Source organism: Apium graveolens, chromosome 9 (assembly GCF_009905375.1).
Source record: "Apium graveolens cultivar Ventura chromosome 9, ASM990537v1, whole genome shotgun sequence".
Taxonomy (NCBI): Eukaryota; Viridiplantae; Streptophyta; class Magnoliopsida; order Apiales; family Apiaceae; genus Apium; species Apium graveolens.
In genome coordinates this window covers 239,093,162-239,164,797 of record NC_133655.1, presented here as the reverse complement: position 1 = coordinate 239,164,797, position 71,636 = coordinate 239,093,162, and the positions used below count along the sequence as shown (strand labels likewise).

General features: G+C 35.3%; 2 protein-coding genes across 4 annotated transcripts; one reads left to right on the top strand and one right to left on the bottom strand.

Annotated features, from left to right (window-relative positions):
• Positions 1-27,106: 27,106 nt before the first annotated feature.
• On the top strand, positions 27,107-35,292 carry LOC141683922 (small ribosomal subunit protein bS1c-like). 3 transcript variants are annotated; one of them, XM_074488728.1, is made up of 7 exons: positions 27,107-27,450; positions 30,953-31,228; positions 31,534-31,614; positions 32,527-32,808; positions 32,883-32,993; positions 34,361-34,447; positions 34,922-35,292. In XM_074488728.1, the coding sequence occupies exons 1-7, from the start codon at positions 27,115-27,117 to the stop codon at positions 34,988-34,990; spliced, it is 1,242 nt and encodes a 413-aa protein (XP_074344829.1). In that variant the 5' UTR covers positions 27,107-27,114; the 3' UTR covers positions 34,991-35,292. The 3 variants fall into 3 exon arrangements, with proteins under 3 accessions (XP_074344829.1, XP_074344831.1, XP_074344830.1); XM_074488730.1 differs by having other exon boundaries at positions 34,361-34,454; positions 34,547-35,292; XM_074488729.1 differs by having other exon boundaries at positions 27,108-27,450; positions 34,545-35,292.
• A 145-nt stretch (positions 35,293-35,437) lies between these two features.
• On the bottom strand, positions 35,438-36,799 carry LOC141686081 (galactomannan galactosyltransferase 1-like). Its single transcript, XM_074491140.1, has one exon. It carries the CDS (start codon positions 36,797-36,799, stop codon positions 35,438-35,440), a length of 1,362 nt encoding a protein of 453 aa, XP_074347241.1.
• Positions 36,800-71,636: the final 34,837 nt, after the last annotated feature.

The following is a 71,636-nucleotide window of genomic DNA, read 5'->3' as shown; positions in this document are numbered from 1 at the left end:
TCGTTCGCGAAACGCCGTTACTTGAAACGGTCGTTTCTCCTAAACCGTGCATCGGAATCGAACGAACTACATATCAAAACGAAGCTCGTCACATGAGCTATCTAAACATGGCAGTGGTCATAATCTAGCAGGGGGTTCTCGGGTCCTAATGTTATGCACAAAAACAGTCTAAAGAAAATCGGACGTTACGACGGCTATGTTTACGCGATTACCAATGATTAAACTACTCCAATTAACCACCAACCAACTCATAACCATCAATACAACAAAACTTCACCTAAACCATACCACATCAGTCCATAATCTCCAAGGTTTTCAACTCAAACAACCACAATCAAGACCTATGAACTATAATCAATCTTCAATTACCAAAACACTTCCAAATAAAACCAAACTACTAATAATCACAATCCATGCTTCTCATTTCACAACACCAACCATTAAACTTACTAACAAATAAAGTAAAGGCTAGGGTTTGAAGTTTATACCTTCCTTGGGAGGTGTTAAGTTGCTAGGAAGCCTTAGGGAGCCTCCTACAAGCTTGATCTTTCCAAAGAAATCAAGAACACAAAGTTAGGCTTTGAAGTTTCTAAAAGTCCGATTTAAAGAACTGTAAAAATGAGGGTCTTACCATGATTATTTGGACGAGACTTGTGAACAAGAGTTGTAGGCCATCTCAATACCTTTCCAATGAGCTATAGAACACAATATTTGAGTGAGAAATTAAGGAGATACACCAGTTTTAGTGTTCTGGTTCTGTTTTGGCCGAGAGCATGAAGAACAATGCCTTGGTTTCTTTTTGATTTTGATGAAAAATGATATGCTTGGCTTGGTTGGTTGATTTTTGTGTTTGTTTTAGTAAATTACCTAGTTGCCCTTGATTTTGTGTGGTTCTCATTCAACCACACCTCCTTCATTCCCATGTCATGCTTGTGTCATCCTCATGATGTAATCCTCCGCTCCTTGTCCTCTTTCTATTGGTTGGATGACATCATCCCCACTAATCCCCTTGATTAACTTCCTAATCGTTTGCCTAATGACCGCTGATCTGTTATACTGTTCGCTTAACTTTCGTTTTCATTTATCGTTTGAAGGATCATACCCCGGATCTTATTACTTAGGTTCCCTTAACCTTTCTCAATACATTATATTCCTTTTTATGATCCTCTCTTATAATCCTTTAATTTAAATCTTTTTTATCCTGTTACCTTTTTCTCAATTCTTTCCGTATCTAGTGGATTTCTGGGAAAATCAAAGTGTTCGGAATTGGATTCTGACGATCTTTACATACACTTATATCCCTTATAAAGTACTAATAAAATCTCAGAATATCCATATCAGAACCCCTACATAGTGTGGCATGAAAAGTTTTCTCATTCAGCAAAAACACTATTCATAAGGGTTTCAAAATTTCTCAAAAATTGGGGTTATTACAGTCTCCCCTCCTTAAAAGGATTCCGTCCCGGAATCAGATAGAAAACAAATGGGGATACTTTCTTAGCATTACACCTTCTAACTCTCGAGTCAATTTTCCCACATTGTGGTTCTACCACCAAACTCTGCCTAGTTTGATAATCCTTCTCCTAAGCACTTGTTCCTTTTCACTCTATAACCCTTCCTGGTTGCTCCATATAGGTTACGTCGGGTTGCATATCTATGCGCTCATATGCCTCTATTTATCTGGCATCTGAATTACGCTTCCTTAACATTGATACATGAAACACGTTATGACTTGCTACATGTTCTGGGGTAAGGCTAGCTCATATGCTAACTTCCCAATACTTCTTAATATATTCAAGGGTCCAACAAATTGTAGACTTAGCTTTCCTTTCTTTCCGAACCTCATCAATCCTTTCCAAGGGATACCTATAACATTACTAGGTCCCCTATTTCATACTCTTTATCCTTTTGTGTCAAATCAACATACTTATCATGTCCATCTTGGGCTACTACCAGCCGTCCTCTGATTAGATCTATCATATCCTTGGTCCTTTAGACCACTGCTGGTCCGAGCATCTTGCGCTCTACAACTTCATCCTAACATAAGGGAGATCGATATTGTCTTCCCTCAAGGATCTCATAAGGCGATATCTCAATACTGACATATGATCTATTGTCGTAAGAAAACTCACTCCGTGTTAAGTGATCATTCCAATTTCTTTCAAGTCTATTGCACAGACTCTCATTATAGCTTTTATCATTAGAACTTTTGCTTCTTAATACCCATTCTTTTCCAGTTCGTAATCGCTACTACCTTCCGTTCCTAATATTATACTGGTTATACTTTTGCTCGTTAGCGTTCTATAACCTTTTAATAACCACGTCAACCTTAGTATCACGAATGTGTTCCCATTCCGCATACTACCACCACTTTATTACTCCTTTTTCAGTTGTTTCTATTTTCCAAAATTTGATCAATCAAATAGAAGTAAAGGAATTTGTTGAGAGATCACTATGATCATGAACACTTGTTATATCGCATAGTTAGTACAAAAGGTGGCCAACCTTTAGTACTTGACAAGCAATTTAACAATAGCTGGTATCCTACTCGGCTTCTATCACACAGATAGATAGTCATTCGGCAATACCTCCCCTTCTGGAAGGGTTGTTCTTCTCAGATTACATGAAATGAAAAGAAGAGAAAAGAACGAATGGAAGAGAATTGTATATATGAAAAAAATATACTGCCACAAAATATCCGGCTTGGAACCTACCTCTGAACTATAGAGGTTTGTCATAGGAGAACGAATCATATGAGTATTTATATCAACATCAAGTATTATAGCATCGTATTTCCCATGCCTAAATATTTCTATTCCGTCCATCATTCTATGGACCCATGCTCTTCATCGAGCTTATACACAATCACCTTTGAAACTCCCTCGACATCGAAAATCGAATCTGGGATCTCATTCTATACATCATCGTTACTAGAATTCTATGCTCGCACCGCAACCTTCCTCGTATAATAATACGACTCTCTTATTGATAAGAAAGAATAATTATTCACTAGGTAGATACTCTACTTAATTAGTCTATCAATGATAACTTATACACTACCACGACCCGATTAGTGGTACTCAATCTCAACACCCATTCTAATACAACTCTCACGGTTGTAATCATCTCACTACTCGCAGAATCATTGCTGCCTTACTATGGTCCACCACTGACCCACTGTAGTCATTCATTTTCCATGAAGTCTTAATAGCTAACCATACGGAGTCCATACATGTCGTATCAAATCCTTCTAAGGAGGTAACATAATCACCATTCATGATTCATGGAGTACACTCCTGATTCTGACATACATACATGCAATGAAGCAGATAAAATTGCAGAAGAGTTTCAATCAAAGCAACAATAGCAGGTTAATACCATTCTTAATCATATGCCTTAAATAGAAGACTTACTCAAAGGTTCGTTTAGTCCTTTTGAAATATGGTCCAGGCTCATTCTCAAGATAGTACCTTCTAAGATAGATAGCCCACTCATGGCGATTACACGAATTAAACCTTTACTAACTACTATTACGGTTGGGTATTGCACAGTCATCAGAAGGAATGACAATCTTCCAACCCAAAATACAACCATCACAACTTTAACCATCATCACTGTATTCCTTTGGCACAAGCGCCTACAATTTTCCTTTTACCGTTAAAGTGTCGGCCACCTCTTTGGCCTTTCCTGATAGTAATAGTTCCTTACAGTCAATGTCTTTTAACCACCTTCAACTAAATTTTCTACCTCATTTCAATCACAGCTTATGTGAAGATGTTTTCCTAAGAATCTGATGAGTAAAAAAAATAACACCATCTTTCCATAAGTTATTGCCTCAGTCTTTAGAGGTTAATCACTGTCACGACTGACTCTCAATCATACTAAGAACATCTTTCATCTTAGGTCCTAATTGCCCTGAACAATTTCGACCCTTACTGGTTCGATCCATACTTTCTCGTGGTTTAACACGTGCCCCACTTGGCATCATTATAATTATGTCATATTTCCTTTATCAACATTTCTATTCTTGAGAATTTTGAATATTACCTTTCTCCTTGTAAAACCTCTAAGGTTATCCTTCAATCGTTCCTCATGTATTCCCTATATACAGGGCATATCAAAATACCATTTACTAATACTAGAACCATTGTCTATATACTTCTGAAAAATTTCTCCACTGATCCTTAAAGGTTATTATTACCTTAATCCTTTCCAATTCATACTGTCAAAACTCATACTATCCCTATTAAGGGTGAAATGCCAACCTTTATGCATTCCCCTAGGATTCGTTTTAAGTTACCGATGTTCTATCCTTAATTCCACCTTTAAAAAGGTACAAGCATCCTTCCATGGATAAATAAAGTCATATATCCCTGATAAGGGTATCTTGTTCAATCATTTCCACCTCGATAGTCTATACCTAACTTCATAATAGCATCCTTATTCAAATTGAGGTCAATCCATATGGCCTCCAAAAGATAACAACGGTTATCCGCTTGTCTTTCCTGATTTGGTAATGATCACATGGATGATCTGGAAGATATTGGTCGTGTTCAACGTGAACTTCTTCTTAATAAATCCTTATTTACTTTTGTTGTTTATCTCAACAGTCATCTCAATGTTGGGATATCTTTCATACCTGGCGTCTCCCTTTCTGGGTATCATGCCACCGGTCTTACACTTCACATTCTTGAAGGTCACTTCCTTCATCCAATTTTCTTAATTTCTTACTTCCTTGTCTCCTCAGTCTATCCGCGTCTCATATTTAACCTTCGAACTATCTCAAGTTTTCCTCAAATCCTCCCAACTTACAAGGGATAAAATATATGTATCTCTTATGCCTTCACCCAGCAATTTTAACTCATGGTGAATCACCCTCATCCTGACGATTACATACTTTTCTATTTCTATTGCTACGAGTCTTTAGGGTTTCCTCATACCCAATTCCTTTATCATTCCTCAAACTCTATTGCCTTTATATTCCTTTCCACTTCAGTTTCTTTTTATTTTCCTTTCTCTTATCGTTATTTTATGAACCAACACAACATAAGCATTGATTTCAAACATCCCGTCATTCTGGATTCGTGTCCTCAGAACGAATCTTGATAACTTTTTCAACTTAGATTCATAATTCATCATACTCATCCGCTTTTGTTCTAGCTCCAAAGCTTTTACACTATCTCCATAACCTTGGTAATTACTTTCCCGAAAACAATTGGCTGAACTTTAATCAGTTTATCATAACCTCTGGCTCCGTACCTTTCTTGGTCTTTCACCAGCGGGTGGTCTCTCTCTTAGGAGGGTAAGTGACAAAAACAGTCTTTTGTGGTTCATCAATCATTTAGAATCTCAAATGATTCCTATATTTCCTTTAGCCAGGCTCTTGCCTCGACTGGGTCAGCTTGTTCCCTGGAACTCTGAGAGCTTAGAAACTTAAACGTCTTGAAAGAATTTCTCACCGCATTGTTTCCTCAAGGTGGTGGTTGGGGATAATAGTCTAAGTTCTTTTTAGACAGGTCCATGAATTGCCGTATAGGAGTACCGTCTCGGGTCTCCTTTCCTTACTCGACTTTCTGTTTCCTTAGTATGAAATGTTTCATCCTACTCCCCATAATTGGGGTCATCTTTTAATTTAAAATCCTCATTTTCCACTCCATTATGTCATGGGTTCCTTCTATCTTGATGGCGACCTCCCTGACTATCACGTTCAGGGTTTGCTCTAAATCTTATTCCTCAAACTATGGCTCTCATCTAAGTTCTCATCCTTAAGCTCTTGAACTTTCGGAACCCAAATTCTATAGGAATACCTCATTATTCCCTTATCATCTTTCTCGGTATTAATCTCATATTTATTTGTTGGCTCTCTGCCTTCATTCATAACTTTTTCTGGCACAATATGATCTTTTCCAATAATTCGGGCTGTATTGCAATCTCAAACAGCTTTTCGGTACCGGCTCCGGTTACCTTCACTACTATTTCCATTTTCTCAAAATCTCTTATAAACTCTCCAAAAGACATTATCATCTTGAGTCTCTCCTTTTTACTAAGGGCATCAGCCACCATATTGGCTTACCCCGAATGATAAAGAATCTGCCAATCATAATTCTTGATTAGCTCTAACCGCCTCCTCTGGCGTATGTTGAGCTCTTTCTACGTAAGAATGTACTAGAGCACTTATGGCTTAGGTAATTCTCGCACTTCTCTCCATACAAGTAGTGCCTCCAATCTTTAGGGTAAAACTATTGCCACGAGCCTAAGCTCATGGGCGGTGATATCAAATTTCATATTACCTTAATTGTCTTGACGCAGACGCGATTATCTTGCTGTGCTAAGAAGCACCCTAATTCCTTATGCGAAGCGTCACTTACAAATCACAAAATCTCCTTTTTCCATCCGGCAATGCCAGCATAGGGGCCATCACCAACCTCTACTTCAGTTCTTGAAAGCTGTTCTCGCATTTCTCTGTCCATTCGAACTTCTCAGTCTTACGAGTAAGCCGCGTTAAAGGGGCTACTATCTTTACAACTTGAACGAACCTCCGGTAGTGACCGGCCAATCCTACCTCTGGTAGTCGACCAAACCATGGTCATCAATTCATCAGTGGTCCTTTATCCAATCCTGTCAGGATCCTCCATGGGATCCTCCTCAACAACTATCCCTTCTAGGACAACATCCTCAACCGCTACATCCTCAATATCAACATCATCCGGTCCTGCATTAGGACACTCTATCGGATCCACAATCTGATTTCCAATAACTAATAAAACATCATCGCGTTGTTGCTCCTCAACCTCAGGGTTCGGAGTTCCGCTACCATATACGATAACGAACTACGCTCCTATCACGATATTTATAAGGGTTCCCATAAGGGTTTTAACTGTCAGTACTACGTTAGGTAGCCCGACTATGAACTTGGCAAGAGTTCTTATTATCTTAGTGAATCTTATTATCTTAACGTCCCATCATCTCTGAGGTTTATAACGCTTAGCTCTGATACCATTTCTGTAACACCCCCAGATCCGGGGTCGGGGATCCGGGTCGTCACGGTCTTTCTTTCCACAATATCACTTCACTTAATTAATAATAAATAACCTTATGCTGTGACCCCACACTAACACACACCACAACCCGTTATAGTCTCAGAGATGAAATTTAAATAAGTACAAGTCTTTGAATCCACAATTTAAAAGTTATTACAACCCAAAATGATTACTTGATAAATTTACAATTAATTGCCATTATCTGCCACAAGTTATAATTATACATAATTGATTCTCAAAAGTAGATGGTCTGATCTACAATAGATCTACCTCTGCAGCTATAGCAGCTACAACATCAACGGGAAGACGCGAGACGCTTCCCACACGCTTGCGCTGGGTCTGCTGGAGTCTGGCCATCTTTCCTAACTGTTGTTGTGTGATGAAGAAATAAAGCAAGAGTGAGCCTTACAGCTCGCAAGATAATATATAGTGATAACAATAATATAAGTATCTAAATGGATACTTACTAGAATCTTTTATCGTGTGTAAGATAATTACTAGTATATACTTACTAGTATATGAGCCTTCTCATAGTACTCATGAAAGTCTTGGTCAAAAGAAATGAACCAAGTTGATATCTTAATGCGATGAAGTCGCAAAATATTCAGTATATATACATATATACTTTTCAAAATATTGGAAGTCCTCTTCCATGCATAATATACACAAAATCCCAGTGTATAACTGTATATATAAAAAATATATCGTTGCAAGGTGATCTCATACATCTAACCTTGTCTCAACGTTTTTCTGAAAATCTTTGTCATTCATAAGACAATTATTAACTAGATATAAGTTTAAAAGATGAGGTTACCAAATACCCCAATATACTTATATCTTTCCCAATACTACTTGAACTACCACCGTTCAAGTTATAACCAGTTTTAAAAGTTCATCACATAGATGAGACTACAAGACCAGATTTGAATAGATTCAATCTTTGAAATATTATTGAATGAAAAAGTTATGAGATACTTTATCTAGTCCCGATATATATATATCCACATATATATATCTCTAAAACATTTCCTGGAACCTCTGTTATGTAAAGTATGAACAGAGTTTGAAACATCCAATGAATTTTGGAAAGAAAAAGAATTTTGGCATAAACCAGATATCTTGCTGATCAGGCAAAGATGCCAATAAGTAACCTTTTCTACTGTAGATGGATGAATTCCTCACCGGTCATCACCCTGGCCGCATTAGGACCTCGCGCTAGACCGTTACCCGGCCCCTCACGCGTTGATGGACTGCCACCCAGCCACTTACACAATAATAGACCGTACCCCGGCCTGTCGCTTATGCCGACTCAATTAGATGGGCTTACTTCCCGAACGTTGGGCAAGTAATCAATTCATTTACCAAAACTGCAACCTCGTTGCGAATATAAAATACACCACAGAGCCGGATTCCCCAGGTTTTGAGCGAGTATTTAAATCCCCTTAAAAAGGAAGATCTTAAATATAAAAATGAGTTTTGGGATCCGCTCTGACTTTAAAAATCATTTTGAAGACTCGAAAACACTTTAAAGAGTGTTTGGAGTAAAGCTGATTTAATGAAGTAAATCAGTCCCCAGAATATTTAGAAAATGACTGAATATTATTATTTAAATAATATTCCCATAAAGAATAATCTTTATAAAAATAATTGAAGTAGAAGTATTAAAGCTTATACTTGAAACGAGTATTAAATAACCAAAGATATACTTATATGAAAGTATTATCTTTATTTGAATAATCGAAAATAAGTTTGATTATTAACACCTTATTCTTTAATAAAATAAAGAATATATTTCAGCAAATAATCGGAGTCATAGATCCTCAAATGAATATTCAAATAATATTCAATAAATAATATAAAAGAGTCATAAGCCCTCGAATGAATATTCAAATAATATTCAATAAATAATATAAAAGAGTCATAAGCCCTCGAATGATTATTCAAATAATATTCAATAAATAATATAAAAGAGTCATAAGCCCTCGAATGATTATTCAAATAATATTCAATAAATAATATAAAAGAGTCATAAGCCCTCGAATGAATATTCAAATAATATTCAATAAATAATATAAAAGAGTCATAAGCCCTCGAATGAATATTCAAAATAATATTCAGATAAATAAATAAAAGGAGTCATACGCCTTCGAATAATATTCAAAATAATATTCATTAATAAAGTAAAAGGAGTCATAAGTCCTCGAATGAATATTCAAAATAATATTCATTTAATAAAATAAAGTTAAAGTTATCGAATAAACCTTATTCGATTAATAGTTTTAAAAAACTATATCCATATATATATATAAATAAATATATATATATATATATATAATATACTCGGGAACATCGACTCCCGGTTTAGAAATATGTTCACCTTTTATCCCCTATACTAAGGGTATACGCAACTACTTGCTTATTTCTAGCATAGGTATTATGCAACTATAAGCATTGAAATCAACAGATAGATAACCAGATTACGAAACAGACATGCATATATACCATATTAGCATGCTCCAATATATCGCAAAATTTGCTAATAACAATCATGCAATATCACAAGATAATGCATATACATATATTTACATCACAACAACAGTATAACGGGTAGAAAACTTGCCTGAGTGACTGGGGTTACGAATGGCTCGGGACGAGTCTGGTAACCTATAAACAACAAGTAAGTTGGAATTAAACCAAAGTCACTTGTAAATCTATACTTTAACTAACTTAGACTCTAACGCTTATTTTGCGCCACTAATTCGCTTAAGTCACCGGGTACCCTCGGCTCCACCATTTTTAATAATTTAACCTTTACGAGTTTTAAGGCGATTCCTTTGCGAGTGTCTTACCAACTGCCTAACACACTTACCATAAATGTTTCATACATTAATTAACCCTTTTCGGTCTTTAACCTATGTTTCAAAGTAAGGCGAGGGGAAAAGTTTCGTTCGCGAAACGCCGTTACTTGAAACGGTCGTTTCTCCTAAACCGTGCATCGGAATCGAACGAACTACATATCAAAACGAAGCTCGTCACATGAGCTATCTAAACATGGCAGTGGTCATAATCTAGCAGGGGGTTCTCGGGTCCTAATGTTATGCACAAAAACAGTCTAAAGAAAATCGGACGTTACGACGGCTATGTTTACGCGATTACCAATGATTAAACTACTCCAATTAACCACCAACCAACTCATAACCATCAATACAACAAAACTTCACCTAAACCATACCACATCAGTCCATAATCTCCAAGGTTTTCAACTCAAACAACCACAATCAAGACCTATGAACTATAATCAATCTTCAATTACCAAAACACTTCCAAATAAAACCAAACTACTAATAATCACAATCCATGCTTCTCATTTCACAACACCAACCATTAAACTTACTAACAAATAAAGTAAAGGCTAGGGTTTGAAGTTTATACCTTCCTTGGGAGGTGTTAAGTTGCTAGGAAGCCTTAGGGAGCCTCCTACAAGCTTGATCTTTCCAAAGAAATCAAGAACACAAAGTTAGGCTTTGAAGTTTCTAAAAGTCCGATTTAAAGAACTGTAAAAATGAGGGTCTTACCATGATTATTTGGACGAGACTTGTGAACAAGAGTTGTAGGCCATCTCAATACCTTTCCAATGAGCTATAGAACACAATATTTGAGTGAGAAATTAAGGAGATACACCAGTTTTAGTGTTCTGGTTCTGTTTTGGCCGAGAGCATGAAGAACAATGCCTTGGTTTCTTTTTGATTTTGATGAAAAATGATATGCTTGGCTTGGTTGGTTGATTTTTGTGTTTGTTTTAGTAAATTACCTAGTTGCCCTTGATTTTGTGTGGTTCTCATTCAACCACACCTCCTTCATTCCCATGTCATGCTTGTGTCATCCTCATGATGTAATCCTCCGCTCCTTGTCCTCTTTCTATTGGTTGGATGACATCATCCCCACTAATCCCCTTGATTAACTTCCTAATCGTTTGCCTAATGACCACTGATCTGTTATACTGTTCGCTTAACTTTCGTTTTCATTTATCGTTTGAAGGATCATACCCGGGATCTTATTACTTAGGTTCCCTTAATCTTTCTCAATACATTATATTCCTTTTTATGATCCTCTCTTATAATCCTTTAATTTAAATCCTTTTTATCCTGTTACCTTTTTCTCAATTCTTTCCGTATCTAGTGGATTTCTGGGAAAATCAAAGTGTTCGGAATTGGATTCTGACGATCTTTACATACACTTATATCCCATATAAAGTACTAATAAAATCTCAGAATATCCATATCAGAACCCCTACATAGTGTGGCATGAAAAGTTTTCTCATTCAGCAAAAACACTATTCATAAGGGTTTCAAAATTTCTCAAAAATTGGGGTTATTACAAAACGAGTATTAAATAACCAAAGATATACTTATATGAAAGTATTATCTTTATTTGAATAATCGAAAATAAGTTTGATTATTAACACCTTATTCTTTAATAAAATAAAGAATATATTTCAGCAAATAATCGGAGTCATAGATCCTCAAATGAATATTCAAATAATATTCATTAAATAATATAAACTGAGTCATAAGCCTTCGAATGAATATTCAAATAATATTCAATAAATAATATAAAAGAGTCATAAGCCCTCGAATGAATATTCAAATAATATTCAGATAAATAAATAAAAGGAGTCATACGCCTTCGAATAATATTCAAAATAATATTCATTAATAAAGTAAAAGGAGTCATAAGTCCTCGAATGAATATTCAAAATAATATTCAATAATAAAATAAAGTTAAAGTTATCGAATAAACCTTATTCGATTAATAGTTTTAAAAACTATATCCATATATATATATATATATATAAATAAATATATATATATATATAATATACTCGGGAACATTGACTCCCGGTTTAGAAATATGTTCACCTTTTATCCCCTATACTAAGGGTATACGCAACTACTGCTTATCTCTAGCATAGGTATTATGCAACTAATAAGCATTTGAACCAACAGATATATAAATCAAGAATACGAAACAGGCATGCATATATACCATATCACATGCTCCAATATATCGCAAGAATTTGCTAATAACAAATATGCATTTATCACAAGATCATGCATATACACATATACATCACAACAACAGTTATACGGGTAGAAAACTTGCCTGAGCGACTGGGGTTACGAATGGCTCAGGACGAGTCTGGTAACCTATAAACAACAAGTAAGTTGGAATTAAACCAAAGTCACTTGTAAATCTATACTTTAACTAACTTAGACTCTAACGCTTGTTTTGCGCTCACTGATTCGCTTAAGTCACTCGGGTACCCTCGGCTCCACCATTTTTAATAATTTAACCTTTACGAGTTTTAAAGCGATTCCTTCGCGAGTGTCTTACTAACTGCCTAGCACACTTACCATAAATGTTTCATACAATAATTAACCCTTTTTGGTCTTTAACCTATGTTTCAAAGTAAGGCGAGGGGAAAAGTTTCGTTCGCGAAACGCCGTTACTTGAAACGGTCGTTTCTCCTAAACCGTGCGTCGGAATCGAACGAACTACATATCAAAACGAAGCTCGTAACATGAGCTATCTAAACATGGCAGTGGTCATAATCTAGCAGGGGGTTCTCGGGTCCTAATGTTATGCACAAAAACAGTCTACAGGAAATCGGACGTTACGACGGCTATATTTACGCGATTTCCCAAATTTAAACCAATTCAATCAACCACAATTTCAACTCCAATTCACAACCCAATCAAACCTCCAATTAAACTACACCACAACAGCCCCAAATCAACTCAATATTACCAATTTATTCATCTACACAAAGTCAAAAATGTGACCAAGAACTTCAAATCTAACAAGCATCACTCCTAACTCCAAAATCAACAAAACCACTTACTAAACAAAGCTCTATCATGAGTACATACTCATTACACTAACCCATCATCTAACATTATGAAATCCAAACCAACAAAACTTAATACTAAGGGTTTGAGAAGTTATACCTTCCTTGGAGAGTGGAGAATCAAGAGAATGGCTTGGAATCACCCTTAAAGTCCTTATCCAAGCTTAATCTAAACAAAACTTCAAGAACACAAATTTTAGTTCTTGAAAACACTATTCACCATCTTCTTTCATGATTTATAGAAAAAGATTGGCTTGGAATTAGAAGCTTAAACTTATAGGAAGTATGTAACTATCCATGGGGAAGCTTAGATAATTACCTTGCTAAATAGTAAGTGGAGGAGCTTGGACTTTCATTTTTTAAGAAAACCACCCGAGAGCATGAAGAAGAAGAAGAGAGAATTTTGTGTTTTGGCTTGATTTGCTTTTGGTTGGTTGATTTTTGTTGTTTGTTTTAGTGAATTACCTAGTTGCCCTTGGTTTTGTGTGGTTAAAAAGTCACCACATCTCCTTCCTTTCTTGTCATGCCTATGTCACCTTGCACATGTCATAATGCTCCCACTTGTCCACACCTTGTGGTTTGATGATGTCACAATCCCTGGCTTCTTGTACAAGCTTGTCTCTTGGTCACTTATTTGTTTTACGGTTCGCTTATCTTTCGTTCTCGTTTATCGTTTGAGGGATCATACCCGGGATCTTATTACTTAGGTTCCCTTAACCTTTCTCAATATATTATATTCCTTTTATGATCCTCTCCTATAATCCTTTAATTTAAATCCTTTTTATCCTGTTACCTTATACTCAATTCTCTCCGTATCTTGTGAATTTCCGGGAAAAATCAAAGTGTTCGGAATTGGATTCTGACGATCTTTACATACACTTATATACCACATAGAGTACTAATAATATCCCATAAGATCAATAACAGAACTTCTACATAGCGTGGCATGAAAAGTTTTCTCGTTCAGCAAAAACACTATTCATAAGGGTTTCAAAATTTCTCAAAAATTGGGGTTATTACAAACCGTAACTCAATTTCATTTTCTTCACAATACTTCTTGAATTCCTCGTTGTTAAATTGTGTTCCATTGTCAGTGACTAGGATACGGGGAATTCCATATCGGCACATAATGTTTTCCCACAGGAATTGTTCAACCTGCTTAGTTGTGATTTTGGCCAAGGGTTTGGCTTCAATCCACTTGGTGAAATAATCAATGGCTACAATCAGAAACTTCCTTTGTGTCGTGGCCATAGGGAAAGGCCCTAGGATATCCATCCCCCACATAGCAAAGGGAATGGGCGAGTTGATAGATGTTAGCATCTCGGGAGGTTGTCTAACAACAGGTGCATGCTTCTGACAGCGGTCACACTTCTTCACATATTCTTTGGCATCAGCCATCATTTCTGGCCAATAAAAGCCTAGACGAGTTATCTTATGAGCCAAGGCCCTGCCCCCCAAGTGTTGTCCACAAATACCTTCATGCACTTCTTCAAGAGCCAAGCGTGCCTCATCGGGCCTGAGACACCTCAAGTAAGGAACCACGAAAGATCTTTTGTAAAGAATCCCATCTATCAAAGAGTACCTTAGTGCTCGAATAGTTAACTTCCGTGCTTCAGTTGCATCGCTTGGCAGCCAACCGATTTGAATGTGAGCCTTGATGGGATCAATCCATGACGTCCCCAGGCCTATGGGAGCCACAAGATTAACATCTATGCTTCGTGTCTTCAAAACACGGAAGTACACACTTCCTGAACTTTCTTCTATCTCAGATGAAGCAAACTTTGATAGCACATATGCCTTAACATTTTCTTCCCTTGGAATGTGTTCAACATGGCATTCATTAAATTGGGTCATCACTTCCCTTACTAGGCGGACATACTTAGCCATCGTATCATCCCTTGCCTCAAACTCTCCCTTTACCTGAGATATGATCAGCTTCGAGTCTCCACGGACCTTTAAGTTTTTGACTCTAAGTGTCCCAGCTAGACCAAGGCCAGCTATCAGGGCTTCATATTCTGCCTCATTATTTGTGGTTGGGAAGTCTAGCTTCATAGCATACTCAATTAAGAACCCATCAGGGCTTTGCAAAACCAATCCTGCTCCACTGGAGTTTGTTTTTGATGCTCCATCAAAATAGAGAACCCAATATTCTTTATCATCCTTCTCTTTACCCCCATTATCGATTCCCTTGTCTTGAGGTATGGCATCTTCCTGCCCCCCGACTTCTTGGTTGGTTATGGTACATTCCACCACGAAGTCAGCTAGTGTCTGGGCTTTTATTGCCGTACGTGGCTTATACTTGAGATCGAACTCTCCCAGCTCTATTGCCCACTTAATCAATCTCCCACTTGCCTTGGGACTGTGAATGATATTTCTCAGGGGCTGATTTGTTAGCACCTCAATCTGGTGAGCCTGAAAATAAGGACGCAGCTTTCTCGAAGCCATTACCAAGGCTAAAGCGAATTTCTCAATAGTTGAATAATTCAACTCAGCACCATACAAATTTTTGCTGACATAGTATACGGGTTTCTGGACTTTCAGTTCCTCCTTAACCAACACCGCGCTCAAGGCGCTTTCTGAAACAGCCAAGTACAAGAATAAAACTTCACTCAGAACTGGCTTGGCCAACAACGGGGCCTGGGCCATATACTTCTTTAACTCTTCAAATGCCTTCTGGTTTTCCTCACTCCATACAAAGTCTTTGATGTTCTTTAGTGACTTGAAGAATGACAAGCACTTGTCTCCCGACTTGGAGATGAATCGTCCTAGCGCAGCAACCCTTCCTGTGAGCTTCTGAACATCCTTGACAGTTTTTGGTGGTTCCATGTCCAGGATCGCCTTTATTTTATCGGGGTTAGCCTCAATTCCCCTCTTTGAGACCATCAATCCCAAGAATTTTCCAGATCCTACTCCAAAAGCACACTTCGTAGGATTCAACATCATCTTGTGGTACCTCAGGAGCTCAAAAGCTTCCCTCAAATGGGTTATATGATCAGTCTTTACTAGACTCTTGACTAACATATCATCAACATAGACTTCCATAGTCTTACCAATAAGATCCTTAAAAATTTTATTCGCCAACCTTTGATAGGTGGCTCCTGCATTCTTGAGACCAAACGCCATAACAAGATAACAATAAACACCAAAGTCAGTGATGAATGATACCTTTGGAATGTCATCCTTATGCATTTTGATCAGGTTATATCCGCTAAATCCATCCATGAAACTCAGCATCTCATGTCCAGCAGTGGCATCAATCAAAGTATCAATTCTTGGCAACGGAAAATAGTCTTTAGGGCATGCATCATTCAGATCAGTAAAGTCTATACACATCCTCCACTTTCCATTAGCCTTCCTCACCATTACAGGATTTGCTAACCACTCCGAAAATTGGATCTCCTCAATGAAACCAGCCTCTAAGAGCTTTTCTACTTCCTGTTTTATAGCCTCTTGTCTTTCTGGGGCAAAATTTCTTTTCTTTTGTTTTACTGTCTTCCGGCTTGGATCCACGTTTAACCTGTGAGTAATCAATTCCGGGTCTATGCCTGGCATATCAGCTGCTGACCATGCAAACACATCACTATTTTCTTGTAAAAATTTCACCAACTGCCCTCTAAGGGGCTCCTCTAATGTGGCTCCAATGAAAGTCATCCTCTCAGGATTTTCGGGGTCTAAAGGAACGGAAACCAAGTCTTCTGCTGGCCTTCCTCTATTCTCGTCATTTTCTCGGACATTCATATCTTCAATAGGAAGAACCTGCCCCCCGACTCCATCTGCTCTCAAAGAGGCCACATAACATCTTCTAGCCATTTTTTGATCTCCTCTCTCTTCTCCAATCCCGTTTCGGGTGGGAAACTTCATGACTGAATGGTAGGAAGAGGGGACTGCCTTGAAGGCATGTATCCCTGTTCTCCCCATGATAGCATTATAAGTTGAACTAGCCTTTACCACCACGAAATCCAGCATCTGCGTTGCTTGCCTTGGTTCCGTACCTATGGTGGTTGGCAATTTGATTATCCCTTCCACAGGACATTCTACTCCAGCAAATCCATATATCGGCATGTCGGTTGGTGTCAACTGGGAGTCGTTATTCCCCATCCTTAGAAAGGTGTCGTGGAGCAAGATATCCACAGAAGCACCATTATCCACAAGGACCCTCTTAACCGTGCTATTTCCTATTATCGGTGTTATGACCAGCGGGTCGTCATGAGGAAACTTCACACCCTCTAGGTCGGAATCATCAAAAGCCAATGTTACTTCTGTCCTGGCCCTCTTCGGGGCTTCTCCAACAATATGCATAACCTCCCTAGTATATGCCTTTCTGGAATTTTCGGACAATCCAGCAGCAGTTGGACCTCCAAAGATCGTGTTTATCACAGGTCCTCGAGGGCGTCGCGGTCCTCCAAAAATTGCATTTATAACCGGCCCTCTAGGTTGGGGATTCCGCCCCTGATCGTCTTGGTCCCTCCTACGATCTTCAAAGTTCTTCCTTCCATTATTATTTCTGTCCCCTCCATCTCCAGTATACTTGTTCAATCTTCCTTTTCGAATCAAAAACTCAATTTCGTCTTTCAATTGCCTACACTCATCGGTGTCATGGCCAACATCCTTGTGAAACCTGCAATACTTGCTCTTATCTAGCTTGGCGGGATCAACCTTCAAGGGCTTAGGCCAGCGAATATCTCTATCTTTCTCGATCTCCATCAAAATCTGACTTCTAGGAGCATTCAGCTTAGCATATTCAGTGAACTTTTGCCCAGGTCCTCCCTTCTTGGGGGTTGAATCAGGGTTTTGTTCGGTTCTAGGATATTTGTCCTTTGCAATATATTCTAAATCAGTTTTCCGCTTCTTGCCTCCAGTGGGCTCATTACTTACTACGGTCTTCCTCATACTTTCTTCAACCTTGATATACTTCCCTGCCCTCTCTTGGAGCTGCAACATGCTTTCAGGGGGACGTTTGGCCAAGGACATCTTGAAAAACTCGTCCCTAGTTCCTTGTTGCAGTGCTATCATGGCTACCTTATCATCAAGGTTCGGGACTTTTAAAGCCTCCTTTGTGAAACGATTCAGGTAATCTCTCAAGGATTCCTTAGCTCCCTGCACAAGACTCATAAGAGATGCTGAACTTTTCTCATGGACTCTTCCACTGATGAATTGCTTAATAAAAGCCTGACTTAACTCTCTGAACGATCCAATAGAGTTTGGGGGTAAGCGACTGTACCATCTTTGAGCCATACCCGACAGGGTTTGAGGGAAGGCCCGACACTTAATAGCGTCATTCAAGGGTTGCAGCAGCAGTGCATTAGAGAATGTCCTGACATGGTTAGCGGGGTCTCCCGTGCCATCATAGGCTTTGATAGTGGGCATCTTGAATTTCCTTGAGATATGGGCATTCATTATCTCTTCTGTGAAGGGTGGAGTTGGATCATCAGGACCTCTAAGGGGAAGGAGATTGCTTGGATCAGTTCTTGGGATGACAACCCTTCTTCGTACCGGACCTTTCAGGTCTATGACAGGAGGAGGATTTCTCCCCCTAGGAGGTATCTGGAGTCTGGTGGCCTGGTGAGCCTCCAGATCACGCCTCAGCCTTTGGATTTCAGCCTCATGAGCCCTGATCCTTTCCTGCACTTCTTGGGGATTCGCCCCTTGGGTGCTTTGAGGGTGTTGCCTTCCATCGGCCATAAGTTGATGCATAAGTTGAGTGGGGAGGTATTTCCACGGTGGACGAAATCATCTGGGTTGTTCCCAATGGTGTTCCTTCCTCCAGAGCTCTAGTTATTCTCCGTGTTCTCTCCATGGTTGTTGTTGTGCCTTTTCCCACAGACGGCGCCAAATGTTATGGATTAAAACTAATATATATATAATTGATGTATCTAATAATAAGGAACGTGAGCTTCGAAGCTCGATTTGACTGCTCTTGTGTTTCGTGACTCAATCTGCCTTAACAAGATGCCTACGTACCTTGCTGATTGCCAAGGATCAAGTCAAAAAACGTAGTTCTGATCTGTGGGGTGAGACCCCTCATATAGATGTTGGGAGTCCTTGAATTGGACTTGGTATAGGAGACTTGGCGGTCAAGTCTCTGATTTAGGATAGACTTAGGAGTCCTAAGGAGTAGGAAGCTGATTCCTTATCCCATGAGGTTCCTTGAAGGCCAATCTACAAGGATTTATATCCTCACCAGGACTTATCTTAATAGTTGTTTTTCTCCCTTATTTATTAATTACGAAATTAATAAATAATCAGGGTTTTTGGGCCTTCTTTGTTCCATTAGGCCTGATCTGGTCCATCAGGCCTGATCGATATGTTAACCTTTCTGGTCTGAATGTCATACATCTTCTTATTGGGCCTAGCAGCCCATACCTTGTACAATTAATGTAATATTTAATTATACAATCAGGATTTATTTATCCCTATCAGACCCTTTAATCTCCAATTTATGAACATATCACTATAAATAAAATTATATATGAATCAACTATTATCTTAAAATTTTAATAAAAAGTCGCTAATTATTGATTTTGTGGGGGCACGTATCTTCGCTCGCCCCTACGTGAATCCGCCCTTGATTTCACCAACACCCTGTCACCCTCTATGTGTAGTGGTATTTTATAACTAATAGTAAAAAGGGAAAAAAATCGTCGACTTTATCAGAAAATTAAAAAGTAAAAACACATTCGGTCATTTAACACACATGAAATAGCAGAAACATTAACTAAAGTACCAATAAAATTAATACATAGAGTAATTTCGAATGATTAAGTATAAAAAGATGAAAACACATTTTAAAATATTAGAAAATTTTAATTCCATTGAAGAAGCATATCCGTACATACAGAAAGTGAAATGTGCAAGCAGCTGTAGCTGAATACTTGCTAGCACACAACAACATACATATTAGTTTCAACAATCAATTAGTACTTTATTCAATTGTGTAAACAACCACAAATACCAAATTATTATATGCTAGAGAAGAAAACTGGAAAGACAATAGCTGATGTCCAACATTTAGCTGATCAGAGAAAAACAACAATGGGTTTGTAATCGACAACGATTACTTTCTCCAATTTAGGAAGAAATCTATTGGCGAATGCATTGTGAGCAGGATGAGCTACTTATGTTGCTCTAAATTTTGCTAGCAACAAGTGTTTACAGTCTCCTCCACATTTCCCACCCTCTATTAAAGAGATAAAGAAAAGATTTATTCAGATAAGTTACTTTTTCTCATTGATCAATGCTGATATTTATAGTATACACTGCTCTAGTAAAATATGGCTATATAAATCGGTTACAAGGATATAATAAACTAAACTAATAATCAGGGAGATAATTATGCTAACTATGTGCACAACTGATGTCTAGGGATCTGATTATGTTAAGTATCTGCACAACTAGTATTAAGGAAAGATTGACCATGATATGCTCAATCCTTAACACACCCCCTCAAAAAGGTCAGCTAGTATGAGATGCCGATTTTGTGAACCAGGGAAGTAAAAGTAGATCGTGGAAGGGGTTATGTGAGAGCAACTGCTAGTTGATTATTCGTGGATATATAAGTGACCCTAAGCTTGCCGGATTGAACATTTTCCCGTACAAAATGATAGTCCAGACCAATATGCTTCATTTTTGAATAGAAGACCGGATTTGCACTAATGTATGTAGCACCCGCATTGTCACAATAAATTACCGAAGCAGAGGTACTTTGCAAACCCAACTCATCAAATATGTTATGAAGCCATAGGAGTTCTGAAGTTGCATTTGCTACAGCCTGATACTCCGCTTCTGTGGATGAGCGAGCCCTTGTGCATTGCTTTTTAGATGTCCAGGAGATTGGGATTTTGCCTAGATATACAATGTAGGCTGTCGTGGATGTATAATCATCTCTATCCCAAGCCCAATCAGCGTCTGAATAAGCATGAAGAGATAGTGGTGAACTTTTATGCAGAGTAATCCCCATGTGTAATGTACCACTTAGATATTGAAGTAGATGTCACAAGGCTTGCATATGATCTTTAGTAGGTCTTTGCATATACTGGGTTAATTTATTTACAGAGAAGGCAACTTATGGTCTTGTCAGACTTAAGTATTGTAGGCTTCCAATTAAAGCACGATATTGAGTTGAGTCTTGAAGTGCCTTTCCTTTTAATGACAGTGGAGGATGAGTTGCAAGATGAGTTGCAACTGGTTTTGATTCGTCCACATTGGCCCTGCATAAAATTTTAGAAATATATCTTTTTGACTGAGAAATAAACCAACAGGATGTGGTAGTACTTCAACTCCCAGAAAATATGATAAATTACCCAAATCTTTGAGAGAGAACCTTGTCGAGAATTTTTTAATGAATCAATCCAAAAATTCTAGATTATTGCTTGTGAAAATTATATCGTCTACCTAGACCAGCAAATACATAATGGATCCATTTGTGTGAAGTGTAAACAAAGATGAGTCTGACACCATATTTTTAATTCCTGAATTCAACAAATATTTTTGTAACTCTTTGTACCAAGCTCTCGGGGCTTGTTTCAGACTATAGAGAGCTTTGTTAAACTTGCATACATAATTTGGATATTCAGAATCCTTATATCCTGGTGGCTGCATAGTGCACACTTCATATGTTAATGTTCTGTGTAGGAATGCATTATTGATATCGAGTTGGCGAAGTGACCAGCCTTGTGAAACCGTGAGAGAGAGTATTAGACGTGCTGTTGCTGACTTGACAAAAAGGCTAAATGTCTCATTATAATCAAGACCAAGCCTTTGATGAAAATCCTTTTCTACTAAACGCGCCTCTTTATCCATGAATACTGATTTACACCCAATCACATTTTGTGAGGTTGATGGTTGTACCAAGTCCCATATTTTATTTCGTACCAAGGAATCAATTTCATCATCCATATTCTTCCTCCAAATCGGGCGTTTAAGAGCCTGTGTAATAGATTTAGGCTCAATTTCAAGTGATGCAACGTGAACATTTAAATTGAGTTTAGTGATAGGTTTTCTTATTCCATTTTGGAGTCTGATAGTCATATTATGACTTGGCTGATACAATACTGGAGGAGTCGATGAAGGTGAGATAAAAGGTGAATGTGAGGCAGATGTATATTCATTTAAGGTAGAAGGGTAGGTGTTCGAGTTTTTGGGAGAATTTATGGACTGACTTTGTGAATCAGTAGAAGAAGTTGGAGAGTGCTGACTCACCATGTCCATGGAAGGAGTATAATGACTTGGTAATATTGTTTATGAAGAATTTTTTGTAATTGATGGTGAGATAGGAAGAGAGAGTGGACACTATTCTTTTAGTAACGTAGGTAAAGATTGCGTTGGTTTTGTGAGATCTAAAAATGGAAATTTACTCTCCACAAAATGAACATGTCTGGAGATATATACCTTGTTCATTTTGGATCAAGGCAATAATAAGCATTTTGTGCTGATGAGTATCCAACAAAGACACAAGGAATTGATTTTGGGTCAAGTTTATGTTTACTGTAAGGTTTAATCCAAAGATAACATAAGCAACCAAAACCCCTTAGCTTCTGATAGTTTGGCTGCTTTTCAAATAATTTAAAGAAAGAAGACTCATTTTTCAGTGTAGGTGTGGGAAGACGATTGATTAAATAAACCGCTGTTGAACATGCACGCGGCCAATATTCAAGTGGCATTGAGGAATGAGTCAGAAGAGAAAGAAATATTTTGACAATGTGTCAGTGACTTCTCTCAGAGTACCCATTGTGTTGAGGGGTGTGAGGAGGGTTGTAAGTCTTGAAATTACATCAACTGCTAGATATTCTTTAAGGGTTTCATATTCACCACCATTATCAGAGTATAAAGTAATAAGAGGAAGTTGGAAATATTTTTCAACTAATGCTTTTAATCGAAGAAATGTATTTTTGGTATCAGATTTTCGTTTTAATGGGTACAACCAAATGTATTTAGTATAATGATCAACAAATATTATGTAGTATTTGTAACCATCATGGGAATATATAGGAGCAGTCCATAAGTAGGGATGGCAATCGGGTCAGATCGGGTCGGGTATTGCAGAATCCATATCAAAAATCGAAAATTTTATCCATACCCGAACCCGACCCCAACCCGAAAAATACCCGAAAATGAATACCCGAACCCGATCCCGATCCAGATCCATCGGATTTCGGATCGGATTCGGGTATACCCGAAACCCGAAATTTTTTTGAATTGGATATTCATACCCGAACCTTTAACCCGAACCCGAAATCTGAAAATTTGTATAATTATTGATATTGTAAGTGTTTGGGATCGAACACGTGACTTGTAGAGAAAGAGTTTTAACGTGTCATCTTCAAACACTCCACCACATCATTAATTGTGTTATTATATGTATAACTAATATTTAAAAAATCAACTCAATTGATACCTAGTTTTTAAATTTATTACTAAAAATATTTTGTTAACCTTATAAAACTTATCACCCGTTTAAATGATTAAATAATTATATTTCATTAAACTTTATAATTAGTTAATTTTTAATATAAATATAAAAATATATGTTCTAAAAATTATATAACAATATGTATAATGTATATTATAATATATATATATTATATAATATTATAATGTGTAATATATAAAATTCTAATGTTATATATATATAATTAATATATATATAATAATTCGGGTTTTTTTTCGGATTTCGGGTTCGGGTAGAGTTTCGGATTTCGGATCGGTATACCTAATATCCAAATCCAAATCCAAATATTTTTGGGTTTAAAAATTAAATTTATATCCAAATCCAAAAAATCGGGTTCAGTAAATCTAAAATTTCGGGTTTCGGATCGGGTATCTTTCAAATTGGATTATTTTTCCATCCCCATCCATAAGTCTGTGTAGATATATTGAAGAGGGGCAGTAGAAGAAATAAAAGAAAATGAAAAGGGTAATTGATGCATTTTATTGCAAGCACAAGAATTACAATCTAAAATAGAAATACTGGAAATATTTAGATTATTGGATGAAATAATTATTGTAAAAGCCTTTTGAGGAGGATGGCCTAATCTATGATGCCAATCGAGCGAATCAGTCTTGTTGCTTGCGAAAACTTGAGGTGAATTCAAATGAATTTCATAAACACCGGACTTAACCAGACCCTGAAAGAGAGAAGCCCCCGTTTTGAGATCCTTCACAAGAAATGAATTAGGTAAGAATTCAATGGATGCATTATTATCATTGCAAAATTGAGAGATTGAAATCATATTGCGAGAAATTGAAGGGACATAAAGAACATTATTAAGGTAGAGATGAGATGAGGGGTGTAAAAAAGATATTGAACCAATATGATAAATTTTTAAACCTATACCGTCTCCAATAATCAACTCCTCAGTTCCATCATACGGAGTGTGTAGTGCTAAGTTGTTCAGATCTGTTGTTATATAATATGAAGTGCCACTATCCAAAAGCCAAGTGGATGATGAGGGAGGGATTTGAACATTAGCAGTGTGTGCTTGAGGAGGTGTTGGTTTCCTGTAACTTTATGCATAACGGTTGTTCTAGAATGGAGTAGGTGGTGGTGGTATAGCATTAGAAAACTACTGAGTAAACACTGGGCATTGAGATACAACATGTCCTTGTTGACGACACCACTGACACTTATCCAAGTAGGGCCGAGTTTGCTTTGTAAAATTGTTGGAAGGGAGTGGGAGAATGCCAAGGGCATTTCAGCAACCATAATTCTTACCATGGTTGGGAGTTGTAATAGCAAAGACAATTTCTGGCATTGAGGAGTCTTGACGATTTTGTTGAATGGTGAGTTCTCTATTTATGAACTTTTCATGAAGTTCCTCAAATGAAATAAGAGTATCTCTTCCATTAACAGCTTCAATCACAGAGGTATATGACTAATCTAGACCGAGTAGGACACGGTCAATAAAATCCTCACGTTCCACCTTTTTGCCTAGAGCAGCAAGTTGATCGGCACAAGTTTTAATGGCCAGCATAAACTCAGTAATAGAACAATCACCTTTGGTGGTGCAGTTAAATTGATCCTTCAATTGCTTAATGTGGCCCCTGCTTGGCAGAACATATGTTTTGGCAAGCATGTCCCACGTCACTTTGGTTGTGTGCGCTTGAGACGCGAGAGGGACCAACATTTAAGACAAGGTACCAACACGTGCACCGAAAAGTAGCTTATTTTGACGAGTCCAGTAAAGAAATTCAGGATTGGTTTTTTCAGTAGTATCGGTTGTGACAACCAGAGAAGGACAAGTAAGAGACCCATCGATATATTTGTATAGGTCATGGCCTATCAGAATAGCCTCCATTTGTATTTTCCAAGAGAGATAATTTGTAGAGGTGAGTTTGATCGTGTTGTGAATGTTTACGAAGGTAAATGACTTGGTTGGATCGTTGCCATTAAGGATCTGATATGAAAGAGTATCGTTGGCTATTAATAATGTGTTTAAAAAAGAAAAGAAAGATGAATCAAGGCTCTGATACCATAAGAGATAAAGAAAAAATGTATTTGGAGAAGTTATTTTTTCTCATTGATCAATGCTAGTATTTATAGTATACATACTGCTCTAGTTATATATGGCTATATGAATCAGTTACAAGGATGTAATAAACTAAACTAATAATTAGGGAGATAATTATGCTAACTATTTATACAGCTGATGTCTAGAAATCTGATTATGCTAAATATAAGTACAACTAATATTAAGGAAAGATTGACCATGATATGCTCAATCCTTAACATCTATCTCCTCTTGTTTTTCCATCTTTTTCTTCCACACTCTATAATGTGTATGAATTTTTTTTCACTTGGCACCTTTTGTTTGTCTTATTTTCTTTATCATGCAACTACGTTGTCTTATTTATACGCTCTTCCTGTGTGTATAATGCAAATATTAACACACAAGGCCAATATTAACATTTCTTTTTATCTTTTTATCTTTTCTCTATTACTAGTTTGCATCTTTCTAGTTTTTATCCCCTTATATAGAGGGGCTGTTTCAACTAATTAAATCAGATAGTTTCATACTTTATCTGTTGCAACCGCTGGTTGGGGGTTTGGGTTCCATGCATTCTGCTGAGAGATCAATATATATTTGATAATTTTCTTATAGTAATATAAGGCCCCACAAACAATAATTAAATTTTTATTTGTCATAAATATCATATCATATTCTAACTAATTTGAAAAAAGCGTATTCCTCAAATTAAAAATTGTCTCGTTAAGATCTATTCTAGTTAAGAAATGCATCACTAAGATGTACTCTAAGAAGAAAACTTTCTAAGTAAACTTGCAAAATTATTATTTTACCATATAAAGTTAAAAAAAATTTAAAAATAAAAATGTTTGTGTCTAGTAGGGATGGAAGTGGGTTAGGTGCCGTGTTTTTCACTTTTCAAGGTTTAGAAAATATCAAAATGTTATTTTTCACACTTTTTATATTTGTTGTTATAATTTGGAAAACACGGGAAAAACCGTGTTTTCTATTTTTCCAGTTTTTTGTTTTGAAAGTTTTGTATTTGAACATGTTTTTAGTTTTTCCAATTTTTTTAGAAAAAATTTCTGGAAAACAGTTGAAGTAAACAGGTCCTAAGCTTGCAAAAATTTTAATTTTGTAAGTCATAGTTTTTTTAACAACAAACAATTATATATTATAATTTATAAGAAACACTCCTCCACTGGAGGTACATCAACAATATAATTTTTCTTTCTGCCTGCATGCGAAGAAAAAACTATATTATGAAAATTACATAATAAAATAAAAAAATTGATGTAATTTCTGGATAAGTATAGCAGAACATCAGAAAATCTAACATAAAATTAAACCTCGATAAAGTAATAATCGATAAATTAATAAATTCGCTAAAATAATATTTTTATCCGGTTCTAACATAATGGACACAATGTACTTTTACTCTCGATAAAATAATAAATTCGTTAAAATAATATTTTTTCTTGATTTTAACCCTATTACTTTAAAGAGATTTAAATCTATATTTGAAAGTAACAAAACATTTCATCATAACAAAATCTTAATAGATTTCAGTCCGGGGCTTGTAATGACCCAACAGAAAGCCCATCTTAAAACCCAGTCCAAAAAGGTCTCCAGTGACTGGACCCAATTATTGTTCAAACTCCATCTTCTTTATCCACCAGAATTTTATTATTAATTCATGACTAAAATGATCAGAAACAAACCAAACAACACAGTTATGGCCTCACTAGCACAGCAAATAGGGGGTCTAAAATGCCCATCTCTCTCAACTTCAAATCTCTTCAGGAAAGTTATTACATACAACAACACTTGTAAGCATAGTTCAAGAATGGTTGTAACAGCAGCAGCAGCAGTTGCAATTACAAGTAATGCACAGACAAGAGAAAGGTTAAAGCTTAAAGAAATGTTTTTAGATGCTTATCAGAGATGTCATAGTGACCCAATGGATGGTGTTTCTTTTACTCTTGATGATTTTCTTGCTGCTATTGACTTTTATGATTTTGGTTCTGAGATTGGCTCCAAGGTTACATTTTTTATTCATTTCTCAAGTTCTTGGTACATTTTTATAGATTTATGTTGAGTAATTAAAGCAATTTAGTTGAATTTGTAGGTGGGTTTGTGCTTAAATCAAACTCTTTTTAGCTGTTTCATGTTGATTGTTACTATAAGGGATGCACCTAAAATTGAACTTTTTTTAGTTGTTTTATGTTGATTATAACTAGGGGATGTAGCCAAATAACTGGTTATGTTTGACATTAAGGCAGTAAGAGAAAATCTTGGCCTGTATATCGTGCTGATTGCTATTTTTTTGTTGTTGAAATAAACGTACTTGCATATATTAAATAGCTTCCAAATCAATGTTACATGAGACAAAATCTGGAGCAGTAGTAACCCACTCCATAGGACCTGACATAGAACATGCAGCTCGAGCCAAATCATGAGCTACGATATTCGCAGATCGACTAACAAATACAATAGATACTTCCTCAAAGTGTTTAAGATTATCAGTTATCACTACAAGCTTCCACAGTAGTATCAAAGTTTGATCGCCCTCGATCCCTCTGAAATGCATCCACTATTAGTTTGGCATCTGATTCAAAGATGCACTTTGTATTCCTCCAGCTCCTCACCCATTCAATAGCTTCCTTCAAACTCCAAGCCTCTGCCTCTCGCACCTGTGTAGTACCATGCAATACGTTATTTCTGGCTCTAAGAAACCTGCCTCTGCTATCACGAACTACACATCCAACACCAATGTTGTCCCCTGCTGCACGATAAGCTGCATTAATATTAATCTTTATCCAATATTCTGGAGGCTTTTTCCACGTTCTGCAGTACCCAGTACTTATACTCCGATTTGTTTCATCCTTCTGTCGAGCTTTCCTCCAGTCCGCCACTAAATTTAGAGCCATTGCTTTAATTCCAAACGCCGATGTATTTAACTTTTCCCATACCCACCTATTCCTTCTCGACCATAGGCTCCAGCAAAACAATCCCACCATGGCTAGCTGCTCTCATGTACCCATGTTACTGACTCGTTTAAATACTGCCATGACCGTATCATTTTCTATGACTCTAACAGCATCTTGCAAACCAACTGAATTCCAAACTTCCCGGGCCATACGACATTCAAATAGCAAGTGAATTGCATCCTCCATCCCTACATGACACCATGAGCAGTGAGGGTTGATGTCTACTCTTTTACTTTGTAAGGCCACTGCAGTTGGCAAGACATTTGAACAGGCTCTCCATATAAAGTTGAGCATCTTCCCTGGCAGTTGCAGACCCCATACTTTTTTCCAAAAACTTCGATCCACACAGGCATATTCCCCCCTAATCTTCCTGACAATTTTTGACAGAAAAGATTCCCTTATCTTCCAGTGCCCAATACCAGGAATCTTCTTTATCACATAAAGGGATTGGAATTTGTAATATGAGCTTTTTATCTCGTTCAGTAAATAAATCTGAGATAATTTTAACGTCCCACGATTTCTGATCTTCAGCTAATAAGCTCTGAACTTTAATATCTTGCAACTGTTCATATATTATTTTCCAAGTCAGGAAGTCATGGTACCTTCCAGATCGTAGTTGTGAATCCATTTCCAATTCTCCTATGCATTCCCTGTTTCATCGTTTCCTGAGTTGCTAAAAGGCTACGCCAAAGATAACTCGGATTCGACCCCATTGTAGCATTTAAGAAGTCAGTCTTTGGGTAGTAACGAGCTTTCATGACTTGACTAACTAAAGGATTACACTCCAGCATCAACCTCCATGACTGCTTTGCCAACATCGCTATATTAAAATCCTTCAGTTTTTTAATATCCAATCCCTCCTCTTCCCTAATTGCACATACTCTATCCAATGACAACCACTTAATTCCACCACTCGATCCTTCCTTTCCCCACAGAAAAGCATTCATCCGTTTCTCTATCTTGTCACAGATTATATTTGGTACCAAGAACAACTGCATCCAAAAATTCGGTATGGATTGCGCAGCTGTTTTGAGCAATATTACGTTACCACCTCTTGAAATTAACTGATTGTTCTAGTTCTGCAAATTCTGGTCAACTTTCCCCACCAGAAAATTAAAATCTTCTGCCTTATTCCTCCCAACTTGCATTGGAATGCATAAGTACCAACCTGGTGCTGCTGCTTCTCGAACTCCAAGTTCTTGACATACATCATTTCTGACATTCTCAGATGTATTGGGCGAGAAAGTCACCACTGATTTATTGTAGTTCACCATCTGGCCCGAGTTATGCTCATACCGATCCAGAATTATTTTCATTACATCTGCTTCTCCTGCATTTGCACAAAAGAAAAAATAACAATCATCAGCAAATAATAAATGGGAGATTGATGGAGCCCCTCTTGCAACCTTACAACCATGAATCAAACCCGTTCGCTCATTTCTCCTAATCATAGCACTTAACCCCTCCGCACACATTATGTAAATGTATGGCGAAATAGGGTCACCTTGACATAATCCTCTTTGTGGCTTAATATTACCAAAATCTCCATCCTCATGTAACACACTATATGAAACTGAATACAAAAATCCCATAATTCGTGCTATCCAAAGCTCCTGAGAACCAAATCTCACCATCATATTATAAACAAAATCCCACTCTAATCGATCATATGCCTTTGAAATATCTATCTAATCCCATAATGCTGATTGCTATTTCTAATATGCCTATTCACTCGAAAAGAACCCGTTGTTGGCTTAAAGAAAAATGACGTGGTAGTTGGTACCGTGTTGAATTGTTATCTCTTCTGAAATCGTAAGGCATTTGGAGGAGCGCTTGATATGTTTATCATGTTAATATCTTAGTAGCTTTTTTGGCTTTTAATACTGGCCATGTGTGTGTAATGCAGAACAAGATTAATCTTTCTGCTCATAAAAATGTACTCATCATTCTTTGATAGTGTATTACATTTTAGGTTTAAGCAAAAGCAGTAAGATTGTTTTGTAATCTACGATATCATTAATTAAGGTCTGATGTTGCTTGTGATAATTTTGAATTTTGACTTATTCCGATATTTTGAATAATAATATAGTTAATTTAATAGAAATCATTTAGATCGTGGTAACTTATGATATAACTATTTGTTGTTTGATCAAGTTCACCCCTTTTTGCTTCAGCTCTTAAAATATGTTTGAGTAAGTAATAGTACCAAAGAGCTGAATTAGTTGGTAACTTTCTGCTGAAATGACACTCTTGTTTGTTCTATAATGTTGACAACACACACACTACACTATCGCAGCTACAATTACTTCTTTTTTGGCTTCTGACGTATAGAAAAGGCAACTTCTTTTACAGAGTTAACTTTTTCTGCTCTCCATATGTTCCACAAATATATTAGAGGTTAAACTTGTGCATTCACTGTTTTATTGTTATGAAGAAAATTTAGTCAGTATCGTTAGCGGTTATGAGAAAGCATCAAGAATTCTATAATTTATGATATGTATTCCGGCTTAATCTGTGGTTGTAATAGTTCCACAAACCTGCCTATGTGTTTAGGTCACTGGAACAGTATTCAATACAGATGTAAATGGAGCGCTAGTAGACATAACTGCAAAATCTTCAGCCTACTTACCAGTTCGTGAAGCGTGCATTTATAATATAAAGCATGTAGAAGATGCAGGGATAGTTCAGGGTCTCTGTGAGGAATTTATGATCATTGGTAAAAATGAAGCTGATGATAGCTTAATTTTGAGCTTGCGGTCCAATCAATATAACATAGCATGGGAACGGTGTAGACAGCTTCAAGCTGAGGATCTTGTTGTGAAGGGTAAGGTATGTGTTTGAATATATTAAGTTTATGATCCGATTCCTCTTCCACTAATTAGATAAACCGAAAGATAATGTTGTAAAATGTAACTTGTAAGTTGTGATAATCTTATTTTTTCCTCCCACCTATCAAATGTCCTAACTCCTAAGTTGTGATCATTTCGAAGCAAGTATTTTCTTATAGATTGTTTTATCACCTCTTTTGCATCATGCATAATTGCACACAGTATCAAATATTGATAGCCCTCTTGTATTCGTCAACTTCTTGCCTTATAGTTTCTGTAATCTCTTATTTTGGTTGATATATTCAGGTCATTGATGCAAACAAAGGGGGTGTTGTGGCAGTGGTAGAGGGCCTTCGTGGATTTGTTCCCTTCTCACAAATATCAACGGTGTTTCTTCTTAACATGCCTTGTAACTTTAAGTAAATTTTCTTTATCTGTATATAAGTCTTCACATGCATCATGTATGCACAATTTGGTAAATTATTATATAATACTCTTGCAAGTAATCACTAGGGTTCATTGCAAACTGTCTCGAGTTCTTCCTGTTTGCATGCACTTAAAACCTGAGCCTTGTACTTTTTCCTTGTCTCTTTATTTTGTCATGTCATTCTATCCCAGTTCCGAACAAAAAGATGCGTTGGCCCCTGAATCCTGATCATATTTTCAGATTTTACGAATATCAAACATGTGTGTAGTTACTCATCTCCCTTGCGGGCTTTGATTTTTAAACATTTGGCTTTGGTGTGATCTTCTGCATCATATGTACAGATGTATGGATGCAAGATGGGAAATATGTGTATTGCTCGACTGAAAAATGATAAATGCTTACTTTTATATATAAATTGAGTATTGTTACGGCTACCTTCAAACAATTTCGACTAATGCAGTTTTGTAATTAATTCGATAGTGAAATCAACTTTGCTAATTTCTAATTCTAATATTGTTAAATTTTGTTACTTTTTTCTTTATATTAGTTTTTTGCTGAAGGCGGATTAAAGTTCCACCACAAGTGTGAATGGAACTGGAGATGTGTCCATGATTTTTAAGTGTAAAAACATGGAATACATTTGATACATTGTTTTCCTTAGTCTAGAGTTTTATACTGATGATGGGCTATAGCATGAGGACAGAGAACAAGTTTCTGAATAATTTAACAGTGATCGGAAGTATAGGATTGATATATTATTCGTATTTAATCCCTAGTCTCCACCAAACTTCATGAGTTTGTAGACTTTAATTGAATTTTAATTTTAGTTGTGTTTTAAATATAGTACTGATTGGTACTTATATATGCATCAGAAATTAGTTGGCAAAGAACTTATTGAAAAGGAAATACCCCTCAAATTTGTTGAGGTAGATGAGGAGCAATCTAAACTTGTTCTCAGTAACTGCAAGGCTGTAGCAGACAGTCAAACTCAGCTTGAAATTGGATCAGTTGTCACCGGATCAGTCCAGAGCTTGAAACCTTATGGAGCCATGATTGATATTGGTGGAATAAGTGGGCTTCTTCATGTCAGTCAAATAAGTCATAATCTTGTTTCTGACCTTGCAATAGTACTTCAGCCTGGTGACATCCTCAAGGTGCAGTGTCTATGTATATTAAGTAGTGGCGAAATATTACTTTTCTGGTTAGATAACAATAACCTTTAACATAGGTCATGATTTTGAGCCATGATCGTGAAAGAGGCCGAGTCAGTCTCTCCACCAAAAAATTAGAACCTTCTCCTGGTGACATGATTCGCAACCCCAAGCTAGTTTTTGAGAAGGTATTCCTTTAGAATAGTTTTAACTTTTAATATGCATTAGTTTTCAGCTCATTACTATGCTAGTTGGTAATTTTGTTACATAATTTGACCTTAATGTTTCTTAGCTGGTGTGTGCTTGGCATATGTTGTGTGTATTACGTAATTCCCTGTTCTTGCCTTGATAGATATGTCTAGAGCTACAAACGAACAGAACCGAGCCGAGCATAATTTTATTTAAAACGAGCCGAGCCGAGTTAAAAAACCGAGCCGAAAAAAATATTCACAGTCGGCTCGTTTATAAACGAGCCGAGTCGAACACGAGTTTGCTCAAAAATAACCGAGCTGAGCCGAACTTGAGCCGAGTCGAGTTGTCCACTAATAGTTCGCATATATTTTTTAATCGACTAAGCTTAAGGTATAATTTATAATTTTATAAGTTATATGGAGATCAAATACTAATTTCATCTTAAAATTATATACGCACACTCACTCTACACTTGTTTCTTAATTCATATAATTTTATCAATTTATTTCACAAGTCGAGTTTTAAGAACAAAATCATTTTTATTTTAAATTATTGAAACATTCATAATTTTAGAAATCGTACATTACTTTTAAATTATTGATGTCGATTGTCAAAGATTTAGTAATTTTTGATATTTCAATTAAATTGGTTTAGATTAGAAAAGACATATAAAATAAAATAAAGGAAGTAAGCCCCTTTAAGTGGTTGAAAATATAATTATTAAAAAATATATTTTTTTAAATATTATAATGTTATAATTTATTTTAACAACTCACTATTTTAATTTATTCGAAATCGTAATTTTGGTCGATTTTATCATAGACTCGTCTAATAAAAGTGTGAGATAAAATTTAGGCTTAAGTTTAATTAGAAATTGTTTGTTAAAGTAATCAAACTCTAGTGATATGTATGAAATTAATTAAATTATTTATTGTTGAAATATGTATTAAATTTTTATTAATTTAATCAAATTAGTATAAAATTTTAATTAAAAAATTTAAAACCTTTATACAAGTGATTAGTAAATATTTATTATATGTTATATATAAAAATTTTATCCGAGCCGAGCCTAGTTACCGAATTCGAGCCGAGTCCGAGCTAAACGAGCCGAGTCCGAGCCGAACATACCAAAAACTCGGCTCGGCTCGTTTAATTATCCGAGCTTCTTTTTTTGTTCGCGATCGGCTCGTTTAAGAAAACGAGCCGAGCCGAGTTCACTTAAATGAGCCGATCCCGAGTTTTGTTCACGAACGACTCTGTTCATTTGCAGCTCTAGATATGTCTTATAGTCCACAGAACAGCTTTTAGTTTTTGCATACTTACAAATTACATTAAACACCTACTTTTTATTCGATTTCAACAGGCAGAGGAGATGGCCCATGCATTCAGGGAAAGGATTGCTCAAGCAGAAGCCATGGCTCGTGCTGACGTGCTGAGGTTGCAGCCTGAGGTATCAAGTGCTTTATTTAGTTGATATTTGCTTCTGGTCTTAGGTTTATTCCGAGACCAATCTTTTTCAATATATATATATTTTTTAACTTTTGCAGAGTAAAATTACTCAGCTCTGACGTACTCTTAGATCCTCTGGTGTCAGAATCACCTGCAAAGGGTCTGGATTTGAGTGATATACCTGCAGTTGATGACTAGTACAAACAGAACTTCTGTAACGTTCATCAATGTGAAAGTGTGCACCTAAGATCTTGTAATTATTTAGCCTATTGCGGATCAATACTTTGCTACTCTCGACCATAGTAATTATTTATCCAACCCATATTTAACTAACACGGTTATATTAGGGGGTGCATAAAATTCAAAATATTCAAATTTAAAAGTGCCTGCTCATCATCTGTACCCAGCGTCCTAGACTCCTAGCCATACACTATACACAAAACATATCCTCAAAATTTTGGATGTTAAAATTCAGGACGTGGAAATGTCTGAAGAAGCAGAGACTTTGTTGACGAAAATTGGAATTAATGCCTCCCTACAATGACATCCAACTTGTCACATCTTCTGCATTGGCTTGGCAGAAGGGAAAGGGTATGATTGTGTAAATGGAGGGCAAGTAGAGTTTACAATCTATTACCAAGTACTTGATGGAATGTCAGAGACTCAGAGTGAACATATATGTTCTGTGAATTCCAACGGATTGTGCTGGTGAAGATAAAGCCGATGCTATGAGTTGTCGAAAATCGATTATTTAATGCTAAATTATCGTTCTTAATTAACATTTAGTATCCCTGCCTTGTAAAATTGCGGATGAAATAAATATGATATGATTAACTTGTTATATTATTCTCTGTTGTGTCATTTTTTGCAGTCTCCTTTCTTTCTTTTACTGGTTGCCAGGTTGGAAAATGTTGCAACTTTCAGTTTGTCTGTGACTAACAATTACTCGTATAACATTCACAACTATTGACTGTATAATTGTACACTGACACTAATCTCCCTGTCTTGCTACATCTGATTGCCAAGGCATCACGGAGGAAGACAATAAGCTAGAATGCACATATCCAAAACTGCGAAGCACTTGGTTATCAGCAAAGTTCAAAGCCTTCTCCATTCCGTCTTTGCAAGAATCCCCCGGATAAATTGGATTGTGGTTCCCACTACAAGGTGAACACCCTGTAAAGTGTGTTATAAAAGGCCGTCTTCCAGTCTCTTTCCCGTATCCGGCATCTTTCAGGTACTTCTCCCTCAGCTCACCGTAGCTCTCAGTTACCACCTCTGCATGTCTCCTCCTCAATATGCTTGCACCCTTGTCCAAATCTATGTACTTTCTTGTCACATTTTCGAACCTACTTACTACGCTAGCCCAATAACACTGAAAACAATACTCATTCTCAATGTAAACTTTGTCAGCCCATCTCTCCTTTTGTTCCAGTAGCATATAAACCATTGCTGATTGATCATCTGCTATTGGAAACTGCTTATCTTTAAAAGTTGATTTTAAAATTTGTCCCCATTTTTCATAATATGGATATCCAGGGCCCATGCTAGCCCATACATCCATGAAGTCCATTGACCACTGACAGTTTCGGAATAGCAAAACTCCGGCGTTCAGCCCATACCAACTCCGTTCCTCGTAGATCATTCCAGGCCACCCATCGACAATCAGGTTGTAGTCATTGTACTTGTCTAAAGGAAGCTTGAAGTCCATGTCTGTGATCACTGCATCCGAGTCTACCCACCAAATCCACTCCACTTCTGGATGAGCTAGCATCGCAGCCCGAATAATAGGTGTTTTTGCCCAATAAGAATCCATCTTAGGATGTAGGAACGCATTGTTGTAAAAGATGTCATATCCATGAATTCTGCAGTAATCAACCTTGTTCTTAAAAAGTCTCAACAGGTAGAAATCACCGATCGGGTTGTGACACGGGGATGGCTGTGATCCGGTCACCACGAGTACCCTATTCGCTGTTGCATACAAAGGATTATTTTGTATCCAAGTCATTCTCTTGTCATCCCAGTTCTGTATAGGACTTACAATGGAATAGTTGAGTTTGGGATCATCGTAAAATGTTTCATTATGTGAGTCATGGCGCAGTTTAGCATCAACCTGTCCATCCACACCACAATCTAGCGTTGAACGCGTGTCTGAGGCTAAGTTAGTGTTTGTCTTGGACAGCGATCCGAGAGAGAAACTAACGACAGAAGAGGAGCACCACCAAAGAGCCAATGCTGCAAGAATGAACACAGAGACTGTTGCTATGAAACCACAAGGCAGCTTTTCTTTTAGGAATGACCCTGTTTTGGTATTGTTTCGGATGTGTTTCCTTTGCTGCTCCAACGAGTCCATCAACAGAACTTAATATTATGAGCATACAATATATGATATTACCTGCTCAATGATTAGTATATAAGTATAAGCAACTGTTTAAGGTACACAAAAGAAGTTAACTTGATAGAAAGTGGACAACCTCTCAAGTCTTAACTGAGCAATTGCCGCTCCCACACGCTTGAGTCTTCTCTTTTATAATTTGTATCATCATCATGATTCGGTTGTTCAAAAGTTTATTTGTAGTATTAGTTTATTATTCCAAAAATTTCTATCAAGAGTGTGATTAAGAGATGGTTAACTAAAGGAAAGGATTTCCAAATATGTACTTTTTACTATAAATTGATAGAGGTAGAACGTAATATCCCTTGATTTTCTCCTGAGCACGAAGTAATACTATACTAGTAGGACCATATTTATTGACGTATCAATACAAATCTACGTATTTGTTTTGATTTGGAAGGATACCAATTAAAGAAAATGACTTGACCTACAAATGTTTGTTCAAAGAACTACTAGGAGATCTGTGCTGTGATACAATATCAACAAATGGCAATTAGTTAAGCCAGTAATTAATGATAATCATCACGCCGGCAAACGCATACCCTAATAACCAAAGACCATGGGCAAGAGCCAAGAGGTAAAACGCATATATAGCATAGATGTAATAGATCTCCAATTGTCGATATAAACAGGTCGTAAAAACAAATAACATATTAAAAATAATCAGATAATTTGTTTTCTAATCATTTAACACATAAAATTTAAAATTTTTTGAAGTTAAAAACAAAATCAAAGATATCCCAAGCGATCGAAATTGTACCAATATCTTTGAGAATAGCAACATCGCAATTAATTATATCACATAAAAATCATTGTTAGCCCAATGTTCAGAAACATCAATCACATAATCTGAGATTGAGATTGAAAAAACGGCTACCTACATGTCGGACACCGGCTATAGACATGCTAAAGGCACACCAGCTATCTAAATGTCGGATATCAGCTAAAGGCATGCCGAAAGTATAAATCCGTGAATGATGAACAATCTTTAATTGTGAAAGGTGAGTTCTTGCTATAATCACCACCGTCCCAGATTCGATGCAGACTTTACATATCACCAAAAATATTAATAATCTTGTTCTCAACAGATCCAACACCAAATAAATCCAACAATGACTAAACAAAAACATAGCAAAACACTCCAAAAGGAGAGACAAAACACACTGCAAGAGGAGAGACAGACAAACACACAAAAATTGATTTTTATTGAAAGAAAATTAACAAGAGCAAAAGAGAATAAAGGATTGGGGTTTGCCACCGGAAAAAATCAGTGGAAGGCTCTCGATTTACTTGAAAATGGACAAACTCCAGGAGAGGAGAAGGATAGATTTCTTTAATATTACTGATGTTGTTTATTTGCATTATTTAGACGGAATAAAACAACCGATTCGACGGTTTGGGTAGTGGTATCAAACAGATAATTTGGATATGGATCTGCTAGTATTTGTATCCGGATCCGAATTCGAAAATTCGTATTCGTATTCGAATCCGAAAATATTTAAAGAATAATATCTGAATCTGATTCATCGGATGCTATCCGGATCTGAATCTAATTTTCAATCATATTTTTTATTTTTATATTAAAAATTGAAAATTTTTGAAAAAAATATAGTAAAATTTAAAATAATATTTTTAAAAATAAAATAAGAGTAAAGTGATTTAATCATATTTTAATTTTTTTAAAAAATTTAATTTTATTTATCTTTTCAATATAATTGTTATATTTATATTGTTGAACTAAAATAATTTTTTATATATACCTATACAATTTATAATTATGAAAAATTTGTATAAACATAATATTTAATATATATATATACACACACACATACACACACTATAAATTTAATATAATAAAATTTAAAATATTTAAATATTTAATTATAATATATATTTATTCGGATTCAGGTATTATCGGATACGAATATGTTAGGTCACACACACACTGTAGAGGGGGTGAATACAGTGTATAGTACACTTAAATCGAACTTTAAGAACTTAAGTAACAGAAAACAAACTTTATTGAAACAATAAACTCTGTTACAGTATGGAACTGTTACCTCTCAGTGATGAACAAATATCACGAGAGCTGCTAGAGTTACAATGAATAATCTTTTCTAATAATGATAACACTTATAGTGTAAACCCTATGTCTGTGTGTATATACTACACAGTTACAAGATAATCGCTAATTGATATGGAATATAATTCTGCTTCCTAAAATATATCAATCAGATATCTTTTCTTCCAAGTATTCCATTCTTCACGGAATTCCTTCTTCATGCATATCTCTTCTTATGTTTATCTCGATCTTCTTTCCTTTAATCAGCTACTGTCCTTATCTGATTGTCCTTCAGCACTTAAGTTCTGATATCTATCTTCTGATGATTATCTCCTGATAATATAAGTACTGATATCCTTAAGTCCTGACTTCCGGTATAAGTACTGATCAACAGTTAAGTACTGATTTATCCTGTTCACGTAAGATCTGAAAGCTAAACATAAAACATATTAGCCATGACATTATCAAATATATCTAACAATCTCCCCCAACTTGTAAATTAACAAAATATACAAGTTTAACAGATATTTGATGATGTCAAAAACATTAAGTATAAATGCATGAGAAATAGACTAGATAACTACAACTTACAGTCCTTAAAGTTTTTACCAATTTCAACTTCTGATAACAACTTCAATCTGTATAAATATCAGAATTTAAGCAGTTGTAGATCTTCGACTTGGCTTCTTCATTTTCTGATCTCTCTGATGTCAGGAGTTGTTCTGAGATAGTTCTTCAACAAACATTTCTCAGCATATCTTAGTTCATCAATCATTCTCCTTTTAACACCTTTAAGTTCTGCAGTATCTTCACCGGTTTGAAAGATTGCAGCTCTGAGATCATTAATCTTTGCTTTTCTCAACTCCTGATCTAGTCTTATGACATAAGCTTTGTCAGACTCAAGATTGAATTCAAATCCCTTAATACCAAGATACGTTCTGATCTGTGCAGTATTAGGCTTCATATCAACAATATCACCATTGTGATCTCTGTACTTTGGAACATATATGTTGTCAGACTTAACAGAATAAAGCCTTTTCTGTCTCTGAATCTGTTCTTTTAAGTAGTTTGCAGCAGTCTCTGTTATTCTGTCATCCACTTGAAGTAAGAAAAGTACATGCTCCAATTCTTCAAAATACTTCAAAGGAATGGCATTTTGTCTTATATGATAAACCCTACCATCTGTCATGAAATACAACATGATGTATTCTTTCAAGTAGGTATGGTAAACCATCTGTACAGATTCTAGTTGATTCAATCTCTCAGGAGTTGCTCCAATACCTGGTTCACTCAAGGAAGTTGGATCATTGGTAGTGTTGTGTACTCTTCTTTCATCAGCACTTCCCAATCCAGTTTTATCTCTAGCTTCCTTTCCAGTAACTACTCTTGCTTCAAAACCATTTGCAGTAGTCTTCAAAGATTGAGTTTGTTTTGCTTTAGTGAATCCTGGTAGGAGTGTCTTTGATCTATTTTCTGATATCAAGTTAACTTGAGCTCTGTCAGAGGTTACTTGCTTCTTCTGAATATCAGAACTTACAATTTCTTGACTCTGAACAACTTGAGCCATGTCAGAGGTTGTTTTAAGAACTTTTCTTGAAGTCAGAGCAAGATCATCTTTTCCATCAGTAATTTCTTCTTCCTCAGGAGGTACATAAGCCTTGATAGGTTCACCAACCTTTTCTTTACCCTTGGATCTTGGATCTATCTGTGGTTGTGATCTAGCCAATGTTGCTTCAATATGTGTCCTTTCTTTGATCACAATGCCTTTAAGTTTTGGAAGTAACTTTTTACCAGAAGCTTCAGATTTAGATGTAACTTTCTCTGATTTAAGTCTGGCTTCTTCTTCCTTTAAACTTTCCAAGTCCATCCCTGGATTTTCTTGAAGAAATAACTGTCTTGACATTTCCTCATCAAGATCTAGAAGTTCATCAGAACTTATCCTTTTACCAGCAGCAGAACTTATTCTTTTCCCAGTATCAGAACTTGTTATGTGACTAGCTTGTCTTGATGTAAACCTTCTACCTTGACTATGACCACTACCCATTCCAGAGTTTCCTTGGTCATCTTTTCCATCATCCTTTCCTTGCAGTGTCTTGTTGGTTTTGCATTTGGACTTAATTACCTTCTCCCCCTTTTTGGCATCAGCAGGTAATAAAAAAGAGATAAGTAGTTCCACTGAGGTCTGGATTTCAGTAAGTTGCGATTGCTGAGAAGCCTGATTTGTCAAAATTTGATCAATCTGAGCTTGTTGTTTCTCTTGAGTTTTCTCAATATAAGCAATCCTGTCAATGGTAGGTTGAAAGAACTTTTTCTTATCAATTTTCCAAACTTGTTCCTGTTTGATAAAGTTCTCCTGAATCTTGTGTAGCTCAGCATGAGTATTGGAATGAAGACCTTGTAGATGTTTAGTACTCAATGCAGTGACTCTAAGCTGGGTTTTAAAATCATCAGAATTTAACATTTCATCAGCTTTATTCAAGTGCTCAGCAAGATGTAAAGCATTTGGAACACATGAAAATGAGTTACATTCCTTAGTCCACTCCTGACCTGCAGGAGTTTCACTCCAAGGCACTGGTGCATCCCTGATAACAAACTCCTTTACCAGTTCAGACTTAGGAAGAGTCGGTTGAGGAGTATGTCCTGAAGGACCTGCTTCATCAACATCTACAGTTATAGCAGCTTCACCAGTATCTCCAACATTTGCAGCATCAGAACTTAAAGAATCAGTATCGTCTGATAAGACAACAGTGTGAGTAGCAATGGAGGCTTTAGCATCCTCTAATTGCTGATTTGATACTAAGTTCTGATCAACAGCCATATCCTGATGCTCACCTAAAATCTGATCATCAGCATCTTGATGCAGAGAAGGTGTTGTTGATAACTCTGGAGTTTGAACAGCATCAGTAACAGGTGTTGTGGAAGGATTATTTGCTGTTGGAGCTTCTAAGAAAAGTATTGCAGGCACAACCAGTATCTGAATATCAATTTCAGCACTTGTGCCTGGATCAACAAGAGACACAGATGGTGAGTTAGCCTTGTCAGATACAGCTTCCTGAGATGGAGTTGATGGAGAAGAAGTGACTGGAGCAAATTCCTTGTCTTGTGAGATCAGAGATTCCTGATCTCCTTCCTTAGCTGCTTCCTCCTCATCATCTGAAACCGGCCTTTGTGCCCTCTGTTTCTTGTACTTCCTTGTTGATTTGGATTCCTTGGGAGTTTCAGGAACTATCATACGTCTAAGCCTCTTGAGAAGCCTAGAACCCCCAATTTCAGAATCCTTCTGAGAAGTTGCTTTCTCAGCTTCAACCACCACAGGTTCTGAAGAAGGAATCTGTTCCTCAGAATCTGATTCATCTCTCAAAGTAATTCTCCTCCTCTTTTGAGGTGTTTGAGGAACAGTCTTTGTTCTCTTTGGCTTAGAGGATGTAGGCTTCACAGTAGGTGCTGAAGAAGGAGGTTGAGCAGTCTGTGAAGTGGAGAGATAGGATTTGAGATAAGTTCTGAGGGTAGGTTGAGTAGAATGAGAGGTAGGTACTGAGGTTGATGGATTTTGGGTGGTTGGAGGTGGTTGGACATCAGAGTAAACAGATCTATAAGTATCAGGATCAGCATTTACCAGGATCTGTTTTACAGACTTAGGAATCTGTAATGGTCTAACCACTTTTTTCTTAGTATCAGCATTTACCAGATCATTAAAGTATCGTTTTGCAACCTTAAAAGGTGGGGTTTGAGTGCTGACTAAATGAGGTTCATCAGTACAGTAAGTGTAAATAAGTTGACAGAATCTAGCAAAATAAACAACATCTCGATCCTCTGTCATCCTATCCCCAATAAAACCAATTATTCCTGTTGCAAAATCAAAATGAGTTTGATGGATAATAGCATACCCTATGTGCTGACTCAGAATTGGGATAGCATCAAAATTTGAACATTTGTTCCCAAAAGCTTTGGTGATGCAATCAAAGAAGAAACTCCATTCTCTTCTGATATTAGCCCGTTTCAACTGTCCAAGTTTCGTCAGACTCTTTTCATATCCCAATTCAGCCATTAACTCCCGAATGGCTGAGTCCTCTGGAACTGAGAAAGTACAATCCTCTGGAAGATGTAAAGCCCTGCGTACTGTACCAGGAGTGACTACAAAGGATGAATCACCCACTTGGAAGATAATACTGGGAGTTCCACGGTTACCACCATCATCAAAAACTCCAGTCCTCCAGAACCTCAGAACTTGTTGACTTGAAAATAATTTAGGCTGAGTTAAGGCGTACCCAACCTCACTATGTGCAAGAAGATCTTGCACAAAGTGCAATTCAGATGGAGCGTCAGCATGATCAAGAATTGCAGCATAGTTGTTTGGAACAAACTTTGCTCCAGCAATGATTAAATCCTTTGGTGCCATGTGAAAAAATTGAGAATTAAGTATGCCTGTTAGGTGTTTGATATAATGTATGTATGAAAACAACGGAAAAAGTAAAGTGAAGGAGAGAAAATAAGAAGAGAGATAAAAGATGAAGAAATTAAAAAGATTAAAGAAATCTTCTCTCTGCTGTACTTATACAAAAAAATATTACCGTTGGACACCTGTCAGACATGCATTAATAACGGATAGTTACTGGGCTCGAGAAAATAGTAATCATGACTTACCCATTTGCCGAGTTTCAAGGAAGAAACTGTTCCATTTATCAAGGGAAACAATTTTAATTCAAAATTTAACCCGTTAGCACTGATTCAATTATTTTTCACTGCAACATTAATATTCTGAAAATAAATCATGTTAAAAATGACCGAGATAATTTCGATGAATAAGTGCTGACAGAGAATCAGAACTTAAATAAAAACAAAATTTAAATGGTCATCAGAATATCAATCAGGATTTACCAACACAAGATAAAATAACTCAGAGACAAAATCTTGAAGTAAAAACAATTTTCATTAATATATCAAGTCAATACATTTATGAAATGGAAATTACATCAATACTTATACAAGATTTTCCCTAAGCTTCTAATCCTAACATCAACAGCTTTAGTCCTAGCTAAGAAGCCTGACAAAGCTGAGGATGAAGAAAAACAGGAAGAAGACAAGATTAAGTCATCTTCCTCTTCCTATCTTCGACAAACAAGATGGCGAGTCGTATGATTCGCTCTTGCTGACGGATAGCTTCCCGCCTTTCCTCCTCCAATCGCTCCAGATGGCGATGGTAGTCCATATAGAAGAATAGAAGGTGAGTTAGCACCTCCTGTGGGACAGAATCCCAGATCTCCTCAGGAATGGCTGTTACATGCCACTCCTGCTGCCACTCGGCACAACTGAGCTCCATAGTGAAGGTTTGGTTGTTCAAAAACATGTTGTATCGAACCATTGTGTTTTTGATAGAAGAAGGAGGATAAGTGTGTGAGAAGAATGTGATGGAAAGACTGATGTGAAGTGGCTGTTTATATAGGCAAAAGAATGCCAAGAGACGCAAAGATATTTAATGCTGACAGGTAGAATTAATTCTACCTCGTCTCCCTAGACTTTGAAAAAGAATAACAATCATTGGAAAGAGGAATCATGGTCTAGACCGCACAAGACACAAGAAACAGTGGACTGTTCAAGTACAAATACCATTAATCCTAATCATAGTGATTATTAATCTTCCACTTCAACATATTCGAGTTCGAACTGAGACTGTTATCAAATTTTATTCACAGATAAGTCAAGTAAAGGATTAGACTGAGAAATCAGAACTTAGACCTATACCAGAACTTAACAGTCATCAGAACATAATTTCTTAACTCGAAAAATGAATGCCCATTAGTAAATACTCATACAAGTTCTGAGTTATGGACGTCAGAACTTAATCATCAGAACGTGTAACTTAGAACTTGTCCTCAGAATTTGTGCAATAATGACACAATGACCGTTTATCTAAAATAACATAGACCACCACAGAAATTTTCATCATTCAGATGGAGTGATTAGTGTGTGCATTAAGCTAAAAACAGACAAAGAGTAAAGTCTGATTCACTTCAGTACATCTTAGAAATAAGGTATAACTAAAATTTTGCTAAAGATCTGTCATTGTCCTGAAACCTACTGATGAATGAGTTCATGCTAGAGTCCATCTCAACTGTTTTGTGCTAATTTTATGCATCTTTTGCAATTCTGTTTTACAGTGGCTTCTCAGTGTAAGTGAGTCACGACTGTTTATCAGAATTTATGCTATTTTCAGAGTATTTCTCCAGTAATCATAGAGTGTGAAAAGTCACCAAGAAAATATTTTGCTTTTCTGATGCATATTTACTTAATACCAGCAATGCATTTGGGTCGTCCCTTCCACATATTTACTCTAGATCTCAAAGGAGTACCTGATTTTAATCTTTGATCTTTTTGCTTTTTCTTTTGATAAGAGAGGTTTATCAGCACTTAGTACATTCAGCAGTTTTACTAGTATCAGAACTTAACAGATGAGTAGCATTAGTCTAATTTGTGACTTAGTAATAAGATATACAAAGTAAACTTAACTAAGCTCAGTTATCAGAATTTGCTAGTGTCATAAGATTTCCACTGAAATAATTACTTCTTCCATGGAATCATTTGTTTATTGAAGACTACTAGGTCAGTATCTAGCACAGTTATCCTCATAGGATTGAATAGGTGCTAGAACAAACATATCACTTATCATAGTTTAGAAACATATATCAGACAACAGTCAGTACTTAAAGACATTTATCAATTAAGCACAGAATATACAATGAGATTAATTCTGTAAATACTGAGCATAAAGTCTGATTCATAGAACAAGTCTAAGCAGATTTAGAGAAAGAACCTGAAACCATTCCAAGTTCATTTACCAATCTTGTAAAAGTAGCTTCACATAATGGTTATGTGAAGATATCTGCCAATTGTTGATCTGTGGGAACAAAATGCAATTCCACTGTACCTTCATCCACATGTTCCCTGATGAAGTGGTACCTGATGCTGATGTGCTTTGTCATTGAGTGTTGAACTGGATTACCTGTCATAGCAATAGCACTTTGATTATCACAGTAAATAGGGATTTTGAAATATGTTAACCCATAATCCAGTAACTGATTCTTCATCCAAAGAATCTGTGCACGATAGCTTCCTGCAGCAATATACTCTGCTTCTGCAGTTGATGTGGAAATCGACTTTTGTTTCTTGCTGTACCAAGAAACCAATCTGCCTCCAAGAAATTGGCAGCTTCCACTTGTGCTTTTCCTAGTCAATTTTGCAACCTGCAAAATCTGCATATGAGTAACCTATTAGTTTAAAATCTGATTCTCTAGGATACCATAATCCCAGAGCAGCTGTTCCTTTAAGATACTTAAAGATTCTTTTTACAGCTGTTAAGTGAGGTTCTCTTGGATCTGCTTGAAATCTTGCACAAAGACAGGTAGCATACATGATATCAGGTCTACTAGCAGTTAGATAGAGTAGAGAGCCAATCATACCTCTGTAGTCAGTAATATATACTGATTTACCGGTATCCTTATCCAGTTTTGTTGCAGTGGCCATTGGAGTGGATGCACTTGAACAATCTTGCATTCCAAATTTCTTTAGCAAGTTTCTGGTGTACTTGGTTTGACAAATAAAAGTGCCTTCCTCATTCTGCTTGACTTGAAGGCCCAGAAAATAGCTAAGTTCCCCCATCATACTCATCTGATATCTTGACTGCATTAGTTTGGTAAACTTCTTGCAAAGTTTGTCATTTGTAGATCCAAAGATGATATCATCAACATAAATCTGGACCAGAAGTAAGTCCTTTCCATGGTTGAGGTAGAACAGTGTTTTGTCTATTGTCCTTCTGTGGAATCCACTTTCCAGAAGAAACTGAGCTAAAGTCTCATACCATGCTCTAGGAGCTTGCTTAAGTCCATAAAGTGCTTTGTCAAGTCTGTAGACATAGTCTGGATGTTTTGTATCTACAAAACCTGGAGGTTGTTCAACATATACCTCTTCCTCCAATTCTCCATTGAGAAAAGCACTTTTCACATCCATTTGAAAGACAGTAAACTTTTTGTGAGCAGCATAAGCCAAAAATATCCTTATGGCTTCTAACCTAGCAACTGGTGCAAATGTTTCATCATAATCAATTCCCTCCTGTTGAGAATATCCTTTTGCAACCAGCCTTGCCTTATTCCTTGTAATTATGCCATCACTGTCAGTTTTGTTTCTGAATACCCACTTTGTACCAACAACAGATCTATTCTTTGGTCTTGGTACTAGGGTCCAGACTTTGTTTCTTTCAAATTCATTCAACTCTTCCTGCATTGCTTGTACCCAATCAGCATCTTGAAGAGCTTCTTCCACTTTCTTTGGCTCAGTATGAGAGACAAAAGAATTGTAAAGACATTCATTTGAAGTACCTGTTCTAGTTCTGACACCTGCATCAGGATTTCCAATTATCAAATCAGGTGTATGTGATTTTGTCCACTTCCTTGCAGATGGAAGGTTTTCTCTAGAACTGGATGCTCCCCCATGATCCATGCTATCTTCATTTTCATTTTCTGATGCTCCCCCTGAAACTATGCTCTCTGAGTTGGATTCTTCAGTATTTAGATTTTCAGCACTATCAGAACTTGGCTTATCAGAACTTGACGAATCAGAACTTGAAGAGCCAGATGCATGTTCTGATGTTTCTTGAGATGTGGTAGGATCTTGAGTATGCTCCCCCTGCATAGGTGCATCTTCCTTTGACGTAGTCACCACAGTTTCAATAACATCAGAGTTTAATCCATCAGAGTTTACAGTATCAGGACTTAGACTGTCAGGATTTTCAGTATCAGAATTTGAGTCTTCATTTTCAAATCTCAGCTGATCATGGTCGATGAAATCTTCAAGACCAGTAATCTTCTTGTCATCAAAAGAGACATTGATAGATTCCATGACCACTCTTGTTCTCAAATTATAGACTCTGAAGGCTTTTGTGGAAAGTGGATATCCAACAAAGATTCCTTCATCAGCTTTTAGATCAAACTTTGATAGCTGTTCAGGATGAGTCTTGAGAACAAAACACTTGCATCCAAATACATGAAAATATTTCAGATTTGGCTTCTTTTTCTTCACCATCTCATATGGTGTTTTTCCATGCTTGTTAATGAGTGTTGCATTTTGAGTAAAACAAGCAGTCTACACAGCTTCAGCCCAGAAATAGGTTGGAAGCTTTGCTTCTTCAAGCATTGTACGTGCAGCTTCAATGAGAGTTCTATTCTTCCTTTCAACAACTCCATTTTGCTGTGGAGTTCCAGGAGCAGAAAATTCCTGCTTTATTCCATGGCTCTTGTAGAACTCTTCCATTATCAAATTCTTGAACTCAGTGCCATTATCAGTCCTTAAAATTTTCACAGAATCTTTGACCATTTTATCCAGCTGTTTGACATGATCAATCAAGATAGATGCAGTTTCACTTTTTGTGTGCAAGAAATACACCCATGTGTATCTGGTGAACTCATCCACTATGACCAACGCATACTTCTTCTTTGCAATAGACATGACATTTACTGGACCAAATAGATCAACATGTATAAGATGATAAGGCTCAAGAATTGATGAATCAGTCTTGCTCTTGAATGAAGATTTTCTTTGTTTGGCTTTCTGACATGAATCACAAAGACCATCGGGAGCAAATACTGTGTTTGGTAATCCTCTCACAAGATCTTTCTTGACCAGTTCATTTATATTGTTGAAATTTAAATGAGAGAGTTTCTTATGCCAATTCCAGCTTTCTTCAATTGATGTTCTACTTAACAGACAGATTGCAGAGCCATCAGTACTTGTTGAAAGCTTAGCTTCATAAATGTTACCACATCTGTATCCTTTCAGAATAACTTTGCCTTTAGATTTACTCACAATTTCACAGTGTTCTTCAAAGAAATCAACATGATAACCTCTGTCACAGATTTGACTTATACTCAGTAGGTTGTGTTTAAGTCCTGAGACCAGAGCTACTTGTTTAATTATGACATTTCCAAGATTGATATTGCCATATCCCAATGTTTTTCCAATATTGCCATCTCCATAACAAACACTTGGGCCAGCTTTCTCCACAAAGTGTGATAGCAGGGCCTTATCTCCAGTCATATGTCCTGAACATCCACTGTCCAGAACTAGAATATTTTTCCTGTTGCCCTGCAATCACAAAGACCACTAATTATTAGTTTTAAGGACCCAGGCTTGCTTGGATCCTTTGGCCTTATTAAGTTTGTTAACATTTGCAGCGGTTTTAGCATCAGAGTTTATGTTAACATTTTTCTTATCAGAATTTACACTATCAGACTTTGAATCAGAATTTACACTAGAAGGAACAATGGAAACTTTCTTCAAAGAAGGTTTTATTTGATAATAATCATAGTACAAACTATGATATTCCTTACAAGTATAAATGGAATGCCATAAACTACCACAATGAAAACAAGGATTTTGTGGTTTGTATCTAACAGACTGACTCTTAACTCCTGATTTTGAAGGTAAGGAGTTAATATTCTTATTCTTCCTGCAAAAAGAAGCCAGATGGTTAGAACTTTCACAGTTATGACATGTTTTCCTAGGAGCATCAGGAACAGGTTTATAATCATTGCTTTTATTCACACCTTCCTTTCCATTCCTATTTTTCCTAGGTGATTTTACCTTGTTTGCATTCTTGACATCATTCAGCTTATGCTTAAGCTGCTTCTTTGTCATTAAGCCTATGTTCACTTCAGCTGTCTTTTCCTGTTTTAGTTTGTCAGAAGTTAATTCCTCTTTAACTTCTGATTTCTCATTTTCAGACTTTACAGTTACAAACTTAATAGGTTTAAACTTTGGCTTTTTCTTAACAACAGGCTTAATTTCTTCAGTTCCTTTATCATTCTTATCTTCTCCATAACCTAAGCCATCTTTCCAGTTTCCACTACTTAGCAAATTTTGAGTTGTTTTGCCAGAGTTAGTCCAAGTCCTGATAATCTCTCTTTCCTTTTCTAACTCAGTTTTTAGAGATTCATTTAATTTTAGCACTTCATTCCTAACATAAAAAGCATCATCTCTATCCTTCTGAGTTTGATGGAACATGACTAACTCTTTTTCTAAGAAATCATTCCTTTTCTTAAATGCAAGATTTTCAGAAGTTAATCTTTCACATGTTAAAATTTGGTCTCTATAGCTAACAAACATGGTTTTAAGATATCTTCTCAACTCATTAATATCATCAGTATGAAAAGCATAAGTAGTCTGAGGTACCTTTGTTTCAGCAGCTTCAGAACTGCTCTCAGCACTTTCTTTATCAGCATTTGCCATCAATGCATAGTTCTCCTCACTTTCAGAGTCTGAGGTGTCTGTCCAGTTTTTCTGCTTTGTGACAAGAGCCTTGCCTCTGTCACCCTTTACCTTCTTGCAGTCAGGAGATATGTGGCCTTTCTCACCACAGTTATAGCATTTAACATTGGTGTAATCTCCTCTGTCAGACTTTCCTCCTCTGCCTTCAGATCTTCTGAAATTCTTCTTATCAGAACTTATGCTTTTCCTGGAAAACTTCTTTCCCTTCCCTGAACTTCCTGTATGCAATCTTTGTGATTCCTTTCACCATAAGAGCACACAGCTTCATCATCTCCTCATCAGCATCAGTCTCAGGCAAGCTTTCAGAATCTGAGTCATCATCACTCTCAGCACTTGATGACTCAGTATCAGACTTTATGAAAAGAGCTTTACCCTTGTCTTTCTTTGAGGAAGCTGCTTTGGGGAATTCTTTTTCATCCTTAAGAGCAACTGTCCTTGACTTTCCTCCTTTCCTCTTGCTTCTTTGTTCCATCTCCAGCTCATGAGTCTTGAGCATTCCATAGATTTCGTCAAGAGTTGTTTCATCAAGATTATAGTTGTCTCTTATTGTCGTTGCCTTCAAATCCCAGCATTTAGGAAGAGCTAACAGAACTTAAGGTTTGAATCTTCAAGATCATACTCTTTATCAACCAATGACAAATCATTCAAAAGTTTGACAAATCTATCATATAAATCATTCAATGACTCATTAGTCTTTGAGTCAAAGTGTTCATACTCTTGAGTGAGTATTGTCTTCCTGTTCTTCTTAATTGTGTCAGTTCCCTGACACCTTGTTTCCAGAGCATCCCATATCTCCTTAGCAGTCTTGCAGTTGATTACCCTGTTTGACATTACATTATCAATGGCACTATGCAGTAAGTGTCGTACCTTAGTATCCTTAGCAATTGATGCTATGTCCTCAGCAGTATAATCACTCTTCTCATTTGGTACGGTCTTTGCTGCTTCACCTGCAACTGCAACAGCGAGTTTGGTTGGTTTGTGAGGACCTTCCTTGATTCTATCCAGGTATTCTGGATCTGTTACTTCCAGGAACATGGTCATCCTTACCTTCCATATGGGATATTCAGATGGTCTCAGTATGGGGACTCTGATGGTCTCATACCGACTCTGAATTTGTGTCTTTGGTGGTTCCTCAGTTGTGGTAGGCTTAGTTGGAGTTTCTGTGTCCGACATGATTGTGTTTGGATCTTTAACTGTATGTAAGTTAACAGATAGGCTCTGATACCAATTGTTAGGTCACACACACACTGTAGAGGGGGTGAATACAGTGTATAGTACACTTAAATCGAACTTTAAGAACTTAAGTAACAGAAAACAAACTTTATTGAAACAATAAACTCTGTTACAGTATGGAACTGTTACCTCTCAGTGATGAACAAATATCACGAGAGCTGCTAGGGTTACAATCAATAATCTTTTCTAATAATGATAACACTTATAGTGTAAACCCTATGTCTGTGTTTATATACTACACAGTTACAAGATAATCGCTAATTGATATGGAATATAATTCTGCTTCCTAAAATATATCAATCAGATATCTATTCTTCCAAGTATTTCATTCTTCACGAAATTCCTTCTTCATGCATATCTCTTCTTATGTTTATCTCGATCTTCTTTCCTTTAATCAGCTACTGTCCTTATCTGATTATCCTTCAGCACTTAAGTTCTGATATCTATCTTCTGATGATTATCTCCTGATAATATAAGTACTGATATCCTTAAGTCCTGACTTCCAGTATAAGTACTGATCAACAGTTAAGTACTGATTTATCCTGTTCACGTAAGATCTGAAAGCTAAACATAAAATATATTAGCCATGACATTATCAAATATATCTAACAGAATATGCCTATATCCGTATCCGTAACCGCAATCATCGGATTCAAATACGTATAATATCCACTTTGTTTCGGATACAGATAATATCCGCTTTATTTCGGATACGAATACTGATTTTTTAGACGAAGATCGGATTTTTCGAATTTTTTGACAGCCCCCCGTTTAGGGTTCCTTAGGGGTTTCTTAAAAATGTAACTTATAATTTAAACTTGATAAGTGTCGTATAAGTGATATGAATATCGTAACTTATAAGTTATTTAGGCGTTTACATAAATTTAGGTATAAGTTGGTGATGTGTGTTTGGTACATTTAACTTATGAGTTAATATTCTTATTTTGAAAAATCAAAATTTAACAATAATTTTAATCTATAAATAAAATATTTAAAAGAACAAATTGGGAAAAAAATATTTTTATGATTCTTTGTACTTGTGCACGTATTTTAAAATTCACTAACCACATATTTAAATTTTTTAAAATAAAAATAATAATTAACGGAAGAAATTTTAAAACTCATTGAGTCTTGAAAATAGAGTGTCAGGTAGATATTTTGAGCTAGTTGAAACATTAGTGAGTATTTTGGGCCATACTTATTAACTAAAATAAATAAACAAAAAAATATTTAGAACTTGAACAAATGAACAAAAAATAAATTTCTAACATAACAATTTCAATACATTTATATAACCGGATAAAATTTAAAAATACAATTTAATATACACACATACTAGGATTTGAAACCAAAGAAAAGTGCATCGAAGGAAAAATGAAAAATGAAAAATGAAATTCGACCTCCCATCAAACAAGTAGACAAATTTGATTAATATTTATATTATCCAAACAGCTAGCAGAAAGTTAAAAGAGCTTTTATAGCCATTTAACTCGAAGGGGGCGGTTCCCAAACATGCACTTAGTGAGCCAAATTCTACTGATTTTTATCTTACCAGTTTGTTTAATTTAAAATCAATTCATATTTAAACGGTAAAGTAAATTAATATGTTTAGATGTCTTGCACATACACTAGTTTTTAAAAACTTGCAATGAAATTGTAATAAATTTTACAGCCGCCTCTCTCGTCTCCTCTCCCGAAATTTGTTCTTTCTCAAGTTAATCGAGGAATTTTTACTGATTTTTTCCGGTGAAAAACCCCAATCCCTTCATTTTTTCTGTTCTCGTTAATTTTATTTCAATAAACCCCATTTTTTTGTGTTTGTATGTCTCTTCTTTTGGGGTGTTTTGTTATGTTTTTGTTTAGTTTTGATTTGATTTATTTACTGTTAGATCTATTGAGGACAAGTTTATTGATATTTTTGGTGATCTGGAAAGCCTTCATCGAATTTGGGTGGTAATTGTTGTAAGAGATCAACTTTTACAACCAAAGATTGTTTATCCTTCACCTGTTTACACTTTCGGCATATTTATAGATGGTATCCGACATGTAGATAGTTGGGATGCCTTCGACATGTTTATAGTTAGTATCCAACATGTAGATAGTTGTGGTGCCGCTTCTCCAATTTCATTTTATGCGATTGGTGTTTTCTGAACAATTGGCTAATAATGGTTTTTATGTGATATGGTTAATTGTGATGTTGCTGTTTTCAGAGATGTTGGTAAAATTTGGATCGCTTGGGATGTTTCTGATTTCATTTTTAACTTTAAGAATTTTTAAATTTTGTGCATTAAACGACCAGGAGACAAATCATATAATTGTTTTTAGTATGTTATTTATTTTATAACTGTAAACAACCCAACCTTTCGAACTATTAATTCTAAATAAACTTAAGTAAAATTGGTTCTTATTTCAATAAATAAAAAAATAATCAAAAGAGTCCAGGCAACGTTCAAACTTAAACAAAACCACACTATAAAACTGGAGACGCAACTCCATAAATGCGATAAACAAATGTCTAACAGATAATCAAATTATTCGATAAAAATGATAATCTTTATTCAAAATCAAATAGCACGAAAATCCACACAATTCACATCCTTAGCTTCCAAAGCCGAAACCTGAAATATGTTAAAAATAATTAGCTACAAAACCCAACAAGTAACCATCGTATGACGGCTCCAAAATATCTTTTTCAATAATTTCAAAAAATCTGAATTTCTAAATCGATCAAATAATCTTAAATAGAACAAAAATATTTTTATTCCCACAAATCTAAATTACACACACTATGCCAACGAGACGGCTCTATAATTCGATGGAGACTAGTTTACGTTCGCGTTAAGATAAACTCAACAAGGCATCTTTGTGTTCCGGAATGTGCGTAAAACTAGTTATATGTTCTATGTATCACACTGCCAAGTGATCTGGTTCTCTAATTCGGTGCGCAATCTAAAACCGGGGAATTCTATAATAATAATCTTTTCTAAATTCTATTTTCGATATCACAATTTTGCAGAAATTATATGATCAAAATATTTCAAAAACAGAACAGATTTAATAATTTAAATGAGCAACGAAAAGTCACTTACCTCGAGTTCGATAACCAATCCCAAAAACTAATACACGAACAATCCTATAAATTTAATTAATAACATATTAATCAGTTAATCATTGTTCAAAAACAATGTTTCTATTAGTAATATTGCACTGAACCAGCACGTAGCACTTAAACTCAACAAAACAGGTTGTCAACTATTTGTTCCATATAATTTTAATTGATAATTACTCTCTTCGTTTCAATTTATCTATCATGCCTGATTTTTTATGTTCAAATTAACCAAATTTTGAACAAAAATTTCATATGGTATATAATCGAAATTTTTAATAAAAATGATATCACTAGAAAGTACATGTAATCTATTTTAATATATATTTTTCAGTTTTTAAAAATAATGAAAGAATGATGTTTAATTTATGGTCAAAGTTGGGTCAATTTGACCACAAAAGTCAAATAAGACAAATAAATTAGACGAAGGGAGTAAATATACTAACCAGTTGAATTCACTTAACGAGACCCTGCTAATCAATATCTTGTCATGCATGCATATTAACGTGCACAAAATAATTTTTAATTAACCAAATCACACATGGTTTTACACATTACAAAGACCAACTAATGCACTTAATTATTATCTACAGTCCAGAAGCTTCAATCATGTATGCATATAGCATATAAAATCATGAAGAATACATTTATTTAATCAAAGAATAACTAATAGCTCACGCAAACAAAATTCAAATCATCAAAATTAACTTTCTTTTTTTTCCCTCGAAAACATGCATGAATTTGTTAAACCCTGTCATTAGAGCTGGCCAAATGTGCGGGTTTGAACCGCACATTCGGGACCGGTTCGTACGGAAACCCGTAATTATTCGGCCCGAACCGGGCCGGTTCAAACCCGCACAATTCATTAAATCAATCGAGCCGGTTACGAATATAATACTGGAGAACCGGGACCGGGACCGGCCCGCACTAACCCGTCCACGTTAAACCCGGGCGAGTTGCACGTGGTTACAGACCCGCACAGCCCGCACAGGTTCGCGGGTGTGCAGGCTTGAATCTCAATTCCCAATTAAATATGTTAATATTTTAAACATTTTATTGATTATGTGTGGTTTACTTGGCAATGAAAACCAAATGAGTAATACTACGAGTTCAGGCAAGTAATATAGACTGTCCACTTGTATCTATATTTTACAATTTATGAAGTGTGGACAACTACAACTTCAATATATTTCTTTCTCTCATCTTGGTTCTCATGAATAGTGACTGTGCTTAAATCAATTGATAGCTAGTTTGATGACGAGGATATTTAAACCCGGAGCCCGAACCCTTCAACCCGCGGCCCACACAGCTCCCTCACGAGTTCAGTGTCGGGTACGAGTTTGCTTCTGTCGATTCAAGCCCGGCCCGGCCCGATTCGTTTAATTAACGTGCCGGTTCAGTGTTCGTTATTTTCGGGTCCAACCCGCTTCCGACCCGGCCCGGACCGCACGGCCCGCACTGTTGGCCACCTCTAACTGTCATTGAACTTCAATAAGAAATTAAACACGGTAATCTCATATTGAGAAGCATGTCATGGAAACACGAATATAATAATTAATAAAAATCAAAGCTTAAGAAAAAGTACCTCTCAGACGAACGAATTTTGTACAGGTCTTGTCAATTATTTACGGGGTTCTTATACAGGCACACAAACACACAGACCCTAAATTTAATAAGGTAAATTTAAATCTTGGTGCTAAAGTTTCTTCAACCTTTCCAAGTAATTACAAAAATTAAAATAATCTATACCATTAATATCGAATTTAAAAGATTTCGATTTTCTAAATTATTCATACACTTCTTTCCACTTATAACAAATTTTATCACAAATCAATTAGCTTGCACAAAAGTTTCCGGAGTATTATAAATAAAATATTATCTATTATCTAAATAAAGTGATTCTAATATCTAATAAAAAATAAAAAAAAATCACGGATTTTACATTCTTCCCTCCTTTAAAAGAATTTGGTCCCCAAATTCAAAAAAATTAAATTAAATAAGTCATGTAAGAAATTAATCCACACCTTAATTGCGATAGTTGTCATCTTCCGTGAGCTGAAACACACGTCATTTGTCCATCTTGTTATCCGCTTCCTTCCTTGGTGGCAAATTGTTAGGACATTAAGCAATTCTGTGTCTGAGTTCCCTGCAATGAAAACTCGCACCTTTGTTCCAACGACATTCTGTGTGTACATGGTTTCCACTAATCGAGTGCAATTTTCTTGATTTCCTTGAGCACTAACTTGATCATACACGTATTATTTCTTGAATGCCCCCTTGAAAAGATTGTCCACCACTTTGAGTGAACCGCCTCTTATTCCAGCTGCTAGTTGCCTTCTCAGATTCTGCCAAGCCTCTCTCGATCACTAAATATTTGTTGAGGACATCCTTGTATGTATGAAGTTCAAAAGGTGCAACAAAGTTCCTGATGTCGCTTCGAAGCCCCTCTTCTAATCTTCGTGCTTTGCTGCTCTCATCTACCACTAAGGTCGGCGCGTACTTCACAAGCTTTACAAATTCTGCTTTGTTTTCAATGACGGACCTTCCACCTTGCTGAATCTGAATGAAGTCCTTATCTTTCTGTAGACGAACTATTCTCGGAAAATACTTGTCCTCCAAATCCTTCTTGAACTTTGCCCAAGTGTACAGTTCAGGATTTTCTTCAAGATTTTCAGTCTCGATCTTCCTTTTTTCTATGGGCCACCAGTTGTAAGCACTTCTTTGCAATTGATACAAAGCTAAAGTTACCTTCTGCTACTCACTGTTTCCTAGAAGTCTGAAAGCTTTTTCCATCTCTTGTATTCACATCTCGATGATAGCTGGGTCTGTTGCTCCATCAAAAGTTGGCGGGTTCAAACGCTTGAACTGAGAGACGATATTTTGTTTCGGTTGCTGATTCACAAGTACGGCTAGAGTTTCAGCTAGTTGATCAAAAAAGTTTCCTTCTTCACCATTGTTGCCCTGATTTCCATTGTTGTTCTGATTTTCGTTGTTGATTGTTACTGTTCTCCCCGTCCATCTTTGTAACACCCCCAAATTCGGGGTCGAGGATCCGGGTTATCACGAGTTCTATTTCCACTAGTAACACTTAATCTTAATAAACAGCCAACTACTGCGCACTGTGACCCCACAAACGTATACACACCACAAATTATAGTCTCAGAGATGAATATCAAAAATAATATAAGTCATATTATCCACAATTATAAGTCATTACACCTTAAAATGGTTTCTAAACAAATTTACATGTTATTTGCCATTATAAGAATTCATAGATATACACAAGTCTGGTACATCAAAGTTGAAAGACTAGCCTATTGATAGCTCCTACCTCGGCATAGCGGCATCAACACCTACAGGAAGCTACAGAATATTTCCAATCTGTTCGCGAATTGGGAGATTGGTCATGTTCATCTCGCCTAGTTGTTGTTGTGTTATGAAGAAATGAAGCAAGGGTGTGCAAAACAGTTCACCAAAATAACATGTATATTAATTAACATTATATGAGCATTCTCATAGTATTTATGAAAGTCTTGGTCAAGCAACAATGAACCAAGTTTGATATCTTAACGCGACGAAGTCGCAAAATACTCAATATATATATATATATATAATATATACTTTTAAAATGTATATATTTTGCTCAATAGTGCAAAGTATCCTTTCCGGTATCTTTTTGAAAATCTTTTTATGCATAGAATAATTTTTTACTAAATATAAATTTAAAATGACGAAGTTACAAAATACTCCAATATACTTATATCTTTTCCGAATACTACTTGTACTACCACTGTTCAAAGTATAATTAGTTTTAAAAGTTCATCACATAGATGATGCTACAAGACAAGACTTGTATATAATCAATCTTTGAAATATCATTAAAAAGAAATGAAGTTACGAGATCCATATATATATATATACATCTCTTTCATACACTCCTTGAAACCCTCTGTTATGAAAAGTATAAACAGAGTTCTAATACCAAATGATTTTAGAAGGAGGAAAGCTTTTGCATAAACCCGATACCTTGCTGATCAGGCAAAGATATCAATCAAGTAACTTCCCTACTAGTAGATGGATGAATTCCTCTCCGGTCATCACCTTGGCCGCATTAGAACCTTATGCTGGACCGTCACCCGGCCTCTTACGCGTTGATGGACTATCACCCAGCCTCTTACACTTTGATAAACCGTACCCCGGTCTATGTCGCCTACGCCGACGCATTTAGATGGACTTACTTCCTGAATGTTGGGCAAGTATTCAAACTCTTTTATCAAATCAGCAACTTCCTTGTGACAAAAATACACGACGGAACCGGATCCCTCAGATTTTGAGCGAGTATTGAACCCCCCCACGAAAGGATAGATTTAAATTAAAAATGAGTTTTGGGATCTGCTTTTGAAGATTTGAAAACATTTTTGAAAACGTTTGAGGTAAAGATGATTTAATAAAATAAATCAGTTTTAAAATATTAGAGGATATTCAAATTTTATTCTTTAAATAATATTCCAATAAAGAATAGCTTTTATAAAATTAAATGAAGTAAAAGTTTTTAAACTAATACTTGAAACGAATAATAATTAGCAAAAGATATACTTATACGAAAGTAAAATATTTATTTGGATAATCGAAACTAATGTTTGATTATTATTCAAAACTATCGAATATACCTTATTCGATTAATAGTTATAGAAACTATTTATAATATACTCGGGAACATCGCCTCCCGGTTTAGAAAAATATTCAACTTTGGGTACCCTATACTAAGGGTATACACAAATACTGCTTATCTCTAGCATATGTATTATGCAGTTTATAAGCAATTGTATTGACAATGAAATATCAAGATTTCGAAACACGCACACATGCATATATATATATATATATCATATCAATATGCTTCCCAAAATATATATGCAACAATAATCGCAAGATTTGCTAACAATACTCATGCACTTATATCAAGATAATGTGCCTGTTTGGGAAATCTGAAAATAAGTAACTTATGCCTTAAAATGAATAAGTGGATTATAAGTGATAAGTAAAAGAATACTTATAAGTTAAATAAGTGTTTGGATAATTTTACTTATAAGTTAAATAAAATTCTCTTAAATGAACTAAAATATATAATTATTATATATAATAATATAAAATTTTGAATTTTAAGTTAGATTAATATTTTTAAAATATAAATTTTAAAATTGAGGTTAATAAATCAGCAAAAAATCAAAATAAGTTAAGAAAAAGTACGTCGTTACTAACATTCAACTTATTAGCTTATAAGTTGTAAATTCAGCTTATAAATTGGATCGACAAACACTCATCGATAAGCTGTTACGGGCTTATACCCCATAAGTGGCTTATAAGTGGATTGCCAAACAGGCCCAATGCATATATATATATATAACATCACAACAACAGTAATACGGGTAGAAAACTTGCCTGAGTGATCTAGGTTGGAAATGGGTATGGGATGAGTTCAGTAACCTATAAACAACACATAATCCGGCACTAATCCTCGGTCGCTTAAGAAAATGGATTTTATTTATTCATACCCTAACGCTCGCTTTTATGCTTAAAGATTTACATAAGTTGCTCGCGTTCCCTCGGCTCCGCCATTTTTATAAAATTAAACGTTAAAAGTTTTAAGGCGACTCTTTCGCGAGGACTTTACCAACTGTCTAATTCACTTTACATAATTATTTCGTGATCCTGTTAGTCTTTTAAGGGCCTTAAACATAGTCTCAAAGTTACGCGAGGGGTAAGGGTTCGTTCGTGAAACGCCATTACTTAAAACAGTCGTTTCTCTTAAACCATAAATCGGATCTAAGCAAACCACATATCAAAATGAAGCTTAAAACATAAACTATCTAACCATGCTAATGTTTAATTCATAACAGTGAGTTCTCGGGTCCAAGAGTTAAGCACAAAAACAGTTTCTAGGAAAACGGGCATTATGACAGATATACTTTTAGCGATTCCCAAATTTTACCATACCAATTCACATCAAACCACCAATCCACAACAACTCAAGATCCATACCTAGGCTACTGATTTAAGTCAAAATAATCTCAAGAACCTCAATTCAATCCAATATTGTACCATTTTCATAAACAACTAAACTACTTAACAATCAAAACTCCAATTCATGCTTATCATTCAAATTACTACTTATCCATCCAAACCATCACATAACTCAAGCAAACAAACTTAGTACTAAAGGGTTTTGAAGTTTTATACCTTGTTTTATGAGAATAAATTTTCTATGGAGCCTTAAGAACCTTGATCTATCCTTATACAAGCTTGAATCTTACAAACAAATCAAGAAAACACAAAGTTAGTTTATTGAAAACACTATTCATCAAGAACTTTGATGAATTGATTAGCTTAGTAAACCTTGGAATCTAGAGCTCAAAATCATGGCATATCTAATCTATGAAATATGGAATCCAAATAGACAAACCTCTTGATTTATGATTGAATGGAGCTTGAGTTTTGATTTTCTTCTTCTTGTATTACTATGAAAAGTTGAAGTGAAAGAGATGAAAATGGAAGTGAAATGCTTCTTGCTTTTGCTTTGATGATTGTGTGGTGTTTAATGGCTTGGTTAGCTTAACCTTGGTTAATCAAGGGTTAAAATGCTTGGCTACAATCAATCCTTGCATAAATATCTTCTTCTTTACTTACATCATCATCCTTGCATCATTTTTTTTTGTCATTTGTCAATTCCTTGTGGTTTGATGACATCATCTTGCTCTTATCCTCTTGATTAGTACTTAATTATTTGGTTAATCTCCTTGCTATTTACATAAGCTTGATCCTTAGTTGCTTATTTATTTTATGGTTTGCTTAAGTCTCGTTCTCGTTGTTCGTTTCAGGGATCATAACCAGGATCTTATTACTTAGGCTTCGTATTCCTCTTTTTATATTCATATTGGATAAGGATTAGGATTTAAAATTGAATTAGATTTATGGGCCTAAAATTTGGATTAGATTCTAATATGGATAACTTGCTGGTTAAGAAATAGGGTTTTGTATCGTTATAAATACACTATATTCGTATTCCACTTTTTATATTCATAAAATCCGTAGGTCTTTTTCGCATAAAAATCAGCAGTCTTGTAAAATTTGTAGAAAAATTATCGTAAGTAAGAATTTGTTGATTCCGGACTTTTCGGAAAGGTCTTTTCGTTCTCTACAACTTTGGTATTTTCTGTTTTCCAAGATAACATTTTTTAGAGGGTCAAAAAGAGTAAATTCCGATCTGGTCAGGCTCTGAGATAAGTACTTTTTTACTTACTTTTATTTTCGGAAAAGTATTGATACTCTGATATTCGAATTTCGTATAAGATATAAGAATTTTATTTCGAATCGTATAATAAATAAGATACGAGAGTCTTTTAAAACCTAGTCTCTACGTTTTCGAACCCGTTCGTAATTTACGCTATAGTTCCGGAACTAGTCTTAGATACCCTTATTAGGCGCACAAGTGTGCAACTTTAGATACCTATTAAGGGCGCGTAATTATTGAACTTTAGATGCCGACCACTGGCAAAGTGTGGTATATAAGAATAAGAATAAGAATAAGATGCCGGGAACTGGCAAAGTGTTACCGTAGATTAAGACTGTGGTATTTATAAGAATTATTATTTCGTTCTGTTTTATTCAATCTGATATGTTATAAAATCTAATCCGTTCTGTTTTAAATTCTGAATTTTAAATATAAAATTTGGGTTGGATTTATTTTAGAAAATATTATACAAAATTATTACTATTTTGAGAAAAATCATTTTATTAAAACACCCATTGTTTTCCGGTTAAATAGTTAGTCAATTTGTACTTGCTGGGCTTTTTAGCTCATTCTTTTAATATTTCAGGTTTCGTTTAAAACTCGAGTTGGATAGCATTGGAGTTTCGAGGATTTAGGATTGGATTGGATTGACTTTTGGACTTTCGCTTTTAGCTGCGTGTTCGTATTGTCACAATTGTAATAAACATTTGGATTAGTAATTATATTTTGTTTTATTTTCGATTTAGATTTAATAGTCCGGATGTGCGGGTTGTCTCGGTTGGTGTCAAGAGCAGGCGATCTTTCGGAGAGTATTAGGTATGTGACTAGTACATTCCCTAGGATTCGATCTAGTGGATCATAGTTTGACCTTTTGTAGATCAAGGGGTAGACGTGTCACAAATTTTAGGATTGTTGTGAATTTGGTGATCAAATTATTTTTAAGGAGGGTAGTATGTAATATCCCATAATTTTTAGAATTAGATTATTAATAGAATAATAGAATAAAAAGGATTAAAATTGGATAGAGATTAGGATTTAAAATTGAATTAGATTTATGGGCCTAAATTTTGGATTGGATTCTAATATGGATAGCTTGCTGGTTAAGAAATAGGGTTTTGTATCGTTATAAATACACTATATTCGTATTTCTCTTTTTATATTCATAAAATCCGTAGGTCTTTTTCTTATAAAAATCACCAGTCTTGTAAAATTCGTAGAAAAATCATCGTAAGTCAGAATTCGTTGATTCCAGACTTTTCCGAAAGGTCTTTTCGTTCTCTACAAATTTTGTGTTTTGTGTTTTCCAAGATAACATTTTTAGAGGGGAAAAAAGAGTAAAATCAGATCTGGTCAGGCTCTGAGTTAAGTACTTTCCGACTTACTTTTTTTTCGGAAAAGTATTAATACTTTAATTTTCGAATTTCGTATAAGATATAAGAATTTTATTTCGAACTATATAAGAAATAAGATACAAGAATCTTTTGAAACCCAATCTTTAAATTTTCGAACCCGTTCGTAATTTACGCTATAGTTCCGGAACTAGTCTTAGATACCCTTATTAGGCGCACAAGTGTGCAACTTTAGATACCTATTAAGGGTGCGTAATTATTGAACTTTAGATGCCGACCACTGGCAAAATGTGGTATATAAGAATAAGAATAAGAATAAGATGCCTGCTACTGGCAAAGGGTGACCGTAAATCAAGACAGTGGTATTTATAAGAATTATCATTTCGTTCTGTTTTATTCAATCTGATCTGTTATAAAATCTAATCCTTTCTGTTTTAAATTCTGAATTTTAAAAAATAAAACTTTGGGTTGGATTTATTTTAGAAAATATTTTATAAAATTATTATTATTTTGAGAAATATTATTTTATTAAAACACCCATTATTTCCGGTTAAATAGTTAGTCAATTTGTACTTGCTGGACTTTATAGCTCATCCTTTTAATATTTCAGGTTTCGCTTAAAACTCTAGTTGGATAGCATTGAAGTTTCGAGGACTTAGGATGGGATTGGATTAACTTTTGGACTTCCGCTTTTAGCTGCGCTTTCGTATTGTCACCATTGTAATAAAATTTTGGATTAGTAATTGTATTTTGTTATATTTTTTATTTAGATTTAATAGTCCGGAAGTGCGGGCTGTCTCGTTTGGTATCAAGAGCAGGCGGTCTTTCGAAGAGTATTAGGTATGGGATTAGTACATTCCCTAGGATTCGATCTTGTGGACCATAGTTTGACCTTCGATAGATCAAGGGGTAGACATGTCACAAATTTTAGGATTGTTGTGAATTTGGGGACCAAATTCTTTTAAGGAGGATAATATGTAATATCCCATAATTTTTAGAATTAGATTAATAAGAGAATAAAAAGGATTAAAATTGGATAAGGATTATGATTCAAAATTGAATTAGTTTTATGGGCCTAAATTTTGGATTGGATTCTAACATGGATAACTTGCTGGTTAAAAAATAGGGTTTTGTATCGTTATAAATACACTATATTCGTATTCCTCTTTTTATATTCATAAAATCCGTAGGTCTTTTTCTTATAAAAATCACCAGTCTTGTAAAATTCGTAGAAAAATCATCGTAAGTCAGAATTCGTTGATTCCGGACTTTTCGGAAAGGTATTTTCGTTCTTTACAACTTATGTGTTTTGTGTTTTCCAAGATAACATTTTTTAGAGGGTCAAAAAGAGTAAATTTAAATCTGGTCAGGCTCTGAGGTAAGTACTTTTTGACTTACTTTTATTTTCAGAAAAGTAGTGATACTCTGATTTTCGAATTTCGTATAAGATATAAGAATTTTGTTTCGAACTGTATAAGAAATAAGATACGAGAATATTTTGAAACCCAGTCTCTACGTTTTCGAACCCGTTCATAATTTACGCTATAGTTCCGGAACTAGTCTTAGATACCCTTATTAGGCGCACAAGTGTGCAACTTTAGATACCTATTAAGGGCGCGTAACTATTGAACTTAAGATGCCGACCACTGGCAAAGTGTGGTATATAAGAATAAGAATAAGAATAAGATGCCGGCTACTGGCAAAGTGTGACCGTAGATCAAGACTGTAGTATTTATAAGAATTATCATTTCATCCAGTTTTATTCAATCTAATCTGTTATAAAATCTAATCCGTTCTATTTTAAATTCTGAATTTTAAAATATAAAACTTAGGGTTGGATTTATTTTAGAAAATATTTTACAAAATTATTATTGTTTTAAGAAAAATCATTTTATTAAAACACCCATTGTTTTCTGGTTAAATTGTTAGTCAATTTGTACTTGCTGGGCTTTGTAGCTCATTCTTTTAATATTTCAGGTTTCGTTTAAAATTCGAGTTGGATAGCATTGGAGTTTCGAGGACTTAGGATTGGATTGGATTGAGTTTTGGACTTTCGCTTTTAGCTGCGTGTTCGTATTGTCCCCATTGTAATAAAATTTTGGATTAGTAATTGTATTTTGTTTTATTTTCGATTTAGATTTAATAGTCCGGAAATGCGGGCTGTCTCGGTTGGTATCAAGAGCAGGCGGTCTTTCGGAGTGTATTAGGTATGGGACTAGTACATTCCCTAGGATTCCATCTTGTGGACCATAGTTTGAACTTTGTTAGATCAAAGGGTAGACGTGTCACAAATTTTAGGATTGTTGTGAATTTGGGGACTAAATTCTTTTTAAGGAGGGTAGTATGTAATATCCCGTAATTTTTAGAATTAGATTAATACTAGAATAATAGAATAAAAAGGATTAAAATTGGATAAGGATTAGGATTTAAAAATGAATTATATTTATGCGCCTAAAATTTAGATTGGATTATAATATGGATAACTTGCTGGTTAAGAAATCGGGTTTTGTATCGTTATAAATACACTGTATTCGTATTCCTCTTTTTATATTCATAAAATCCGTAGGTATTTTTCTCATAAAAATCAGCAGTCTTGTAAAATTCGTAGAAAAATTATCGTAAGTTAGAATTCGTTGATTCCCGACTTTTCGAAAAGGACTTTTCGTTCTCTACAACTTTCGTGTTTTGTGTTTTCCAAGATAACATTTTTTAGAGGGTCAAGAAGAGTAAATTCAGATCTGGTCAGGCTCCGAGTTAAGTACTTTTTGACTTACTTTTATTTTCGATAAAGTACTGATACTTGATTTTCGAATTTCGTATAAGATATAAGAATTTTGTTTCGAACTGTATAAGAAATAAGATACGAGAATCTTTTGAAAGCCAGTCTTTACGTTTTCGAACCGGTTCGTAATTTACGCTATAGTTCCGGAACTAGTCTTAGATACCCTTATTAGGCGCACAAGTGTGCAACTTTAGATACCTATTAAGGGCGCGTAATTATTGAACTTTAGATGCCGACCACTGGCAAAGTGTGGTATATAAGAATAAGAAGAAGAATAAGATGCCGGCTACTGGCAAAGAGTGACCGTAAATCAAGACAGTGGTATTTATAAGAATTATCATTTCGTTCTGTTTTATTCAATCTGATCTGTTATAAAATCTAATCCTTTCTGTTTTAAATTCAGAATTTTAAAATATAAAACTTTGGGTTGGATTTATTTTAGAAAAATTTTTATAAAATTTTTATTGTTTTGAGAAATATTATTTTATTAAAACACCCTTTGTTTCCGGTTAAATAGTTAGTCAATTTGTACTTGCTAGACTTTGTAGCTCATCCTTTTAATATTTCAGGTTTCGCTTAAAACTCGAGTTGGATAACATTGGAGTTTCGAGGACTTAGGATTGGATTGGATTAACTTTTGGACTTCCGCTTTTAGCTGCGCTTTCGTATTATCACCATTGTAATAAAATTTTGGATTAGTAATTGTATTATGTTATATTTTTTATTTAGATTTAATAGTCCGGAAGTGCGGGCTGTCTCGGTTGGTAACAAGAGCAGGCGGTCTTTCGAAGAGTATTAGGTATGAGACTAGTACATTTCCTAGGATTCGATCTTGTGGACCATAGTTTGACCTTCGATAGATCAAGGGGTAGACGTGTCACAAATTTTAGGATTGTTGTGAATTTGGGGCCAAATTCTTTTAAGGAGGATAGTATGTAATATCCCGTAATTTTTAGAATTAGATTAATAATAGAATAAAACGGATTAAAATTGGATAAGGATTAGGATTCAAAATTGAATTAGATTTATGGGCCTAAATTTTAGATTGGATTCTAATATGGATAACTTGATGGTTAAGAAATAGGGTTTTGTATCGTTATAAATACACTATATTCGTATTCCTCTTTTTATATTCATAAAATTCGTAGGTCTTTTTCTTATAAAAATCACCAGTCTTGTAAAATTCGTAGAAAAATCATCGTAAGTCAGAATTTGTTGATTCCAGACTTTTCGGAAAGGTCTTTTCGTTCTCTACAAATTTTGTGTTTTGTGTTTTATGTTTTCCAAGATAACATTTTTAGAGGGGAAAAAGAAGTAAAATCAGATCTGGTTAGGCTCTGAGGTAAGTACTTTCCGACTTACTTTTATTTTCGGAAAAGTATTGATACTCTGATTTTCGAATTTTGTATGAGATATAAGAATTTTGTTTTGAATTGTATAAGAAATAAGATACGAGAATCTTTTGAAACCCAGTCTCTACATTTTCGAACCCGTTCGTAATTTACGCTATAGTTCCATAACTAGTCTTAGATACCCTTATTAGGTGTACAAGTGTGCAACTTTAGATACCTATTAAGGGCGCGTAATTATTGAACTTTAGATGCCGACCACTGGCAATGTGTGGTATATAAGAATAAGAATAAGAATTAGAATAAGATGCCGGCTACTGGCAAAGTGTGACCGTAGATCAAGACTGTGGTATTTATAAAAAATATCGTTTCGTTCTGTTTTATTCAAACTGATCCGTTATAAAATCTGCTCCGTTCTATTTTAAATTATGAATTTTAAAATATTAAATTTTGGGTTGGATTTATTTTAGAAAATATTTTACAAAATTATTATTGTTTTGAGAAAAATCGTTTCATTAAAACACCCATTATTTTCTGGTTAAATAGTTAGTCAATTTGTACTTGCTGAGCTTTGTAGCTCATCCTTTTAATATTTCAGGTTTTGTTTAAAACTCGAGTTAGATAGCATTGCAGTTTCGAGGACTTAGGATTGGATTGGATTGACTTTTGGACTTTCGCTTCTAGCTGCGCGTTCGTATTGTTACCATTGGAATAGAATTTTGGATTAGTAATTGTATTTTGTTTTATTTTCGATTTAGATTTAATAGTCCGGAAGTGCGGGCTGTCTCAGTTGGTATCTAGAGCAGGCGGTCTTTCAGAATGTATTAGGTATGAGATTAGTACATTCCCTAGGATTCGATCTTGTGGATCATAGTTTGACCTTTGGTAGATCAAGTGGTAGATGTGTCACAAATTTTAAGATTGTTGTGAATTTGGGGACCAAATTCTTTTTATGGAGAGTAGTATGTAATATCCCGTAATTTTTAGAATTAGATTAATAATAGAATAAGAGAATAAAAAAGATTAAAATTGGATAAGGATTAGGATTTAAAATTGAATTAGATTTATAGGTCTAAAATTTGGATTGGATTCTAATATGGATAACTTGCTGGTTAAGAAATAGGGTTTTGTATCGTTTTAAATACACTATATTCGTATTCCTTTTTTTATATTCATAAAATCCGTAGGTCTTTTACTCATAAAAATCAGCAGTCTTGTAAAATTCATTAAAAAATCATCGTATGTCAGAATTTGTTGATTCCGGACTTTTCGGAAAGGTATTTTCGTTCCCTACAACTTACATGTTTTGTGTTTTCCAAGATAAACATTTTTTAGAGTGTCAAAAAGAGTAAATTTAGATCTGGTCAGGCTCTGAGGTAAGTACTTTTTGACTTACTTTTATTTTCGGAAAAGTAGTAATACTCTGATTTTCGAATTTCGTATAAGATATAAGAATTTTGTTTCGAAAAGTATAAGAAATAAGATACGAGAATATTTTGAAACCCAGTCTCTACGTTTTCGAACCCGTTCATAATTTACGCTATAGTTCCGGAACCAGTCTTAGATATCCTTATTAGGCGCACAAGTGTGTAACTTTAGATACCTATTAAGGGCGCGTAACTATTGAACTTTAGATGCCGACCACTGGCAAAGTGTGGTCTATAAGAATAAGAATAAGAATAAGATGCCGGCTACTGGCAAAGTGTGACCGTAGATCAAGACTGTAGTATTTATAAGAATTATCATTTCATCCAGTTTTATTCAATCTGATCTGTTATAAAATCTAATCCGTTCTATTTTAAATTCTGAATTTTAAAATATAAAACTTTGGGTTGGATTTATTTTAGAAAATATTTTACAAAATTATTATTGTTTTAAGAAAAATTATTTTATTAAAACACCCATTATTTTCCGGTTAAATTGTTAGTCAATTTGTACTTGCTGGGCTTTGTAGCTCATCCTTTTAATATTTCAGATTTCGTTTAAAATTCGAGTTGGATAACATTGGAGTTTCGAGGACTTAGGATTGGATTGGATTTACTTTTGGACTTTCGCTTTTAGCTGCGCGTTCGTATTGTCCCCATTGTAATAAAATTTTGGATTAGTATTTGTATTTTGTTTTATTTTCGATTTAGATTTAATAGTCCGGAAGTGCGGGCTGTCTCGGTTGGTATCAAGAGCAGGCGGTCTTTCGGAGTGTATTAGGTATGGGACTAGTACATTCCCTAGGATTCGATCTTGTGGACCATAGTTTGAACTTTGGTAGATCAAGGGGTAGACGTGTCACAAATTTTAGGATTGTTGTGAATTTGGGGACCAAATTCTTTTTAAGGAGGGTCGTATGTAATATCCCGTAATTTTTAGAATTAGATTAATACTAGAATAATAGAATAAAAAGTATTAAAATTGGATAAGGATTAGGATTTAAAATTGAATTAGATTTATGGGCCTAATTTGATTCTAATATGGATAACTTGCTGGTTAAGAAATAGGGTTTTGTATCGTTATAAATACACTATATTCGTATTCCTCTTTTTATATTCATAAAAGTCTTTTTCTCATAAAAATCAGCAGTCTTGTAAATTTCGTAGAACAATCATTGTAAGTCAGAATTCGTTGATTCCAGACTTTTCGGAATGGACTTTTCGTTCTCTACAATTTTCGTGTTTTGTGTTTTCCAAGATAACATTTTTTAGAGGGTCAAAAAACATAGTAAATTCAGATATGGTCAGGCTCTGAGGTAAGTACTTTTTAACTTACTTTTATTTTCGGAAAAGTATTGATACTCTGATTTTCGAATTTCATATAAGATATAAGAATTTTGTTTCGAACTGTAGAAGAAATAAGATACGATAATCTTTTGAAACCCAGTCTCTATGTTTTCGAACTCGTTCGTAATTTACGCTATTGTTCCGAAACTAGTCTTATATACCCTTATTAGGCGCACAAGTGTGAAACTTTAGATACCTATTAAGGGCGCGTAATTATTGAACTTTAGATGCCGACCACTGGAAAAGTGTGGTATATAAGAATAAGAATAAGAATAAGATGCCGGCTACTGGCGAAGGGTGACCGTAGAACAAGACTGTGGTATTTATAAGAATTATCATTTTGTTCTGTTTTATTCAATCTGATTTGTTATAAAATCTAATCCTTTCTGTTTTAAATTCTGTATTTTAAAATATAAAACTTTGGGTTGGATTTATTTTAGAAAATATTTTACAAAATTATTATTCTTTTAAGAAAAATCATTTTATTAAAACACTCATTATTTTCCGGTTCAATAGTTAGTCAATTTGTACTTGCTGGGCTTTGTAGCTCATCTTTTTAATATTTCAGGTTTCATTTAAAACTCGAGTTGGATAGCATTGGAGTTTCGAGGACTTAACATTGGATTGGATTGACTTTTGGACTTTCGCATTTAGCTGCGCGTTCGTATTGTTACCATTGGAATAGAATTTTGGATTAGTAATTATATTTTGTTTTATTTTCAATTTAGATTTAATAGTCCGGAAGTGTGGGCTGTCTCCGTTGGTATCAAGAGCATGCGGTCTTTCGGAGTGTATTAGGTATGGGACTAGTACATTCCCTAGGATTCGATCTTGTGGATCATAGTTTAGCGTTTGGTAGATCGAGTGGTAGACGTGTCACAAATTTTAGGATTGCTGTGAATTTGGGGACCAAATTCTTTTTAAGGAGGTTAGTATGTAATATCCCGTAATTTTTATAATTAGATTAATAATAGAATAATAGAATAAAAAAGATTATAATTGGATAAGGATTAGGATTTAAAATTAAATTAGATTTATAGGCCTAAAATTTTGATTGGATTCTAATATGGATAACTTGCTGGTTAAGAAATAGGGTTTTGTATCGTTATAAATACACTATATTCGTATTCCTCTTTTTATATTCATAAAATGCGTAGGTCTTTTTCTTATAAAAATCACCAGTCTTGTAAAATTCGTAGAAAAATCATCATAAGTCAGAATTTGTTGATTCCAGACTTTTCGGAAAGGTCTTTTCGTTCTCTACAAATTTTGGGTTTCGTGTTTTCCAAGATAACATTTTTAGAGGGGAAAAAGAGTAAAATCAGATCTGGTCAGGCTCTGAGGTAAGTACTTTCTGACTTACTTTTATTTTCGGAAAAGTATTGATACTCCGATTTTTGAATTTCGTATGAGATATAAGAATTTTGTTTTGAATTGTATAAGAAATAAGATACGAGAATCTTTTGAAACCCAGTCTCTACATTTTCGAACCCGTTCGTAATTTACGCTATAGTTCCATAACTAGTCTTAGATACC

Excerpts from the sequence above, each read along its gene's own strand:
- LOC141683922 (XM_074488730.1), top strand. The coding sequence starts at position 27,115 with ATGATCAGAAACAAACCAAACAACACAGTTATGGCCTCACTAGCACAG. Across the intron at positions 31,615-32,526 it reads CCTTCTCACAAATATCAACG|AAATTAGTTGGCAAAGAACT; the intron begins GTGTTTCTTCTT and ends TATATGCATCAG. Across the intron at positions 32,809-32,882 it reads AGCCTGGTGACATCCTCAAG|GTCATGATTTTGAGCCATGA; the intron begins GTGCAGTGTCTA and ends CCTTTAACATAG.
- LOC141686081 (XM_074491140.1), bottom strand. The coding sequence starts at position 36,799 with ATGGACTCGTTGGAGCAGCAAAGGAAACACATCCGAAACAATACCAAA.